Below are 72,089 nucleotides of genomic sequence, written 5' to 3' on the forward strand. Positions count from 1 at the left end.
ACTTGTTAATGCTACGGCTACACCCGCAGACTTACATCACTCTATCACTATCTGCCAACCTTGGTCCTACCACCAATCCATCTATACCTATCCTAAGTCGACACGCACTCGACCTAACACTCAACTGAACTCGATTCTCAACTGGACCCCTAACCTGTTTCCCGAAGCCTGCTCTCCGATGCCACGGGAAAGTATGGAGCAAATGTTGGAACGCTTTTCGAACTTCTAACTCACACAATCCTCAACCCAGATGGCCACTTGGCCTCCTTTCTCCTTGACAGGGATGTGAACTCATCCTAGATTCATTCCAATTTCTACTCCTGAGTACCTGATCAATTCTCCCCTATTTAGATTCAACTACATCTTCACAACACATAAGAATTACAAGATTCCCAATCCCCTTTTGATTTCTATCAGTCGACTCGATGGTAACCAACGCTTACCAATGCTAGTGCTCTATTACTATCTGAACCCCAAAAGACCACACAACTTCTAAAGACCAAATGGCACTTCCTGAATCCCACCGTAGCCAACAACCCCATATGCTTAAAATGATACCGCACTCAAATCTTGAAGCTCAACGATAGATGTTCCAACCAATATCTCAGCAACAGGCCACTTCCTTTTGTGCTTCCAATAGTCACTTCAAGATTAACTACTAATCACCGAGTCCTGATGATGTTGAATAAACATCCTGGTGACACTCACCGCAAACATTCCTAATCCTTCTTACCTTCTAGATCTAATTGTTGAAAACTTGTGCTTACCCATGCTAACGATGGATTACCAAACAACCCTAAGATCGCCCATCCTCGGAAATCTCGAAGAGTACTCTTGAAATCTGGTCCAATCCGATGCCTCTATCCTCTTTCCATGCTACTATACCAACTCCTTGAGTTCCCATGATGGCGACAATAAACCTTAACCTTTACTCTAGCTGTTGAATTCTCGTAGAACCACTAAAATCTAATCAAACACAACCCATGCTAAAATACAATTCCCTTGGAACATGAAATGGTCAAACAACCCATGCGACTAACACCTATATCCTTCAGCTACCATTCCTCTCCTAGCAAAGGTAGTACTAGAACCCAGAAGTTCTCCCATAGGCCACCACCGATCATACCAAAACAGATGATGAAACCACTATACCCTATCGATATAGGGGGACTAACCCTGATGAAGCTAACTACATGCCTTCCATATGATACCCCTAACCGATTTCTACTATGAACCGAGAGAACACTAAACACCCTGATCGATAAAAAGGGAAATTACGTTACATTAGTTACTTAGTATTTCACGGTATTCAATTGGCACATGAAAGTTCTTGAAAATATAATCCAAACACAAGCAGGATACACTTACTCAAATCCTATGCAAGAAAACGATCCATAAAATACAGATATAACTGATACAAGAGCAAGGTACATACCCGCAACGTCGTCTGCTGTAATCCTGATCTCTCCTGTATGTCACTGCAAAGTCCGACTCCTCTCTACTAGGGCTCCTGCCTCCTCCTCAGACAGGCGACCTTCTTGTGGCCCATCTAATCACATTAAAGACATAACGGGCTTGCCCCCTGAGAACAATATCTACTGACATGATGAACCCCGCCACACTTGCAGCAGCCTAAACCCCTGGCACGACAAACTCCCTTATGCACTTTCTCACACGTGCTCCACTGACTCTGGCCCTGCTAGCCTTTCACCCGATGATCAGAAGTATTGGATCTCTTCTCTGAACCCTCTACTATACGCACCTGGAACGACCTTCTCTTCCCAAGGTGCTCCAAGTCGATCTCACATCCTCAAACTCTAGAAATCATATCCTTCAGTGTCTAGCACCCTATCACGCTCACTAGCTTACTTGCCAACGATTGAGATGCAAAATCCCCTACCCCAAAATAGGTTACAAACTCATCTCACAACATATTCTCCAAATCAGAAAGCGTAATAGATCGTGTAATCAATTCCCAACAGCTCCTTGTCGCCCGATAAAGGAGATCCAAGGCAAACCAAACCTTGGCTCCTATGGGGTAGGGACTAGTGCTGAAAATACCTTCCATCTCCTCAATACAACACGAACTCAAAATCTTGGCAGTCCTTCCCTCGACTAGCTCATCACTTGAGCCGAGACCTAATCCTGAACTTAAACCGCCTCCCTGAGTGCTCATCTCCAAACTGAAAAAACCACAAAACCACTAATCATACATACTCAAGGATTCTCCTCCCGAAGCTTCCCGGATTCTCTAAGACTCTCACCAATTCGAATATGGATCAAATGCTTTCATTAGTACGAACCCAATACTACCTCCCACACCTATCTATACTTTCCTCAACAATCCTCCTGAGTCCTCCAAGTCACTTCATTCAACTGATGCACCCAAGTCTCACTATACCTAACTACTACCCCACTGAAGCATATCCTAGGCTTTCCTAGCTTCCTAAACCCACCCAATCCTCAGCTGCTGAAAGATTCCCAGTAATGTCAACTAGCTACCTCATGAATATAGCCACATGTAGCAGAGATCAGACAATCCTTCGAGTAAAAGACTTATCCCTAGAACGGTTGGAGTCATATAAGAGAAGTGCAATAGGGTCAACTCCATCCCTCTGAGATTATCCAGCTTGTGCCACATGCGACTTAACATATTCACTTAGTAGCTAATACACATTGCTAAGAGCCCTACAAAGCACAAAGCAAGCAACATTTGGAGGATGGAAAAATCTAACAAACATGCTCTAATCAAACTGTTTAGTCCTCTTATCAGGAATCTATACTGGCATGAGATCCTAAGGCTCATATAATTAGGCATAACCTAAACCAGCCATCCTATCACTGAGTGATCAGTACTAGCATGCACATCAACAAGCACATACAATAGGCGTATAAGGCATCCTTCATAGATCCTTAGCCCTAATTTAGCATGCAGTTCACATATTCTCAATTCATATCATAACATAACATGTATGGGTATCTTGGGGAAAACTTACTTGAGCTCGGCTGATTGCACGCATCACACTCCATGATCTTTATCAAAAAATCTTTATTTTAAATTTTAGAAAAAATATTTTCTTGTAAAAGTCTTTCAAACCCCATATTTGAGTCCAGAAACACCCGAGAGTGTGTTTGAATCCCTCAAACTAGGTCTTTGATACCAACATGTAACATCCCAAAATCCAAGACCAAAAAATTTGTTTTTTAATTTAATAATTCATAAAACAGATTATTGAAAATATCATTAAGTTATCCCATATCATAAAAACCATAAGCCATATGTCTCAAAACAAGTCATAATAATGTTAGACTACAAATCCCAAGAACATCATAGTGTGGAAAATAGTGGTGTAATGCGCTGCAGTCATGCCGGCTCCTTTCCCTTTGAAGAAAAAAGTACCTGAAACCAAAACTGAAAACCGTAAGCACAAAGCTTAGTGAGCTCCCCCATCATACCACATACTATTCAATAAACATACTACTAGGCATATCTGGGTGCCCGACTTACCCTTCTGAGCATACTGGGTTACTCAACCTACTCATGTTAGGAATACCGGGGTGCCCAACCTACCCTTTTCAGATATACCGAGGTGTCTGACATACACCTGTCAGGCATATCTGGGTGCCCAACCTACCCTTCGGTTTATCTAAACTCGTTACATGGACTATCTCACCCCTACCACTACCACATAATAACATATCATAAACATACTGCTATGCATATATGGGTACTGTCTACCCCTTCAGTCTCTTTTAATCGGTAACCAGTGACTATTACACCCCTCCTACCACTATCATAAAATATCATAGCATCCTAGCACATAAATCATAACATGTAGCGGCATACCCTGCAATTATCACAAAGACAATCATCTCAACTATAAACAACTTCTAGTGGGTCGGCATTAGTGCCTTCAACCTACTTTTACTGGAATGTAACCGACCAGGTATCATTTAATTTTCTAAGTTTTTAGGGTTTTGTGCTAGGACTCGACGAGTTGGGGAGCTCAAACTTGTCGAGTAGAGATCATTTATGAGGACATGGGATTTAGATCCCAATCGACGAGTCCGAAGGCCCCAGCTCGACAAGTAGGCTCTGTAATGGAAAACCCTAATTTTCAGGGGTTTGTACCCTATTTAAAGAACTTATTGCTCATTTGTAGCCTCTTTCATCGTTCTTACAGTCTAGAAAGAAAGCCTAGCTGCATCTTGGTGCTTTCTTGAGTGTATGTGAGCCTTGGAGAGTGAAACATGTGCTTTTTAGAAGGAAACTTGAAGGTTGAATTGATTTAAGAGAGGAGAGGGCTTTGCATCCGGCATCTACCTGTTGTTGGCATCTAATTGGAGGTAAAAAGTTGCTACCTTGATCTCTATTTGCTTAGATCTCATCTTGTGGAAGAATCTGATCACCTGTGGTGCAAAAATGGTGTCATACTCGGATTTGGACTTTTCATGAGGATATGGTTCTAGATCTAGACACATCTAGGTTTTTCATGACATAAAGTTGCTTCCTTTACCTTGTCTAAGCCCTTTTCCATGTCCTAAGTGTTGTATGGACTCTAGTTTTAGTGATTTAGCCTTGTAAGGCCTTGCATGAACGTAAAGTTTGCAACTTTATGTGTTAACTACACCATAAGAGGTTAGATCTGTAATTTGGAGCCTTGGACTCCACTGGAAAGGACTGAACACAAAAAGGACTGAAGGGACTCGAAGAGTTGCTTAGCTAACTCGACGAGTTGGATAAGGTTTACCCATTTTCGAGATCCTAAGTGATCTCGGTGAGCTGGTTAGGGGTTTCGGTCAAGAGATTTTGGTTTAGAATTTCGGCCCTTGGACACCGAAGCACTCGACGAGTTCCTCGGGTAACTCGGCCAATTGACTAGGGATTTTAGTTTTCTGAAATCTAAAGGAACTCGACGAGTTGGGGTCAACATGGACTGTTGACCTTGACTGTTGACTTGAACTTTGATGAGGGTTGACCAAGTTTGACTTTGAGGGTATTTATGGTATCTCGATATTATAGGTAGTTGATTTAGAGTTGTGCGTTAGGACTTATCTGTCCTTATCTTGTCAGTTCAGCATTCTCGATAGGTGAGTCTCCTCACCATACTAATGGGTCGAAGTCACCAAGGCCAGCCAATTTTATGATATGTGGTACACTCATTGTTGTAGAGATACGTGGTATGATAGTTAGTTATTCTAAGTGTTATGCTAGTTATATATGTGATACTTGTAGGGAAGACCATGGGGAGACCCCATGGCACTTGGATGTAAGACCATGTGGGGGAGCCCATGGCGTTTCAAGTAAACACCATGGGAGGAGCCTATGTCACCTAGATGTAAGACCATGTGGGGGAGCCAATGACTTTCCAGCTAAAGCTCATGGGGGAGCCCATGACACCTAGGTGTAAGACCATGTGGGGGAGCCCATGGCATCCTAGAGTAAGACCTTGGGAGGAGCCCACAACATCCTTATATGTTTGTATGCATGGCTTATATGGTTTATGTAGCTTTTATAGCTAATATGATTATGTAGATTGTGTAGGGTATGTTCTGGGGAACTCACTAAGCATTAACTTACATTTTGTTGATTGTTTCATGTACTTTTGAGCCTAAGGGTAAGGGAAAGGCTTGATGGTGCGACACACAATCTCTCTCAAGCGTTTTTATGGTACACTCTCATATTTGGAATAATATTGTTGATGTCATGAATTTGAAAACAAATGTACTTGAGATTTTATGGTTTATTGCAAATGTTTTGACTATCTAAAAATGAATAATTTCTTTTGAAAATTGGGTCGTTACAAGTTGGTACCAGACCTTGGTTTGAGAGATTTAGACACACTCTCGGGTGTGTCAGGACTCAAACTAAGGAAATGGTAAAAAAAATTTCAAAAATAAAAGTTAAAAACTTCTTAAACATGAAAAGAGGAGAGTGCAATGCGCGTGATCGGCCGAGCGAAGTAAGTATCTCCCCGATATGTTAGCCATGTTATACTGATATTTGAGTTATGATAATCGTGTGAATCTTGCTATGTGGATGATTTCAAAATTGTATACGGTTAGGGTCTTATAGCCTTAGAATGATTGATTTGACCTTATATCCTATTCCTTGTATGGTTGTGGTCTTAGGGTAGGGCCTATTATTCGAAAGTCTATTCGATCCTGTTCTGTGTATAAATTGCATGCATAAGGCAACCTATTAGGATTGAGTTATGGTTTGATATGGATGGAGGAAATCTTAGGTTAGCCTAGGATTTGAGCTATGAGGTCGCCCGTGAGATATGATTTGTTCTGGGATAAATTAGAGTTATTAGGTAGAGCCTCGGGGAAGGTATAGGTAGGTGTGGAAGGTAGTATTGGGCCCGTACTACTGAAAGCACAGGACGTGTACCTGAACCAATGTTAGATCTAGAAGCTCTAAGGAGAACCGGTATGGGAGGATCCCCTCTTTGGAGAACCTGATCATTATGTTTTGCGGTACTACAATACAGTATGGTGGTGATGCGGTTTGGAGTAGGGGGATTAGGATCGGGATCATGGTCTAGATCTGGGTCAGGTGACAATACCGAGCCCATTGATGAGAGGTTGTGCGAGTTTATCGTAGCCGAGGTTACGAGGGGTATCCTTGATGCTACCCCTAACGATTTTTGGGACGTTCAAGGAAGGGTAGATGAAGATTACGGAGGATAGGCTTAGGGCATTCGGAGCCGATATTGTTGCGGTCCAGGTCGGGGATCAAACTTCCTCATTCCGGGAGTTCAAGGCATGAGGGGCTTGGGGGTTTTTTGCGGTCAGGGACCCCATAGTTAGCCGACATTGGATGGTGGACATAGAGAACACATGACGTACGAGTTCTTGCACTGATGCGGAAAATGTGGGTTTTGCTTCGTGTATGGTAAGGGATCGAGCCCGTGATTGGTGGGGAGAGGTGACTAGCCAGGTGGGAGTAGCCGGTGTGGCTGAGATGACACGAGAAGAGTTTGATAGGCGATTTGATTTGGACTTTGCACCACCTATTGAGGTGCAACGACTAGTGAGGTAGTTTAATGAGCTCCAACAGACCACTGAGATTGTGGTGGAGATCACCACCAAGTTTCGGGAGGGAGCAGTGTTGATCCCGCAATATTCTATAGATGAGGATATGAGGCGGACGAGGTACTATTCTATGTTGAGGGATGATATCCGGGAGTTTGTGAGTTTTACAGGGTGTAAAACCCCTGAATGAGATGGTAGATAAGGCCCGTGAATGGGAGATGGAGTTGGACTTCCACACCAAAACTTGAGCAGGCGTGGACAGTAGTGGATCAGGCTAAAAAGCCTAAGACCTAGAATTCTTCCAGTAGGGGCCAACAGGGGCATGACCGGTGTGCCAAGTGCGGTAAACCACACAGTAAGGCTTGTCGGGCAGCAGGCTCGGGGTGCTACGCATGTGGCTAACCAGGCCACGTGATCAGGGATTGCCCCAAGAAGGGCTTTCTTTGTTTCCACTGCAACCAGACCAACAACAAAAAGGCTGATTGTCCGATGCTGCAGGGAGGAGGAGGAGCAGTGGCGATGCTTGCACGCACCACACTGAGGATTACTAATAACCTTCCTGCCAAAGCGGATGCTCTATGGGTGAAGAGTCGCACGTTTCAGTTGACTACCTAGGAGGCTCGGGTAGCGCCAAACATTGTGGTTGGTACATATTTACCTTCCACTGTACATTTATTTGCAATACTTATGTGTATATTCGTGCTCATGTATAGGGACCTTTTTGGTTAATGATATGTATGCCCATGTTTTGTTCGATTCGGGAGCTACTCGATCATTTGTATCTCTTGCACCTAGAAACAAGTTTCGGGATGCACCAGGAACTTTGGATTCCCTGCTTGAGGTTGAGATTACAGACGACCGCACTGTGAGTGCTGTGAGGGTGTATCGGGACTATATCCTAAATGTGCTTGGGGAGAGGTTTCATGTTGATCTAGTTCCGATACCATTGCGAGGGCTGAAGGTGATTGTTGAGATGTACAGGTTGGGGGCCACTGGGGCCATGATAGATTACGAGCACCAGTTGATGAGGGTTCGAACCCCAAGTGGGGAGAATTGGTTATTCATGGAGAGAGAGCCTCGCATGGCCAACCCTCTGTTCAACTGTGAGGTCTATGAGACTTCTTTAGCAGGGTTGTTTAGGATTTTTAGCGTATATATCAGATACAAGGATTGAGACCCCGATGGATTTGGACAGTATACCGGTTGTACAGGAGTTCTAGGATGTCTATCTCGAGGAGTTACCTAGAGTGCCTCTGGAGAGGCAAGTGGAGTATCGCAACAATTTGGTGCCGGGTTCCGCTCCGATAGCCAAGGCACCATACCGGCTACCTCCGCCTGAGATGCAAGAGCTATCTACGCAACTTTAGGAGCTGCTAGACCGAGGGTTTATCCGTCCGAGCAGTTCCTCGTGGGGAGCTCCAATCCTATTCGTGTAAAAGAAGGATGGATCAGACATGATATGTATTGATCATCGAGAGCTAAACAAACTAACGGTGAAAAACTGTTATCCACTACTGAGGACCGATGATTTGTTTGATCAGTTGTAGGGTTCATCTTGGTTTTCCAAGATTGACCTTTGGTCAGGGTACTATCAGATGAGGATATACCAAAGATAGCTTTCAGGACTCGGTATTGGCACTATGAGTTTGTAGAGACCCATTTGGGCTCACCAATGCCCTTACAGTGTTCATGGATCTCATGAACAGAGTGTATAGACCGATGTTGGATTGGTCAGTGATCGTTTTTATTTATGATATCCTGGTCTATTATAAGACCAATGAGTAGTATGAGAACCATCTTAGGGAGGTATTAGAGACCCTGAGAACAAAAAGGCTTTATGCCAGGTTCTTAAATTGTGATTTTTGGCTGCGAGAGGTGCTGTTTTTGGGGCACATCATCAACTAGGTGGGTAATTCGGTTGATCCATCCAAGGTTGGGGCAGTGATGCGGAAGGAAGTGTTGAAGACCGCATCTAAGATTCGTAGCTTCTTGGGTCTAGTGGGGTACTATCGGAGATTCATCCAGGATTTCTCTCAGATTGTGGTGTCTTTCACCTGCTTGAACAAGAAGAATGTGACATTTCAATGGGGCCCCGATGAACAGTTGGCTTTCGAGACCTTGAGACAGAGGTTATGTGAGGCTCCGATCCTAGTACTACCTGAGGGGCTGGACGATTTGGTAGTGTACTGTGATGCATCGATCTCAAGGTTAGGCACGGTACAAATGCAACAAGGGCATGTGATTGCTTACGCCTCGAGGCAGTTGAAGCCTCATGAGGTGAACTACCCCACTCACGACATGGAATTGGGGGCAGTGGTGTTTTCCCTCATGATTTAGAGTCACTACTTGTATGGAGTACGGTGCACTATTATACTGATCATAAGAGTGTGAAGTACTTAATGGATCAACATAACCTCAACATGCGACAGAGGAAGTGGTTGGATGTGCTGAAAGATTATGACTGCAATATCTTATACCATCCAGGGAAGGCCAACATGGTGGCCGATGCTTTGAGCTGTAAGACGGCAGGTTCCCCGATCAGGAACGTTTTCCTAAGGGTGACGATGATTTCTCCACTACTAGATATGATCAAGGAGGATCAGGTAGAGAGTTTGAAGAAAGAGAACTGGAAGATAGAGCGGATTCGGGGGCAGTCCCTTATTTGTACGGGATGGTCAGGGGCTCTTGACACAGTGTGGTTAGGTCTGGGTACCGGTCACTGGGGGAGTGAGACAGAAGATATTAGAGGAGGCGCACAAGTCCTAGATCTCTATACATCCGGGAGCTACACAAATGTAAATAGATCTGAGACTGAGCTATCGGTAGCCCTGCATGAAGCGGGAGATTGCTTGGTTCGTGGAGCGGTGCTTGACTTGCAGGAAGGTCAAGGCTGAACATCAGCATCCGTATGGCAAGGTTCTGCCATTACCCATTCCTATATGGAAGTGGAGGAGATCACCATGGACTTCATCACGAAGTTACCAAGGACAGCGAGGGTGTGGATGCCATATGGGTGATTATGGACAGATTGACGAAGTTCTCCCACTTTATTCCGATTCCAATGAGTATCTCCGCTGAGAAATTAACGGATAATTATGTGCGATAGGTGGTGGCTAGATACGGGGTGCCAATGTCAGTAGTCTTTAACAGAGATGTTCAATTTACATCTAGATTTTGGAAAAAGTTCCATGAGGAACTGGACATCCATTTTCATTTCAGCACGACGTATCATAACATAACATATCATAACATAATATTATTGTCAGGCATATCTGGGGTGCCCGACCTACCCTTCGGTCCTAACAACCGAACTTGGGGACTATTCCCCTCCTACTACCACTATCACATATAACATATCATGCTAACACATAAAAATACTACGTAGTATCAAACAGACAATTATCACAAAGACAATCATCTCAACAATAGTCAACTACTAGTGGGTCGGCCTTTGTGCCTTAGACCCACTTCTACTGGAAGCTAACTCACCTCGTAAACTGCACGTTGAATCTCACGGAGGAAATCTCTAACACCTGCTCCGATGACTCCCGACTATCATAGACACATAACACTCAATAAAAGTCTATAACACTACTCAGGGTAAAATGACCGTTTTACCCTTTGGTCCATTTGGGACATACTTAAGTTCCGATTTGAACTTATCAAGCCAACTCTAATATGGCCTGTTAAGGATTCCCTAAGGGCCCATGTGACATCCCCAAAATCACGGCCAGAAAAGACCGATTTGTTTATGCTTTGTTTTATAATCTCAGAGTAATCTTTTGATTTAAAAGAGTTGCGGAATTTGTTCCCAAAATAAAATATGATAACCATTTATCAAAACATTTCTCGAAAAGAATGTATTTTCATTAAATAATAAAAACTCGGGATGTCATGTTCGTTACAGACCAAAAGCATAAACAATATAAAATAGACCTTACAATAGTTATTCAACTACTGATCTATAATCCAAAATCTCTCGTCAAGTCCACCGACTTATACTCTTGTGCCATCACCTGTAATGTAAAGAAAACTGAGTGGGTCAGGCTTGGGAGCCTGGTGAGCATATAGGGTTTTCAACCCACAATAATATAATTATTATATGTAATCAGAAAACAATCAACCCAATTACCCATCCCCGTTATCTTCTTAAGGTTTTACCCTAAGAACCAACTATCCTTCATTCATTTATTCGTAAGGAATTTGGCACGAATTCCATTGCTGCCAAAGCTTATTTATCAAGTACTAAATCCATAGTTATCTGGCGCTAACTCCATAGTCACCAAGGTTCACTTAACCAGCGCTAACTCCATAGTCGTCAAGGCTTACTCAACAAGCGCTAACTCCATAGTCGCCAAAGTTTACTCAACGTGCGCTAACTCCATAGTCGCCAAGGTTTACTCAACGTGCGCTAACTCCATAATTGCCAAGGTTTATACAATAGGCGCTAACTCCATAGTCACCAACTATTCCATCTACCTATGTTCTACCCAACAATTTTATAGATATAAATACTTATACAGTTTAAATCATTTAACACCTGTATAAAACTCCAATTTCCATGCCCATCTCAAATAGACAAACAACATATAAACACATATCACGTATTCCATAGCAAATACGTCATATTTGTGTGTTAGAAGAATGTAAGTACACACTCACACATATAAACAACAATAAACTTAATACACTCAAACCATACTTGTATTATTATCGTGTTTATGAAAGGTAGTATACACTCACTTGATCAGAAGATGATCGGACAACACTACGACTTGCAGAAGTAGTATTCTTCGGTAGATCTGGAAGATCTCCGCAAAAATCGAACTTCTCGCGGGCAGAGCTTCGGCTCGAAAACCGCACTTCTCGGGATCTTCGGGATCTCGGGACTTGCTTCGAGGCTCGAGAATATTACCGGGGCTTCGGGGTATTTCTGGCACGCAAATCGAGGCAAAACGGGAGAGAGAATGGAGAAAAATAGCAAATAAACTCGGCAGCCTCGCATCCTATTTATAGGAGGCTGGAGCCTCGGAGTATGCGGGGCGTACAGGCGTACGCGGGGCGTACGCGTCCGAATTCGTCACTGCATGCATCATCCGAAGTCCTCGAGTGCGAGTGTCGACATCTTCGCTGTACGCGGGGTGTACTTCGGATCGGACCGCTGACTCCTCTTCGGATAATGTCGGGGTTTAATAATTAAATTTAATTAATAAACTTCGAAAATTCATATCTTATTCATACGGACTCCGTTTTCGACATTCTTTATATCCACACATAGGTGAGACTACGCTCTACAACTTTCGTTTAGATTCCGTCGGCTAATTTTGAATTTATTTTTATTATTTATTTTTAATAGGCCGGGACAGAAAATTTCGTTATAAATTCATAACTTCTTCGTCCGATGTCCGTTCATGCCCAACTTTTCGTCGTTTCACTACTAACAACGAGATATTCGATTCTCGTTTAGATCGCTAAGGCTAAATATCACTCTAACGTAAATTTACTTTTTACGTCATTCAACGTTGTGCCGGTTCTGTCGCGAAACTTTAACAAGTCATAACTTCTTCGTTATAACTCGGATTTTGGCGTTCTTTATATGCACGGAAACCTTGTAACATACACTACAACTTAGTTAGGATTATTCATCCTAAATAATCTTCTATCAAAAAGTCATTTTTTGACGCTTATTGTCTCTAAATTGACTAGCCCTGATCTACGGGCGTTACAGCCCACTCATTGTGCAATTTCTGATTTAGAATTTATTTCCCCAAATGGGCCCAAAATTCCCAAGTATAATAAAATAATCCTCAAGGGCCCAATCTGGGCCCAAAAGAGTCCAATACTCAAGTTTCGTATTCCTATGTTCAAAATGATACTTCTCAGTGGGCCATGAGGCCCAAAGTCCAGAGCCATCCTCTTAGGGCCCAAAAGCCCAATTTTCCCAATCTGCATGCGTACGCACGGCGTACTCGACATGTATGCCCAGCATACGTTGGCATTGACCAAGACGGGGGAGTTTGACCTAGTACGCGCGATGTACCAAGGAGTACGCCCAACATACTGGCCAACTTCTTTGGGACTTTATCCATGACTTAATCCATTAAGTCTTTACGTCCAAAATTGCCAATCCAGGCCCTTTTAGACCTCCTAAACCATAAAGTCATGAACTTTATATGCTTGCATGCAAGGTTGGGGGTAAAAACATGATTTTGGTCCATCAATCCAACTTTAAGACCATCTAGCCCTTGCATGGTTTTGGCTTAACCACCAAGATCCGGTTTTTATGATCCTAGGTGCTTCTAAGAGTCCAAAACGGCAGCTCTTAAGCTCTGGAGCCAAGAATAATTAAATTCCCAACAATAGGGGTCCAAAAAGGACATAAAAGCCTCAAATAAACAAATCTAAGCATACAATGGTCAAGTATGGAGCTTGGTACTTCAAAAGAGTCAGAAATGGTGTCAATCCTTTGGATCTACAAGCTCTTGGTGGATCCTTGGTTCTTCTTCAAGCTCCTTTATTCCTTTCTCAATAAAATAACACATAAACACTGTCAAATGGCTTCTAGAACACAAAGGCACACAAAGGGACTATGGTTTTTGTGGTGACTGGGTAAGAGTGAAGGGTGGCTGAACCAACATGGGTTATGTTCTTTATATAGGGGAAATTATCATTTTAGGGTTTAATGATCTGCACACGTACGTTGGGTGTACACAGCAATGTACGCCCCGCGTACGCAGCTCCTTCAGGCCACAAGCAAGGCCCAAAGGTCAAAGCCCAAATGAAACCACACCACACTTTAATATGATGAATATCAATAATACCTGGAAAATATCGGATGCTACAAATCTCCCCCACTTGAATTGGAGTTCGTCGCCGAAGTCCGTTGCCACTGCTAAAAATAACTCGGTATAGCGCTCTCTCATTTCATCCTCCAGCTCCCAAGTCCATTCCGAACCCTTGCGGTGCTTCGAATGCACCTTCACCAGCTCTACTTCCTTGTTCCTCAGTGTCTTCGTCTTCCTATCTAGAATGCCTATTGGTCGCTCGATGTAGTTCAAGCTCTCATCCACCTGAATATCTTCGAGAGGTACTACTCCAGAGTCATTCACCAAGTATTTCCACAGTTGGGAGACGTGAAAGGTGCTATGAATCTGGCTAAGCTCGACTGGAAGATCCAACCTATATGCCACCTTCCCACCCGGGCGACAATCCTGAAGGGTACCATATATCTGGGGCCTAACTTGCCCTACTTCCTGAATCGAATGATGCCCTTCCAAAGCGACACTTTCAGGAGTACCATGTCCATGTCCTGGAACTCCAGGTCCAATCAACGCTTGTTGGTATAACATTTCTACCGACTCTGAGCAGTCTGAAGCCTGCTCTGAACCTGTTGAATCCCCTATGTAGTCTTGAGTACCACTTTAGTACTCCCCATGACCCTTTGACCCACCTCACCCCAACATATCGGGGTCCTACACTTCCTCCCATATATCATCTAGAAAGGAGGCCAATCAATACTCGCATGATAGCTGTTATTATAGAAGAGCTCAGCCAAAAGGAGGTAAGTATCCCAACTACCTCCGAAGTCTAAAACACATGCTCACAACATGTCCTCCAAAGTCTGGATGGTCCGCTCACTCTGACCATCCATCTGCGGGTGGAAAGCAGTGTTGAAGTGCATACGACTACCCAACTCTTCGTGAAGCTTCTTCCAAAATTTGGAAGTGAACCGTGCATCCCTGTCGGAAATCACTGAGACAAGCACCCCATGTCGCGCCACTACTTGCCTGCTATAGATGTTGGCCAACCTTTCGGCCGAAATGCTCTCCTGAATCGGAATAAAATGGGCGATCTTGGTCAATCGATCAACGATGACCCAAATCGAATCCACTCCCCACGCGGTCCTGGGAAGCTTTGTGATGAAATCCATAGTGATATCCTCCCACTTCCATAGCGGGATATCTAACGACTGAACCTTTCCGTGAGGCCTCTGGTGCTCATCCTTGACCTTTCTGCAGGTTAAGAATCTCTCCATGAACCATGATACATCCCTCTTCATGTAGGGCCATCAATAGTCAAGACGAAGATCCCTGTACATCTTTGTTTCCCCGGGATGGATAGAAAACGAGGATTTATGCGCCTTTTCCACCAATACCTGGTGCACACCCCCATGATATGAGACCCACACCCTTCGTTGAAGAGTTAACAATCCACAACTATCATAATCGAAGGAGGAAACATGACCCACAATATGCTCGCTCTTGCGATGTTCGTCCTTCATGGCCTCCTGCTGGGCCTCCCAAATCCGCTCCAACAATGGAGTCACAATCGTCATCCTCATACAGATATCTCTGATTGGCGCTGCCTTGCGGCTGAGCGCGTCGACCACGACAATGGCCTTCCCCGGGTGGTAGAGGATCTCACAATGATAATCCTTTACCACATCAATTCACCGACGCTGTGTCATATTCAGATGTGGCTGGTCCATGAGATACCTCAGGCTCTTGTGGTCCGTGTAAATGGTATAATGAACCCCATAGAGGTAATGGTGCCAAATCTTGAGGGAAAAAACAAAACCTTCAGCTCCAAATCATGTTTCAGATAGTTCGCCTCGTGAGGCTTCAACTGCCTTGAAGCGTAAGCGATAATATACCCTTTCTGCATCAATACCACGCCCAAAACCGAGATAGACGCATCACAATATACTACAAAATCATCCATGCCCTCTAGCAGGGCTAAGATTAGCACCTTGCACAATCTATGTCTCAAGGTCTCAAATGCGGCCTACTGCCCATGCCCCCAGCGAAAGACCACGACTTTCCTCGTTAACCGGGTCAGGGGCACGACTATCTTGGAGAAGTCCTAAATGAATCTCTGATAGTAGCCTGCCAATCCCAGAAAGCTCCAAATCTCAGATGGAGACCTCAGAGCCTCCCACCTCATCACAGCCTCCACCTTGGCCGAGTCAACCGAAATCCCATTCTAAATGACAAGGTGCCCAAGAAACTGCACCTCGTGCAAGCAGAACTCGCACTTGCAGAACTTATCATTCAATCTCTCCCTCCTCAAAGTATCTAGAACCTCCCACAAGTGATCCTCATGCTACTCCTGCGTCTTGGAATAAAACAAGATGTCATCGATGAAAACTATCACAGACCGATCCAACATCGGTTTGCACACGCGGTTCATGAGATCCATGAATGCGATAGGAGCATTGGTGATCCCTAAAGGCATCACCACGAACTCATAGTGACCGTAATGCGTCCGAAAAGTAGTCTTCTGCACATCCTCCTTTTTGACCCTCATTTGATGATAACCTGAACGCAGGTCAATCTTGGAGAACCAAGATGCTCCCTGTAGCTGGTTAAAGAGGTCATAAATCCTTGGGAGTGGGTAACAGTTTTTCACTGGTAATTTATTCAGCTCCCGATAATCTATACACATCCGATGCGACCCGTCCTTCTTCTTCATGAATAAAATCAGGGCTCCCCAGGGTGAACTGCTCAGTCTAATGAATCCCTTGTCTAACAACTCCTGCAGCTATGTAGACAACTCCTGCATCTCAGGAGGATCCAACCGATGTGGTGCCTTGGCTATCAGATTCGCACCAGGAACTAGGTCAATCCTGAACTCTACCTGCCTCTCTGGAGGTATCCCATGCAACTCCTCGGGGAATACATCTGCGAAATCTCGCACCATTGGCACATCGCCCACCATCACCTTACCCGCCTCCCGGGTATCCATAACATAGACAACATATCCTGCGCAACCCTGCTGGAGATAGCGCCTAGCTCTCGCTACTGAACATAAAGTTGGTCCCTGTTGTGGCCTCTCGCCCTGAAGCACCAGCTCTCCCCCACTTGGTGTCCTAATCCATACCAACTGATGCGCACAGTCGATCACCACCCTATTGGGGCTCAACCAATCCATCCTTATGATAACCTTGTTCCCCTGCAAAGGTATGGGAACCAAATCTACCAAATAGTGCTCTTCGTACAACCTCAGAACACAATCTATGAAAACCTCGGACGTCCTCACTGATCGGTCGTCTGCAATCTCAACCTCTAGGGGGCACTCTAACATGCCTGAAGACTCAGGAAACCTCTTGCTAAGCACAAGAGAAACAAATGATCGGGTAGCACCCGAATCAAACAACACCTGAACTAGAATACTATTCACATGGAACGATCCTAAACAAAGCACATATCATAGCATAACATATCAAAATCACAGTGACATAATATAAAAGTTAAAGAGAAGAAACCATACCCGTCACCACATTAGGGGCGACGCGTGTGTCCTCGGCTGTCAACTGAAATGCTTGGCTTCGCACTACTGGAGCCTTTGCCTTGACCTTCCGGCCATCCACAACTCATGCTATCGCTGGAGTCGGCACCATCACTGGCGCTGCTGCTGCTGCTGTTGTCAATCTAGGGCAGTTGGCCTTTTTATGGCCCCTCTGATTGCAATGGAAGGAAATTAGGTCTGATTTCTGAACTGTGGGGGCGGGGTTAGTACAATCCATGCCTAAGTGCCTCGTTTTGCCACACTTATAGTAGCCTGATGATGATGCTCTACGACCTCCCTCATGCGGCCTACCACATTTCCTGCGGTGGCTCTGGCTTGGCTGGCCCTTCGACCTAACCTCGGATCCCTTGGGTTTCTTCCCCAAAACCCCAATACTCTGCTCTATCTCCGCCTTCCTCTTCCTGAGGTGCTCTAAATCAATCTCTCTCTCTCTCTCTCTCCATCTCTCTCTCTCTCTCTCTCTCTCTCTCTCTCTCTCTCTCTCCCGCGCCCTGGCAATCATGGATACCAGGGTCGGGCAAGCTGAATAGCTGACATGCTCCCGGATATCAGCCCTCAACATATCATGGTAGCGGGTCTTCTGCATCTCCTCATCCCCGCATACTAGGGTACAAACAAGGATCTCTCCTTGAACTTGGCGGTGATCTCTGCCACTGACTCCGTATTCTGTCTCATATCAAGAAAATCCCTGGCTAGCTGCTGAAGCCCCACAGCTGGCACAAACTTAGCCCTGAACATGGTCACAAAGTCTGAACCTGGTCACAAAGTCTGACCAAGTCATAGCCTAGGGCACTCTCCGATCTACTCTCTGGCATCAGCTGCACAAGGAGTCCCTACCATCCTTCCCAAACTAGTTTGTGAATACTATTACATATCCACTTGCTAGTTAGTTAAGGCTAGCTAGGATTCCCATAAGCACAAAGCAAGCAACATTCAGGCATTGAGTAACTAAATCAAACATGACCTAATCAGGCTCTCTTAATGTTGACTAACGGTTCTAGCATACAACTCAATAAGCTCATACAACCAGCATATAAGGCATCCTCCTAGATCCTTAGCCCTAATCTAGCATGCAGTTCTCAGAATCATATAACATAACATAACAAGTATGGGTATCTTGGGGAAAACTTACTTAAACTCGGCCGGTCGCACGCATCACACACCTCGTTCTTTCTCAAAACTCTTTAACTTAGATTTTAGAAAACTATTTTCTTGTAAAAATCCTTCAAGCCCTCGATTTGAGTCCAGACACCCCTAAAGGTGTGTCCGAATCCCTCAAACCAAGGTTCTGATACCAACTTGTAACGTCCCAATTTTCGAGTAAAAAAATTCATTTTAAATTAAGTAATTTATAATAAATCATTTACTGAAAACATTGTCGATATCATATCCATCCATAAACATGTCTCAAAAACAAACATCGAGTGGTAATAAAAATCAGAGTATGATCCCAGAACACTCAATTCGGAAATCATGTGTGTGTGTGATGCGCTACTACACTGCCGACTCCTTCCCATTGGATGAAGAGGTACCTGAAACCAAAACTAAATCTGTAAGCACAAAGCTTAGTGATCTCCCCAATCATACCATATACCATACAATCACATAACATACATACTATCGGGCAATTCTTGGGTGCCCGACCTACTCGTCTCAAGCCATTGTGGGGTGTTGACCTACCTATGTCAAGCCATTCTAGGGTGTTGACCTACCCGTGTCAGGCCATTTTGGGGTACCTTCCTACCCACCGGTCTGTCTCACCCGGTCACGTGGACTATGTCACCCCCTATTACTACTACCACACATATCATAACATAATATTATTGTCAGACATGTCTAGGGTGCCCGACCTACCCTTCGGTCCTAACAATCAAACTTGGGGACTATTTTCCTCCTACTACCACTATCACATATAACATATTATGCTAATACATAAACATACTAGGTAGTAGCAAACAGATAATTATTACAAAGAAAATCATCTCAACTATAGTCAACTACTAGTGGGTCGACCTTGGTGCCTTAGACCCACTTCTACTGGAAGGTAACTCACCTCGTAAACTGCACGTCGAATCTCGCGGAAGAAATCTCTAACAGCTGGTCCGATGACTCCCGGCTATCGTAGACACATAACATTCAATAAGAGTCTATTTTATCCAAAAGCCTAATTTTCCCAATCTGCATGCGTACGCACGGCGTACCCGGCATGTACACCCATCATACGCTGGCCTTGACCAAGACATGGAGTTTGACCCAATACCCACGGTGTACCAAGGAGTACGCCAAGCATATTGCCCAACTTCTTTGGGACTTTATCCATGACTTAATCCGTTAAGTCTTTACGTCCAAAACTGCAGATCCAGGCCCTTTTAGATCTCCTAAACCATAAAGTCACAAACTTTATGTGCTTACATGCAAGGTTTCGGGTAAAACATGATTTTGGTCCATTAATCCAACTTTAAGACCATCTAGCCCTTTCATGGTTTTGGCTTAACCACCAAGATCCGATTTTTATGATCCTAGGTGCTTCTAAGAGTCCAAAAGGACAACTCTTAAGCTGTGGAACCAACAATACTTAAAATTCCCAACAATGGGGTCCAAAAAGGACATAAAAGCTTCAAATAAACAAATCTAAGCATACAATGGTCAAGTATGGAGCTTGGTACCTCAAAAGAGTCAGAAATGGTGTCAATCCTCTAAATCTACAAGCTCTTGGTGGATCCTTGCTTCTTCTTCAAGCTCCTTTCTTCTTTTCTCAATAAAATAACACACAAACACTCTCAAATGGCTTCTAGAACACAAAGGCACACAAAGGGAGCTATGGTTTTCGTGGTGGCTGGGTAAGAGTGAAGGGTGGCTGAACCAACAGGGGTTATGTTCTTTATATAGGGGGCAAACTATCATTTTAGGGTTTAATGATTTGCACACGTACGTTGGGCGTACGTTCTTGGCTTCCCGCTTCCTTTACACGAGTACGCTGGGCGTACACCGCAATGTACGCCCCACATACGCAGCTCCTTCAGCCCACAAGCAAGGCCCAAAAACCCAATCCAAACCACAATCCACACTTTAATATGATGAATAACAATAATAGCTGGAAAATCCCGAGTGCTACAAAGGTGGTGTTCAAGACGACCGAGTTGATTCAGGAGGTGTGTGACAGGCTACGGGTCGCACAGAGTCGTCAGAAAAGCTATGCTGACCAGCGCCGATCGGACCTTGAGTTCCAGGTGGGAGATTTCGTCTTGCTAAAAGTGTCACCGTGGAAGGGTGTCATTAGGTTCGGGAAGAGGGGCAAGCTAGGGCCTTGGTACATTGGACCATTCAGGATTATCGCCCGGGTAGGTAAGGTGGCTTCTCACTTGGATCTTCCGGACGAGCTTAGTCAGATACACAACACCTTCCATGTGTCCTAACTCTAGAAGTGTGTCACAGACGAGGCCGCAGTTGTTTTTCTAGACGACATTCAGGTGGACGAGAACCTTAACTACATTGAGAGATCCATTGCGATAGGAAGAACAAGGCTCTTCGGAACAAGGAGGTGAAGTTAGTAAAGGTGCAATGGCAGTATCGAAGGGGATCCAAATGGACATATGAGCAGAAAGAGGAGATGTGAGATCACTACCTAGACTTATTTGCGCCAACAGAATTTAAGGACGAAGTCTAGTTCAAGTGGGGAAGATTTGTAACGCATGTTCCAGGTATCATTTAATTTTCTAAGTTTATAGGGTTTTGTGCTAGGACTTAATGAGTTGGGTAGCTGTAAGTCGTCGAGTAGATATCATTTATGAGGATGCAAGATTTAGATCCAAATCGATGAGTAAGAAGGCCCCGACTCGACGAGTAGGCACTATAAAGGAAAACCCTAATTTTCAGGGGTTTGTACCCTACTTATAGAACTTGTGGCTCCTTTTTAGCCTTTTTCATCGTTCTTACAGTCCAAAAAGAAACACTACCCGCATCTTGGTGCTTTCTTGAGTGTGTGTGAGCCTTGGAGAGTGAAACTTGTGCTTTTTAGAAGCAAACTTGAAGGTTGAAGAGATTAAAGTAACGAGATGGCTTTGGATCCGACATCTACCTATTGTTAGCATCCATTTGGAGGTAAAAAGTTTCTACCTTGATCTTTATTTGTTTAGATCTCATCTTATGGAAGAATATGGTCACTTTTGGTGCAAAAATGGTGTCATACTTAGATTTAGACTTGTCATGAGGATATGGTTCCAGATTTGGACTCCTCTAGGTTTTTCATGACATAAAGTTGCTTCCTTTACCTAGTCTAAGCCCTTTTCCATGTCCTAAGTGTTGTGTGAACCCTAGTTTTAGTGTTTTAGCCTTGTGAAGCCTTGCATGCACATAGAGTTTGGAAATTTATGTGGTAACTACACCATAAGAGGTTGGATCATTAATTTGGAGCCTTGGATTCCACTAGGAAGGACTGAACACAAAAAGGACTGAAGGGACTCGACGAGTCGCTTAGCCAAATCGACGAGTCGGACAAGGTTTACCCATTTTTGGGATCCTGAGTGATCTCGGTGAGCTGGTTAGGGGTTTCGGTAAACAGATTTCAGTTTAGAGTTTTCGGCCCTTGGATAATGAAAAAGTCGATGAGTTACTCGGGTAACTCGGTGAGTTGACTTGGGATTTCAGTTTTCTAGACTCTAAAGGAACTCGATGAGTTTCCAGATTCACTCGATGAGTTAGGGTCAACAAGGACTGTTGACCTTAACTGTTGACTTGGACTTTGACCAGGGTTGACCAAGTTTGACTTTGAGGGTATTTATGGTATTTTGGGATTGTGACAAGTTAATCACATGATGATTATAGGCAGTTGAGTTGGAGCTGTGCGTTGGGACTTATCTGATCTTATCTTGTCAATTCAACATTCTTGAGTAATGAGTCTCCTCACAATACCAATTGGTTGAAGGCACCAAGGCCAACACATTTTGTGATATGTGGTACACTCGTTATAGAGATATGTGGTATGATAGTTAGTTATGCTCAGTGTTACGCTAGTTATATATGTGATACTTGTAGGGAAGACCACGGGGGGAGCCCATAACACTTGGATGTAAGACCATGTGGGGGAGCCCATGGATTTTCAATTAAAGACCATGGGAGGAGCTCATGGCACCTGGATGTAAGACTATGCGATGGCTTTCCAGCTAAAGACCTTCGGGGGGGGGGGGGGGGGGGGAGCTCATGGCATCTTGCAGTAAGACCTTGGAAGGAACCCACGACATCCTTATATGTTTGTATGCACGACTTATATGGTTTATGTACCTTTTATAGCTTATATGATTATGTGATTATGTGGATTGTGTGGTGTATGCTCTAGGGAACTCACTAAGCATTAGCTCACAGTTTGTTGATTGTTTAAGGTACTTCTAAGCCTAAGGGCAAGGGAAAGGCTTAATGGAGCGACACAAACTCTTTATCAGGCGTTTTTATTGGACAATCTAATGTTTGGAATAATATTGTTGATGTCATGAATTTGAAAATTGGGTCGTTACACTCTAGCTGCTGCCTTGATGGCTTCCCAAACTAACAATTTCTAGCACAATATCCAATTAGCACTAAGTTCTAAACCATGAACCATAATCAAATCTTGGGGTAAAATGACCATTTACCCCTGGCCCATCTAGGCCCATAACTAAGGCCAAGCCCAAAACTCATAAGGTCAAAACCATAAGATCCATAAAAGCCTAATATATGGCCCAATTTTCAATTGGGCTCAAAGCCTTACCGGGTCTATCTTTTAGGATCCATTCTGCACTTTATAACTCTCTAAGGGTCAACCTTGGTCAAAATCAAAGTCAAAGTCAACATTCAGGTCAAAGTCAACATTATGGGTTGACTCAATTCACCGAGTTGACCATCAACTCGTCGAGTTTCATAAATCAGAAAACTCTGAAATCGTGATCTGACTCGTCTAGTTCTTTCACGAACTCGTCGAGTTTATCCTATCCACAGGGTCAAGACTTTCTCATTCAAATCGTCGAGTCCATCCTTGAACTCGTCGAGTCTTCCTTTTATAGAATCGGGACATTTCAAGCCAACTCGTCGAGTTCCACTATGGACTTGACGAGTTCCTCAGTCTGCTAAACCATCTTAAGGGAGTAAGTCCTTATCCCTCAGATCTAAGCTCCATACTTCCACTACTTACTGAAAATGCCATTTTAAGGGTAAAGTTTCCACCTTTACCTGTTAATACTCTTCCTTAAGATATATAGCTCAAAACCTAACTCTTAAGGACCTAGATCTTGGTCCACAAGCCATAAATACTTCAAGATAGGATGTACAAACAACGATCTGGACCTTGGAGACTAAATGAACGCGTAAAGTCTCCACCTTTCTCTCCATGCATGGCCTTTTGGAGCTTAAAAGGCCAAAATAACATCCTAAAGCTTACATGGGGCTTCTATGGTCATAAAGTTTGCACCTTTATGCCATAAAAGCCCTCCATGGTTCTAGATGTGATGATATAATCACTTGGGACATCCAAGTCCCAAAAGGTAGCATTCTTGGACCAAAACATGGAGAAATCACTCTAAAACTAGATCTAAACATTGAATAGACAAGATGTTTATACCTCCAATGAACTAGAAATGAAGCTAGACTTCTGGATCTACTCTTCTCCAACCCTTCCTTCCTCATTCTTCAAGTGTCTTCTTCTTCAAAACCACAAATAATGCACCAAGAATGGTTCAAAACTCTCAAAAGTGTATTAGGGTTTCGTAGCTAGGGTTTGGAATGATGGAGGCTGTAAATGAGGCCAAGCTATAGGGTTATGGTGTTTAAATAGGGTGCAAAACCCTTAAAATTAGGGTTTCATCTACTAGCACCAACTCATCGAGTTGAACCTCCCCAACTCGTCGAGTTGATCTTCCAAAACGTGCCTATCCCATACTTCCTACTCGTAGAGTTTTTGCCTTAAACTCGACGAGTTAACCTTTAGAATTAATGTTTTACTTCCATAACTACCCCTCTAAATTCTGGGTGTTACAGTAGGGCTGTTGCGTCGAGGATTAACAACCTCTGTTCTTCACAATATGAGAGAGAGAGAAAGAGAGAGAGAGAGAGAGAGAGAGAGAGAGAGAGAGAGAATCTAAAAATTTTCTTTTAAATATAAAAAAATTTAAATAAATAAAAAAACGCAAAATGAAAAACCAAAGTGTAAAGTCATTATTATCAAAAAGCTTAAAATAAATTGGATCAAAATCGCAAAAAAATAAAAATATTTTGACCATAAGTACTAATCCAAACTTTTTTTTGCCCAAAGTAACAATTTTCACTTAATCACAAATTCTTGCAATTTTGTCTTTATAGTAACTATTTTGGTACAGCTAATTAGACCAAAGGTTATTCAGTTTTAGAATGGCTTGAACAAAATAGATTATTGAAACTTCTAAAATGATTTTTTTTATTGATCATAACAACATATGTACTTACTTTTCTTAACCATCACTCACATTTCTCTCTCACAATAGCAAAAAGTATGTGAAATTATAATTAAGCATTTTGTGTATGTTGCTAACATAGTATATAGATAAAAGAAAAGTAACCAAAATTATAAACATGATACGCATTTCTTACATTCTCAAGCACTACGAAGCTTAGTGATAATGCTTTATTCCAGAAATTAACGTCGCTAAGGATGTGGTGAGTGCCAACGTGAGACATGAGTAAAATGATTACAATGACTAAAAATATCGCAACCAATTATTGACTGCTGGATATTCGGAGTCTTTTATAAAGACAGCTCCTTTCTTTTCTACCCACAACAACAAAAAGTTGTTCCTCTAAAAGAATATATACATAATGCATTTTTGATCAGCTTTAAAATTAAAAGACAGTGAAACCCCATTTCAAATCGTGAATTATTTTTAGTCAGAGAGTGAAAATGGATGGAAGTGATATATACAAGGCTAGTAGAAGTTTTAATTTAGGGAGCGGTCGTACCACTTCGTGGAGGGACGGTGGATTGGATGTTTTCTCCCAGTCAAATCGACATGAAGATGATAATGACGATGAAGAAACTCTGAAATGGGCTGTTCTTGAAAAGCTACCAACTTCTGATAGGTTGAAAAAAGGTCTGCTTTATGGATCTAGTGGATCACCTGATGAGATTTTTGTTGATAATCTTGGATTAGAAGACAGGAAGCATTTGCTCGATAGACTGGTAAAAGTACCTGAAGAAGATAATGAAAAGTTCTTGTTGAAGCTCAGAGACAGAATTGACACGTAATTTGAGCATTAAAAACTTTCAAAAAATTGATTTATTATTATTTTTTTTAAATGCGGTTTTTTTTTTTTTTTTTTTTTTTTTTTTTTTTTTTTTTAATGTTCAGGGTGGGAATTCATTTGCCTACAATTGAAGTGAGATTTGAGCATTTGACAGTGGAAGCTGATGCTTTCACAGGCAGCAGATCATTGCCTAGTTTCCTTAATTTCATCATTGAAATCTTAGAGGTATGATATTGCTTGTTTAAGGATTTTTTTTATACATACCAATCTACACTCTACGTACCAATCTAACTTATAAGTTATTTTTAATCATAACCTATTTTGACCATAAATCTTGGTTTTAACTATTCTCAACGAGGTTAACACATCAAACTTTATCACAAATTCACACTAATAACTAATATCCATGTATACATGCTTTGTAATTTCATTTTGTAATTTTTTTACCATTGTTTGTCCTTCTACTTTTAATCAAATGGCAAAAAATACCCCATTCATTATAGTGTATTTTTTTTCTTAATATTTCTTTTTTGTTCTTTCAAGATATAAGATATGTACCTTTTTTTTGTTCTTTCAATATATTTTTTTTACCATTGTTTGTTCTTCACTTGATGCAACTGTCTTTTTTTATTTTTTTATTATTTTTATTTTTTTTAAATTTTTTATTCATGGTCTACTCATAATTCTTTCTAACTTTTGCTAAAGCATGTTTTTTATTTTCTTTATCAAGATTTTTTTCATGATTGTTATAAGGTCACCTTATTTTGTTTTGCTCTTTCATTTCAAATTTGATTTTTACACACTTAAAAAATAAATATATATATAACACGTCCTTGATTTTGGTTTCCCAATCCTATTTTGATTTATTTCAAAAATTATTCAAAACAAAACTAACACAAGTTTAATTATTTCGTTCGTATATATGGTAACATTTAGATAAAATATGTTACGGAAATGAAATAAAATAAGAAAATATTCTAAATTTTTTTGATTTCTGAACGATGCAAAAAGAGTATATATGGTAATTTTTAAATATAGAATGAAAATTAAATATAAGTAAAAAAAGATGGGAATTTGTTCAGAAATTGTGATGTAATATTGGAAACTTTAAAGAAAATAAAAATTTGTTCGGAATTTATGAAAATGAAAAAAATGTATGTTTGTGAATTTAAGACTAAAAGCAATAAAAATTTAATAAAAATTTGTTTTGAATTTTATTTTTTTATAATATTATTTATATTATTATACTATAAAAACATTAGTATTGTTGTTTTCTTTTATCTTACAAAAAGATATCTTTGAAATTATTAATGTTAGTAAAGTTAATAATAAAATATAATTGTTAAATAATAAAGATTTATTGATTAGGTTATAAAGATGAAAGTTAGTCAAATGATAATTATATGGTAAGGATGACCTAAAAAATAAGACTAGTGGTGTACGATGATATATAGAATGGTGTGTGTAAAGTAAGACTTCTTGTTTATTATAGGATCCTACTTTAAAAAATTTATTATAGGATCGTTACATAAAAAATTAATAAAATAACATTTTTTTGTGTAAGCAATGTTTTATGTGTAGAAAAATAGAAAAAAAATTATAGAAACTGATTGATTCTGCGGTCGAACCAGTTAAATCGGGAACCGGTCACTATACCGGTTCCACTAAAACACCGATTTTTAAAACATTAAATGTAAGTATAACGCTCTAATCAGGTGAACTTTCAATCAGATATAGTCTTAAGTGCATTTACAATTATTTTATTTATTTATTTATTTTTATTCTGCTACGTCAAGGTCAACTCAACAAACCATAAAGTTTAAAAATTCTACTATGCTGACCCATACGGTGGGGCAAGCTCGTCGATGGCCCCTGAGCCAACAACGGTTTGGAGCCCCAATATTTATGAATTTATTTGAATTGGTATAATCATTCACTTTCATATTAATAGTCCATTTTTATTTTTAGGTTGTCCCAAAATAATAGTTTATATCTAAAAATAAATATCATTTTTACAAAAACCCCTCATTATTACTTAAATTACCATGAAATTAAATGCAACTACAATGGAATTAAAGATAACAAAAAAATATAATTGTTATTTAATTTAATAAAGTTAATGATAATTGATGTTTCCTTAATCAGTGTGTTTTTTGTCTGTCGATATTAATTTTGAGACGGAGCGCGTATAACAATTATACAGTAAGCACACTGCAAAAAAATAAAGGTGCTTTAGATTTTACGGCAACTACACTTTTTTTTTTTTTTTTTTTTTTTTTTTTTTTTTTTTTTTAAGATTACATGTTCGAATCCATGCGGTAACACTTTCAAATTTTATACTTAAGCACTAATAATTGTTATATATATATATATATATATATATATATATATATATATATATATATATATATATATATATATATATATATATATATATATATATATATATATATATATATGGAAAAATGAATATATCCTTAAAGGTATATAAGCTTAGGTACCCAAACTCACCATACTGCATCGTTTTGTATCATATATAGACATTGTAATTGTCTAATGTTGTTATAATTTAACTTCTAAATTGAATTACTTCAAAGATTTTTATAAATTTCATATTTATCTTCCTCTTACATAATTGTCATTTTCAACAATAATATATACAACCTAGTAAGTGTTCAACAAAAATATGTGATGTAAGAGGAAGATAATAGTGAAAATTTAAAAATATTGAATATAAATCAAGTTAAGGGTTAAAGTTTAACAATATTATAATGAATATATCAAACAAAACGACGTATTATTATGAGTTTGGGTACTTAAGCTTATATACCCTTAAGGGTATATACACTTTTCCCATATATATATATATATAACCTTAAATACCGATTATCAAATTTTTTATAAGTATGTGGTTGAGAGGCGTTGGGTTAGAAGTCCTTTGATGGCTTCTTCGAATCAAGTAGAGTATTCTTTTTAATTAATGTCAATTTTAAAACAAGATTAATTATAAAACTAATTATAATTTAATCAAAATTCCAAATAACGTTAGACGTGACTTGGTGATAATGTCAAGTTTCAAACTTTTACAAGCTGTGACAAGTCACGTCGTTTGAAATTGTGGCTTAATGTGACAATTTTTTATATAATTAATATTTTTATATGTATTTTCTACTATTATTGATAAATATATACATATATATGACTTAAGGTGAGATTTTGTTAAAGCTTGACATTAAATACAAACCTTGGAGATTTTGTGGTTATTCTACAAATGACTCAAAAGTTAGTTATAAAGAAGTAAACTAACATTTATGATGGTAATTTTTATAATTATCCCTTATTAATTTTTTTTAGTAAAAGGCCCTTTTTTGGTTTTGGTTACGGGCCTAAAATATATTAGGATTGACCCTGTAAAGTGGTTTCACCAAGGATATTTATTTGTAATTAATAAGATAAGAAAATATAATTTGTATTATGAAAAAGCTCTATAAATGTAGAAAGCTTGTAAATTCAAAAGCGAAGTGAAAAACTAGTTATCACAATAGCCTTTGATGTTAGCACGTACATGTTTTATGGATATGTATTATTGTATTTGTATTAGTGTTAGTTGGCCCATATATTACCTAGTCCATAGTGTACATGTATATATTTCTATTGTATTGAATTGAAATTTCATGGAAAATATTACCCTTATCATGGTATGAGAGCCTATACCCTAAAATCTATCCATGTCTCTCCAATCTTCCGACCACGAGCCCATGAACTCTCTGTGAAACCTATGAATGCCTTTAACTTTTGACTTTTTCTTTCTTCCTAACAATATCAGGATCAAGCTTTAATCCTCCACCATATGAAATCACCAACATATGTTCATCTCTCCCTCTTATTCTCGATCTTGAGCATCTTAATTATGACGGGTGGTGAGAGCTAATTTAATCTCGTTGTATTGGTTATGATGTTGTCGACCACCATGATGACAAAGCTTCACCAACAAGTATATATCAATAATGGACTTCTATAGACTCTATTGTCAAACTCAGTCCCTATTGCAAATGATTATGAAAAGAAAATACACAATCTTATAACTTAAGTTAAGTCTTGAAACCCTATTTCACGACAATAAAGACACGAAGGTTGTAAAACTTAATAGTGGACTCATAATCATTTCTAATCGCGACTCATCTATCACCAGTTTGCAACACTAGGATCAGAACAATTGTTGATATACTAGACAACATTGACTATATGGTTCTAGATAAGACCTTGGTGGTGTACATGATCATTAGGATTTCCCCGACATATGACTGCATCGCGAGTCTGATATGACACCGATCCCCACTACCTTCTTTTCTAGTGACTCAATACATGCTTCTTTTTGAGGAGCAACGGATAAATCAAATAAGGCATGTTCAAGCTTCTCATTATGACGATTCTTCTTCTCCTGCTATTCTACAAGCCGAGAACCATACTCATAGTAGTGGAAATCATCTCCATGGTAACAAAAAGGAGGATGTGGTGGACATCGTTATTCCTAAGGTAGCTGACAACCTCATATTTTAGCAACAACTGCCAACACCCTCACCTCAACAAGAACATCCGTTGTTGTACCTTGCTTTCTTTGGCTCTATGGTTGGCCCAAGGCACCTTAAAGCTTCTCAATGATCCTACTTCTATCGGTAATGATATGCTTCCTACTCCACCTTAGTAGTAAAGCCACAGGTGACATGCCTAAGACCCAGTACCAAAGTCCTATTGCATGGACTCTCTTACCGGGCTTACAAAACTAACCAGTCATCGAATCAGGTCCAAACCCTTTTCAATGAATCAAGCTCGACCTAACAAAACCTAACTTGGTTTGAACTTACTGTGAACGAGTCTAATATGCAATCCATGTTTCTTCCTTATTTTCTTGGCAACATAAACTTATGGACTATTCAAATGCAGATTGGTTTATGGATTCCGAGGCAGCTAACCCTCTCCACAGTGACTCATGCATTCTTCACTCCACTAGTAATAATCATTGTATTCATAATTATATATTAGTCGAGGACGGGAGCTGATCTAACAAATTCGGGTCATATTGATTTCCTAGTATTAACCCGTAATGTCCTCTTCATCCTCACAATGTCCTTATTACATCACAAATTATCTTGTGTATGCTCTTAAATTCTCTTGTGATAAGAAGTATTCTATTAAATTTAATGTGTTTGACTTTTCTACAGAGGACTTGAAATCCAAACAAACTTTACTCTGTTGTGATAACTCGAGTGATCTGTACCCTTATCACAGTCCCGTCTCCTCAATCCCTTACAACTATTGGTCATTCCACTTGGCATCAACGTCTCGATTACCATAGTAATCAAGGTTTTCAACATTTACTATTTAGTTTGTCTATTATTTGATCTGTTTGGGTAAACATGTACACATTCCTTTCGTTTTTCTAATATCGTTGTTGAGTTTCCTTTCGAGGTGATACACTCTAGACATCTATTTATAATACTAGTGGTCTTTTATATTAGGGAAAATGACTTATAAGCCTAATGAAGTTTTCAAACTGTTCAAAAAACCCAATTATGTTTTGTCTGTTCAAGAAAACCCAACGAACTTAACCTTTTGTCTAAAAAGCCTAACTAACTTACACTTTCGTTCATTTCTCATTTAGGGTCAATCGGCTAATGAAAGTCAATGAATGACATGGCTGATGATGTGTAATTAAATATCGAAAAATGACTTATAAGACCAACGAAGTTTCAAAACCATTCAAAAAACCCCAATCATGTTTTTTTTGTTGAAAAAACCCCAATGAACTTACGCTTTTGTTCAATTCTCATTAGAGGCAACCATATTCATTAGGTATATAACTAGTTGGCAAATGACATGACATTATATGTAATGAAATTGAATAAACATATTTGAATTGTCATTTATATATTGATTTAGAGCTTGGAGAAGAGAAAAATGAATGACATATGTGTTCGATCTCTTGTAATAGCTACTTCTTATTCTTCATCTCAATTGTTGTTGTCCAAATCAAGATATACAAAGAAAATATTTGATGATGCAAACTCTTGTGGATGTAGCCGCCCTTTTTCATATTTGGACATCTAAAATGGAGGATCATCCAGAGATATTGTTTAGGGCTTGTTCGAACAGATGGGTAAGTGTAATTAAAAGCTTTATCATGTCTATTTTAATAACTTTTTGTTTTTGAAAGAAACCAAACAAATAGATAGAATATGAACACGATCCTCCGTTCCAGATGATCCTATATTCTAGATTTCGAAGTTCGAAAAGGACGTCTGTGTTCAATCTCTTGTAATAGCTACTTCTTCTTCTTACTTTCAAGCATTGATGTCCAACTCAAGATCTTCTCTCCTCTTAGCCCTAATCGATAAATAAAGGGCAATTCTAATTTGTTTATTTCATGTCATTAAATATAATGCCATATCACTTTCCAACTAGTTGTATATCTAATGAATCTGGTTGCCTCTAAGGAGAATTTAACAAAAGCGTAAGTTCGTTGGGTTTTTTTTCAACAAAAAAAACATGATTGCGGTTTTTTGAATAGTTTTGAAACTTTGTTGGTTTTACAAGTCAGTTATATTTAATTACATGTCATCAGCCATGTCATTCCTTGACTTTCATTAGCAGTTGACCACAAATGAGAAATGTAAGTTAGTTGGGCTATTTTAGACAAAATGTTAAGTTCGTTGGGTTTTCTTGAACAAACAAAACATAATTGAGATTTTTTGAACGGTTTGAAAACTTCGTTGGGCTTATAATTTTTTTCCCTTAATATTATGCCATCTTCTTGGATGATTTTTCTCGTTTTTCTTGGTATACCCGCTTACACATAAATAGGATGTTTTTTTTTTCAAATTTCTTCATTTTCGCACGTATGTCAAAAACTAATTTAATTCGGTACATTACAACTTTCAAAATTAATAATGAGGTGAATATGATAACAGAATCTTTTACAACCTTTGTGATCAAAATGATATATCTATAAGATTTTCTTGTCCTCTGACTGGATGTGATGTACCATTAACAACACCTTTTGTTCTTTCCTATTTAATGGTCATCTTCCAACGACATTTTGGGTGGAAGCTCTTCACATGTCTTGTCATCTCTTCAACATATTACCTTTCACGACTATCAACAATGACACACCCTTCTTTAAACTCTTAGCTCCCAAAATAACATATAAATATTTGCATATCTTTAGGCGTTTATGTTATCCTGATCGTGTTAGCTCGACTCACAATTTAGCTCCTTACTCATCACCATCCATCTCCCTCGACTGCCTATCCCATCATTGAGGCTTCCGATGCCATGACCATAACTCTTATTCAAAATGAGTGTTCAGTCCCTCGCTTTTATTTAAAGGTTTTAAAGAACCATAATTGTTTTAATGTAATGAATGACAAATACAATGCTCTTATTACTAACACAACATGGAAACTTGTTCAAAGAATGACATGTAGGTGATAATGTTGTTAGATTCATTTAATTATTCAAGAAGAAACATAATACTGATGGATCTTTGGCGCAATACAAAGGAAGTTTGGTTGCTCGTGGAAAAACTCAAAGACCAAGTATCGGCTGCGATGAGACTTTTAGTCCGATTGTCAAACCGGAAAGGAACCACATCGTCCTCAGCTTAGTTGTTTCATATCACTGGCGGATTCATCAGTCGGAAGTGAAAAATACATTTCTTCATGATTATCATCAACTCCATGCTTCTCCAGCTTGAGGTCTTGTTGCTTACACTGGCGCCGATTAAGGGGATGTCACTTGACTAGGAAAACTTCCTCGGGTTATTTTGTATTTCTCGGGAACAACCTTCTATCCTTGTCTTCTAAAAACAAGGTTTTATATACCATTCTATTGCTGAGGTAGAGTATCATGGCGTTATATGGCGTTGCAGAAATTATATGGTTACACCAATCTTTTTCATGAGCTTTACTCTCCGCTCATGAAAGCTACCATTGTTTTTTGTGATAACATCAACACTGTCTATCTATCAAACATCCAAGTCAACATCAGCGGACCAAATGAATTGAGATAAATATATATCCGTTTTTTGTTCATGACAAATATGTCTTGGGACATATTCGTGTAGTTCATATCCCCTCCTCATCACAACTGATGTACATGTTCACTAAAGGGCTTCCTATGTCTGTCTTCCACGATATGAATTATTGTATTTGTATTAGTATTGGCCACTCCGTGTATTGTAATGCCTAGTCCATCGTGTATGTGTATATATTTTTGTTGTATTGAATGGAACTCATCATGGGAAATATTACCCGTATCATGCGAAACTTATTTGACCAGAAAAGCTCCTCAATAAGCTCCTATTGTAGAGGCGGTAATAAGAAATGAAATTGAAAGTACATTGTTGTAATATCTAGAAATGAAAGTAGGGTAGTTTTATGCACAAATACATGAAAGTACTTTGCTATTTTTTGCATTTAGTATCTAGTTCATGTTCATGCTGATTTTTTCAGGGGTTCTTGAATATATTCCATTTACTACCAAACAGGAAGAAGCATATCACTATACTTGAAGATCTAAGTGGAATTATAAAGCCTGGCAGGTGAAAAAAAGCCGAGTTTTAAACTTTTAAGCATTCCATTTGAGTAAACATGAACTATATTAATTATTAATGTTATTCTTTTACAGGACGACACTACTTTTAGGTCCCCCAGGTTCCGGAAAAACAACTTTATTATTAGCCTTGGCTGGGAAGCTTTCCAAAGAGCTTACAGTAAATTACGATGCGTTTACTTTTTTGGATACCCTTTTGAGGAAAACTTATATTATGTTATCTCTCACTTCAATTTTGTTAAAAAAAAAGTTGTTTCTTTGTAACCAGTGGTCAGGAAGGGTGTCATACAATGGACATGATATGCATGAGTTTGTGCCTCAGAGAACATCTGCTTATATCAGTCAAAATGATCTTCATATTGGTGAAATGACTGTTAGAGAAACCTTGGCTTTTTCTGCTAGATGTCAGGGAATTGGATCACGTTATGGTTAGTTAGCATAATCCTAGGCCTAGCCGTTGATTTCTAAACTATCTCAACCTGTGTGTTTTTCACTATTTATCTTGTGGTGGGATATTTTTACTGAAATAGTTCTTGTCCAATAAATTACAGAAATGTTGGCAGAATTGTCAAAAAGAGAAAAAGATGCAAATATTATGCCCGATCCTGATATTGATATATACATGAAGGTAATAAAGGAGTTACATTAGGTTAATATGCCGTAGGGGCTGCTTTTTTTTTTCTTTCTCCATTTGGTCTTGCTTGGGTAAAAGGGCTTAAATATGGGTAATGATGTTTCTCTGAAGTGTTGTATACATAAGTTTGTTTCTTTTTTGGATCGAATAAACAATCTCAATGAGAGACGAGTAGGGAGAAACAAAGGACAAACAGGTAAAGGGTTAGTGTCTTGATACCTTAAGCCAATTTTTTCAGGTTATTCCATTAGTCATTCTTTCCAGCTTAATTAAGTTAAACGAAACAACGATACATAGGTTTCCCGATTAAATGTTTTACTTATTACGCTCATTAAGTAAAAAAGAAACAACCCCTTGACTTAACTTGAAAAAGAAAATAACTTGTGATTGTTCTATGATGCTTTAGGCTGCAGCAAAAGAAGGTCAAGAGACAAGTGTGGTCACAGATTATATTCTCAAGGTATACTACAAAAACTAAAAATTATTGACTTCCAAAACATTAAATTATAACAATATTGTTTTGTGTCCCATTTAGATCTTGGGACTAGATATCTGTGCAGATACCATGGTAGGGGATCAAATGATAAGAGGCATATCTGGTGGACAAAGAAAACGTGTCACTACAGGTAATTAATTAATCTTTCGAATGACATATAGAGAGATTGTCATTTGATACATGTTTTATGGATTTGATGAAAACGTGTAGGTGAAATGATAGTGGGCCCATCAAAGGTTCTTCTTATGGATGAGATATCTACGGGTTTAGACAGTTCTACAACGTTTCATATTGTGAATTCTTTCAGGCAATATATTCAGATTTTTGAAGGAACTGCTGTTATTTCGCTCCTACAGCCTGCACCCGAAACGTATAATCTATTTGATGACATAATATTGCTCTCGGATGGCAAGATTGTGTATCAGGGTCCACGTGAAAAAGTGCTTGAGTTTTTTGAATCAATGGGATTTAAATGTCCAGAAAGGAAAGGTGTTGCTGACTTCTTGCAAGAAGTAAGTGTGATTTCTAGATTTGTTTCGGCTTCTTTTTATGCAAACTAACAAATATGGATGTAACTAACTTCTTAATTGCTAAGATCATCTATAGTAGGAGCTTTTTCAATAGTATTTTTGGATGAAAAAGCCTATCTCCTATGGTGTTCGCTTTTTCATTCCCAAGCTTTTTCAAAAAGTTTTTTGGGTGAGAAAGCTCCTGAAAAAACTTACTTCCTATTACTGGTAGCTTTTACATCTACAAGCTCTTTCAATAAGCTAGTGTAGTTACAAGCTGTTACATGAGCTTTTTCATCATTTTTAATATATGTTATTTATTTTAGTGTAATAAAAAATACACCAAAAATAACTACTAATTTGATAATGGGACCCACAAATAAGCTTATTGAAGAAGCTTTGCTTTGCTATATAGTTGACATATGTTAAAGCTTTTTTGGATTGTTGAGGTGACTTTTAATTACCTAAAAGGCCAACCAGGTCAACACATCACCAAAAGAAAAAGTCAAAAACCTCAAAATATCCACTTTTCACTAAGCTTATTAACAAGTCATATCAATTTCAGTTTATATCATTTATTTTATATAAAAATAACTAAAATTAAATTTAAAATAACTAAGTAGTATATTTAATTTTCGTACTAAAGAAAATAAATTTCAAATATATACAATTTAATTGAGATCTACTTACTCCTTTTATGTAAATAAATATATTCAAAGTTTAATTATATTGAATAAATAGTATATACATACATTATCTTTCTACAAACAACAAATGAAAATAGATAAAACTTAAGTATTAAGCAATATTTCATTACAATACTTGAAATATAATATAATATAATAAATGTTTATTTAATGTTACCAGTACTTCTAATTAACTTTTTCTTACTTACATTTTTATAAAACTAAAAAAACTGGGTTAGTGAGTTTTAGAAAATTTACATTAAACGGCATAACATTTTTTATCTGTAATATAATAAGCTAAAAGAATAAAAAATAAAATGAATCATGAAAAAGCTCAAATGGTCAAGCTTGTAATTTTTAACAAGCCAAATGAAAAAGCTCCGCTATAGCGTATTTGACTTTCAAGAACTTACTATATTTGACAAAAAAAATGCTTATGTAAAAGCAGAGCGCTCAAACACACATATCTCCATAGGTAACATCAAAGAAAGACCAGGAGCAATACTGGATAGAGAGAGACCAACCTTACAGGTTTATCACAGCCAAAGAATTTGCTGAGGCATACGAATCCTTCCATGAAGGAAGGAGAATGGCAGAAGAGATTTCAATCCCATATGACAAAAACAAGAGCCATCCTGCTGCACTGACAACCAAAACATATGGAGTCAACAAAAAGGAGCTCTTGAAAGCCTGCATGTCAAGAGAATTTTTGCTTATGAAGAGAAACTCTTTCGTCTACATCTTCAAACTATTTCAAGTACGTACTCAATTAAGTTGGAGGGCTTGTATATATCTTTTTTATTTAATGGGCTTAATGTGTTAAGCATTTAATTGGAATATATATATATATACACACACACACACAGTTTTTTCTATTTTGACTTAATAAAGACATTATGACTTAATGAGTTAAGCCAAAAATATGGCTTTTTGTATTAAGACACTAACCCTTTACCTTTTCTCTATTCTTTTTTCTTCTCAACTCTTGTCCCGTTAAAATCGATGAAAATTATAAAATTTATTTTATCGAATGTAATGGTAAAATTGTCATTTAGTCTCATGAAGATGTTTATAAAGAAAGAAACAAACAAATCTTATGTATATAATACTTTATGTGGAGAGACATCATTGCTCATTCAACTGGTTTTTATAAGTTAATATGAGAAAAAAAAAAAAACAATCATATATTAATGTTTCAAAGATTAATTCTAAAACCTAACGAATTTATTTTCTTACCTACTTTCAGCTTCTTGTGATGTCATTTCTGACAATGACAGTCTTTTTCCGAACCGAAATGCACAAAAGGTCGGTGGAAGATGGAGGGATATACACAGGTGCACTCTTTTTTGGTGTAACTACGATCATGTTCAATGGATTTTCTGAGCTTTCCATGACCATAGCAAAGCTTCCTGTGTTTTACAAGCAAAGGGATTTCCTGTTTTACCCCTCGTGGGCTTACACACTTCCTTCATGGATCATCAAGATTCCCAGCTCATTTATGGATACTTTTCTTTGGACTCTTCTTACATATTATGTAGTTGGATTTGATTCAAATGTTGAAAGGTTTGTTGCTTCAAATTAACTAACATTACTTGTTTTCCTCCTAGGGCGTAACATATATGACTAAATAATCTCCTTTTTACAGATTCTTTAAACAGTATTTGCTACTCTTTCTCGTCAACCAGATGGCATCAGGATTATTTCGCTTTATTGCAGCACTAGGTCGAAATATGATTGTTGCAAGCACATTTGGTTCATTTGCACTTCTCATACTATTCGCTTTGGGTGGCTTTGTCCTATCACGAGGTACATATGTTCTATTTAATTAGCCAGTGTTTGGTATATGCAGCAATAGACGAGGGAATAAAACTTAAGCATTATGATAGAATAAAAAAAAAAATCATGTTTGTTTTTCATATATGAATGGAATGCGACATTCCTTTCTTCTCAGCTGATTTTCATTCTATGGGGGATGGATGTTAATTTTTACATTCCTTCATGGCATAGCTGAATATATTACAACTATGCTTGAATGAGTCCTTTGTTCATTCAAGCCAACAAAATATAATAATGAAACATAATGACCCATTCCATTCTATTGTCTTTTCATTCTTTTGCGATATCACTACATCACCCCCAATATACTCTTAAACAAAAGAAAATCTTCCATCAACTATTGATTAAGAAATGTGGTGTTTTTTGCAATATCACAGATGCTATAAAGTCTTGGTGGATTTGGGGATATTGGTCATCACCAATGATGTATGCGATGAATGGGATTGTAGTTAATGAGTTTCTTGGACATAGTTGGAACCGAGTAAGTCATTTAAATACCACAATTATATATATATATATATATATATATATATATATATATATATATATATATATATATATATATATATATATATATATATATATATATATATATATATATATATATATATATATATATATATATATATATATATATATATATATATATAGAGAGAGAGAGAGAGAGAGAGAGAGAGCAACTTTTGGAGGGAAAGGTAACAAATGTACTATTTGCCTGTTTTATGATGAACTAAAAAATAAATCATTGAATAATGATAAATAATATCATCCACAAAAAAACCTCGAAAAATACAGAAGATTCATTTTTGTAATGATTCAATAAAATTGTTCGAAAAAACGAATCAAAATTTGATTCAACAAAAGGTGAGATGTATTTTTAGCAAGTTTTTTTTGCAAAAATTATGTTACTTTTGCATTATCAAATGATTAATTTTATTGTTTTGGCAAAAACATACAAATAATACACTTCTTATAAAATCTACCAAATTTTTACTGCTTATTTCACTCAAATTATATATATATATATATATATATATATATATATATATATATATATATATATATATATATATATATATATATGTGTGTGTGTGTTTGTGTGGAAAACCTTAAAAAAAACCTTACCTATTATTCTCTAATGCAGAAACAACCATTATGTTATTATTTCGTATGCTTTTGCCTATGTTGGATTGTTATGCTTCATGTGTGGAACCAATAAAAAATTCATCAAGTATGCTTTCTCAACAAAAAAAAATATGGGCCTAGAAATGTAAAGATTTTATTGTATAAAACAAGAATATAAAATGGTTTTATTATAAAAAAACCATAACATAAAATAGTTTTTATTGTACAAAACTATAACATAATGGTTTTTTCACGTATTAGATAATAATAATTGACTTTATTTATAACCACAAATGCTAGATAACCAAATATCAAGGGTTTGTCATTTACGAAGCATTATTTTAGGTATTACTAAAAGTAAAATGGTTTTATTATACATAATAATAATAACATAATGGTTTTTCCATCGTTAGGAGATAATAAGTTAAGTTTTTGCAGAGTTCCCCCGCACAAGAGCGCGCGCGCGCCCACATATATATATATATATATATATATATATATATATATATATATATATATATATATATATATATATATATATATATATATATATATATATATATATGTTCATTCAAGCTAACCGTTTTTAACATTAAGTACAGGTATTGACTAACTCAACAGAGTCCCTAGGAGTGAGGATTATAACATCTAGAGGTTTCTTCCCATATGCATATTGGTATTGGATTGCAGTAGCGGCTTTGATTGGATATGTGTTCCTCTTCAACTTTACCTACACGCTAGCTCTCACATATCTCAATCGTACGTATCCATCCATCCTTCTTCTTATTTATGAATTAATTCATAGAGCTTTAACATAATAAGAACAAATATGCAGCTTTGGAGAAGTATCAAGCTATTATATCAGATGAAAACGAAGCCCAAAATCCTTCAACTGTTGAGTTACATTCCATGAGCAAGAAAAAGGGAATGATTCTTCCATTTGAACCACATTGTATCACCTTCGATGATGTTAAATACTCAGTTGATATGCCGCAGGTAGTTATAAACACACTTGTTATAAACTTATTTTAGTTCCTACTTCCTAATATTAATCAAGACTCTTTATCATATTTGATTGAAACCAATGAACTTTGGCGTTAAAGGAAATGAAAGAGCAAGGAGTAGTTGAGGATCGATTGTTGTTATTAAAGGGTGTGAGTGGGGCATTCAGACCGGGTGTTCTTACAGCATTAATGGGTGTTAGTGGTGCTGGTAAAACTACTTTGATGGATGTGCTGGCAGGAAGGAAAACAGGTGGATATATAGAGGGTAATATTGTCATTTCAGGGTACCCAAAGAAGCAAGAAACTTTCGCTCGAATTTCAGGATACTGTGAACAAAATGACATCCACTCACCTCATGTCACAGTACATGAGTCCTTGATTTACTCTGCTTGGCTAAGGCTGCCAGCAGATGTTGATGCTGAAACCAGAAAGGTAAGGAATATATTGATCATTTTTTACTAAAAGACTTAAGCGATTAAGCCACAAAACCAGGCTTAATGTATTAAGACACTAACACTTTACTAATTTTTTTTTTTTCTTTTTTCTTTTATCCTCCCAACTCCTGTCATTTTAAATTGATGAATATTGTTTAAATTTATGAATATTGAGGAAAACATGGAATGTAAGGGTAAATTGGTAATTTACTTCAATTCATATGGATTATTCATTCTAGAAAAGAAACAACTCTTATGTATATAACATATTATCCACACAAAAATTTATTACTCATTCAACAACTTTACTTATATAAAACTTAACTCGAAGAAAAACAGCCCCTAAGGAGAATTTAGACTTAATAGTAAAGCTACATGTGCAGATGTTTGTTGATGAGGTGATGGAACTTGTGGAACTGAATCCGTTGAGAGATGCATTAGTAGGGTTACCTGGGGTCAACGGGCTATCAACTGAACAGAGAAAGCGGTTAACCATAGCGGTTGAGCTGGTGGCTAACCCATCTATAATATTTATGGATGAACCAACATCTGGTCTTGATGCTAGAGCGGCTGCTATTGTCATGAGAACTGTTAGGAACACCGTGGACACGGGTAGAACCGTTGTGTGCACCATTCATCAACCTAGCATTGATATATTTGAAGCTTTTGATGAGGTATAATATATTAAGGATCTCTTGTAATATCATATAATATTGAATATTAACTTAATGAAGGAAGTAGTGACACTTCTCTTTCTGATCAAACCGATACATGTTCAAACTGCTATTGAGTCGTCATCAAATCTAACAAATTGATTGGGATTGTTTGATAACCTCTAGATGGAATCATTTAGAGGTCACCTCTGAATTGGTTAGCATTTGACACGTTTGATGAAGCCTGTGAACGGTTAAGGAACCTTACCTTCTCTTAATGATTAAGAGGTTGGAATCATTCGACACTAAATGATTCAGTTTAATCGATCAGCCCCTAACACTACTCTTTCAATATCTTTTTGTAAAGATAACAAAACTTTACATTCGGGATTATACTTCCTGAATGGGAATACTAAAATTTATATATGGGTTGCAGCTATTTTTGATGAAGCGAGGAGGAGAAGAGTTATATGTTGGACCAGTCGGTCATCATTCCTGCCATTTGATCAAGTATTTTGAGGTAATTAACGTTACATTATTAACAAGTTTTAAATAATAAAACACAATTTGCATAAATGGTTTAAAATGTGATACACTACTGGGCATTCTAGGATATCGAAGGAATAAGTAAGATCAAAGACGGTTATAACCCTGCCACATGGATGTTAGAAGTTAGTACCTCAGCACAAGAAATGGCTCTTGGAATTGATTTCACACAAATCTACAAAAACTCTGAACTTTACAGGTAAGTCAACTAGTCAATTCCAATAATTTCATTTCATTAAATTGTTTCGTGATTTTAGTAATGTCTTACACTTATTGATAGGAGAAATAAAGCACTTATTAATGAGCTGAATATACCAATTCCTGGATCAAAAGATCTTTATTTCCCAACTCGATACTCTCAGTCTTTCTTCACACAATGCATGGCTTGCCTATGGAAACAACGCCTGTCATACTGGCGAAATACTTCTTACACTGCAGTAAGATTTTTATTCACTTTGGGAATTGGATTGATGTTTGGGACAATGTTCTGGGATCTAGGTGGCAGAAGGTTAGATACTTTAAGAGTGATAGAATTGAATACATCTCAACTTAGTTTTGTTTTTTTATTAATTTACTCGTGTGATTGTAATTTCAGGACATCACAACAAGATTTGATTAATGCAATGGGTTCTATGTATGCTGCTGTTCTTTTTATTGGGACCCAAAATGCGTCATCTGTGCAACCAGTGGTTGCTGTTGAGAGGACAGTCTTTTATAGAGAAAAAGCTGCAGGAATGTATTCCGCCCTATCATATGCTTTCGCACAGGTACTTCAAGGGCTTTTTTTTTCATTAATTCCTATATGGATTAAGTGGTGTTGGAAACAAACCAAAGACATAGAATCTGTTGGAGAGATTGTAGGAAGAAACTTATGAAGAAGATGGATTCTTGTACAACAAAACAAAGATTTCTTATCAAAACGCCAAGAATAACATTTACATCTGTTTACATATGTATATATAGAAATTAAACCAACTTGACTCTTCAGCCCTAACCATCACACCCGTTCATTTTACGGTTAAAATAACTATAACTACCCTAACTGTCACATAACTGTAACTGCCACATAATCTATTACTAAACTAACACCTAACACTAATAATAAGTTTAGCTTATTATTCAGCAAGTGGTTGAATAGGTAACGAATTCTATCTAGACAAATTAAGTGTTGTATACATATGGTATGTTTCTTTTCTAGAACAAATAACCGGCTAAATGAGACTAGAAGACCGTTTATCCTTACTTTCTAACAAACAATTTTCACAATATTCATAACTTTTGACAGTAATCATCGAGTTTAACATGAGAGGAGGTTGGAGGAAAAAAGAAGGGGAAATAGATGAGGGTTAGTGTCTGAATACATTAAGCCATGGTTTTTTTTTTTTTTTGCTTAATCTTTTAAGTCATTCTGTCCGGATTTAGGAAAAAAGGAACAACTATGTATAGTTTTCAACATAATGTGCTTAACCCATTAAGTAGAAAAGAAACAACCCCTTAGTACATAACTCTTAACAGGATTTGTTATAAATGTGAACCTACTGTTAAATTCCTTTCGCAGGTTCTGGTGGAACTACCCTACGTGTTTGTACAAACATCAACATACGGTCTCCTAGTGTATGCAATGATTGGATTTCAATGGACAACAGCCAAATTCTTTTGGTATTTATTTTTCATGTACCTCACCTTACTATACATGACCTTTTATGGCATGATGACTGTGGCCATGACACCCAACCCCACTATTGCTGCCATTGTTGCTGCCTCATTTTATGGAATATGGAATCTCTTTTCAGGATTTGTTATCCCACGAACTGTAAGCTCCATTAATCCTCAACATTTTTGCATCAAATTTGAGATTTACAATCTTTCCTTATTAATTACACATATGTTCTTGTTCTCCATTTTGTAAACAGAGGATACCTATTTGGTGGAGATGGTACTATTGGGCATGTCCGTATGCTTGGACTCTTTATGGATTGGTTACTTCACAGTTTGCAGACTCTGAAGATATGCTTGAGAATGGTGAAACTGTAAAAGATTTCTTGGAGAGATATTTTGGATTTGAGAGAAGTTTTCTTGGTGTAGTTGCTGGTATGCATGTTGGATTCACCCTACTATTTGCATTTGTCTTTGCCTTTGCCATCAGGTCGTTTAATTTTCAAAGGAGGTAGGTTAATTATCAGGGAGTTTAAATATGAGCATTCTATTGAAGATGAAACACATTGTTACGTTAATGCATGACATATGATTTGTGTTAGCCTAATAAGATTTTGGGCTTTATTTTGTATTGGATATTATGTTGGCACATTAGTTAGGAAACCCTAATTAGTTAGCCTATAAATTATTTCTCCCTTTCATTGTAATTGTACTTCCCATTTGATAATAATATGAAACCCTAGCCATTCTATGTCTTTTTTTTGTTAGTTTACATCGTATCATAGCGCAATTGATTATTTGTATTTTCGTTTTTGAGGGTGAGTTGTAGTAGGCACGACGTTGGGAAGATCGAACTGTATTATGCTTGGAAAATTTTAAGAGTTTGGGTATGATTTCCTACTTTGTTTTTTTATTCTGCTCTGTATGATTTGTTCGATTTATTTCAAGATCTTGATTGTTGCTGCGGCTATTTGTATTTGTTGTTGGTTTTGTTTATTTTCATTTGACTATTATTGGAAGTATGACCCCGAAAGATGACTCTCTTCAATCCATTAGTACCTAACGCGATGGCAAGAACTATGCCTATTGGAGTTATTTTATCAAGAATTTCTTGTGAGGTAAGCACATGTGGTGGATTTTTAAAGGTGACAAGAAAAACCAACAAATGACAAGGTTGTGAATTATGCAATCTTACTGGATTTATGGGAGATTGATAACTCCAAGATCATTACTTGGATTAGTAATTATGTTATCCAATCTATTGGTACTTAGTTAGCGAAGTATGATACAACAAAAAAGGTTCGGGATCACTTGGATAGGCTGTTTACCCAGTCTAATTTTGAAAAACAGTACCGGTTAGAGTTTGATATTCGAGCCCTCCAACTGAAACAATCATAGTGTTCAGGAATTCTATGTAGCTATGTCGTATTTTTGGGATCAGTTGGCTCTTACAGAACCTGTTGAGTTGAGGCTTTTAAGCCTTATACTGATAGAAGGGAAGAGCAATGTTTGGTTTAATTATTGATGGAATTACGTTTATATTTTGAAGGCTTGCGTGGATTAATCTTTCATTGCACACCTCTTCCCTTTGTTCATTCGGTTGTTCACGAGTTTATTGCTGAAGAAACTCGTATCAAGTCCCATGCTAAAAAAGGTCCCAAGACAGCCATTCCTCCTGTCTTTGTTGTTCCACAATGACCTTAGTCGTCAAACCAGAATTGTCTCAAATTTGCATTTAATGAGTGTGCTTTCTATAATAAGAAGAATCACCGGAAGGAAAACGGTCTTTTGTTGTTAAGCATGGGAAATCAGCAACAACAACAAACCAGATCACTTGCACAGTCTCAACCTTCACAAAAGAACAAGTCTCGGTTACCTTCCTCATTTCCATATTTTAGCTCACCACAGTACGCTGCTGTTGCACCTTTAGTTGAGAATGAGACAAAATTTTCACCACCATCCGCCTTGGATCCTCAGATTGTTGAGCAGTTCAAATAGTTCATTCTTGCCAATCAAATTTCCATGTTAGCTTCCATAAATCATTCAAGTCTATCCTCATGCATCACTTCATGTATTCCTTCATACTTGTAGATATTGGGTTTTGGTTCATCTTATCACATGTCACCACATTTGTCATCTTTTGCTTTGTTATCACCTCGTCTACCTGTCTCTGCTATGTCTGCTAGTACTACACATATGTCAGTAGAGGGTGTTGGTTTTATTGTCACTCTTTATATATCTTTAATAGATGCCAGTTATTTGTGTACGTATGGTTGTTGGTTCATCTTTTCTGATTCGTTCTGCTATGTATAAGACATTCGATCTCGGAGGGTGATTGGAATGGGTTGTAGACTTGGGGAGCTTTATATTTTGGAACAACTACATTTTGATGATGTTGTTGCCTCTAGTGTCGATTTGTTGTCTTTTCGGTTAAGTTTTTCGTCATCTGTTTTTTATCTTTTGCATTCTCGTTTGGGACATGTGTTAGCGTCACGTTTACAGTTTTTGGTTTCTACTGGTGTCTTAGTTCTTTAAAAACTGATGATATTTCTGATTGATTTGGTTGTAGATTGGGAAAATTTTTTGCTTTATCGTTTAATAAAAGTGTCACTCATTCTATTTCTCCCTTTGATATTGTGCATCCTGATGTGTGGGGCTCATCCCGGTCACCTCTAAATTGGGATCTAACTATTATGTTTCATTCATTGATGATTACACTCGTTATATGCGAGTTTATTTTATGAAACGCAAGTCTGACTTTTTCACCATATATAGTGACTTTAGAGCTTTTTCAAGACTCAACACTAGGATGTCATAAAATGTTTTCGGTGTGATTTGGGCAGGGAATTTACCTCCAATGATTTTAAATAATTATTGGAATCTGATGGTATTGTGCATCAATCATCATGTACATACACCCCTCAACAGAATGGTTTTGTAGAAAGAAAACATCGGCATCTCCCAGAAATTGAAAAATCCTTGCTACTCTTTACTCAAGTTCCCAATATGTTTTGGGGAGATGTTGTTCTACCTCCACTTACATTATTAAGTGCATTCCTACTACACACACTTCAGGGAATATTCCTTATGAAATGTTGTTTGGGCAACTTTCAGATTATTCTTCATTATGAGTGTCTGGTTGTACCTATTTTGTATTGAAGCCTCATGTAGAGAGATATAAGTTCTCTTCAAAATAAGTTCTTTGTATATTTTTGTGATACGATATTGGTCAGAAAGGTTATCGATGTTATGATCTATCGAATAAAAAGTTATATGTCTCTCATAATGTGACCTTTCTGGAGCACATTATATTCTATATCATTCCTGTTCAATCACATGTGTAACTCGAGAGGAGCTTCCTACGATTGATCCTTTTAACATTGTCATTGATGATCCACCACCTGCTCCTAATCCACCACATGTCATTGATCCTCTTCCTGCAACTCATCAGGAACCCCCATCATCGAGGCCTTATCATAATTAGAAGTTCACAAAGGTTCCTAAGTTTGTCTAATCCTTTTACTTACCAGTGTTTGACTCCTTTATTGCTAATGTACATCATCTTTCTAAGCTAGCATCCTACAAAGAGGTCATCTTTGATCCCCTTTGGTAGACTGTTATGGCTGAGGAACTTGTAGCTATTTATCAGACTAATACATGGGATACGGTTCTGCTTCCACTTGGAAAACACAATATTGGTTGCCGTTGGGTATGTAAAATCAAAACAAATTTTTATGGATCATTTGAGCATTATAAAGCCATACTTGTTGCGAATGGGTACACACAAAAGTATGGTATGGATTTTGAGGAAACTTTTGCTTCTGTTGCAAAAATGACGACTGTTCGCACCTTGATTGCAGTTTTATCCATTTGCCAATTGAAGATTCATCAGATGGATTTTAGGAATGTGTTCTTGAATAGTTATCTTCATGAGGAAGTATACATGTGTCCTCCCCCAGGTATTTCTCACCAAACACGTGAAGTTTGTCGACTTCGGAAGGCACTATATGGTGTCAAACTAGCCCTTCATGCTTGATTTGGAAATTTTCTCCATTGATTAATTTGGTTGGCTTTCAACCAAATAATCATGATTTGTCTCTATTTGTTCGATGTACAAGTGCACGTCAAATTACTATTTCCTTATATGTCAATGACATGACAATTACTAGTGATGATTATGACAGTATAGAGTCTTTAAAGCATGATTTGGCTCACCGTTTTGGTATGAAAGACTTGGGATTGCTACGTTATATATTGGGGATTGAAGTTGCTCAATCTCCAAAGGGTTATATTATTATCTCAAATGAAGTATATTTCAAATTAGTTTGAACAAGCATGACTCACGGATAATCGGACAGTTGATACACATATAGAGAGTAATGCAAAGTATTCTCCAACTGATGGCATCCCTGATAGATGCCAATTTTATGCATCTTTTAGGGTAGTTTTTATTAGAATTTAGCATCATATTTTACACATTTTCGTGTCATTATTTTAAATAATGTTTAGCTCATGTCATTCGTTAGAATTCTCGTACTACTCATGTTTTTATGTTGTTTTCAAATAATTTGAGTGGTGCAATACTTTAGGAGCAGCTTTGAATGTATTGAATGGAGCATTGGACTTAACTGGAGAATTTAGCTTATGAAGGATTCTGAGGAATGCTTGGAAGACGTTTTGGTCAAGAAAAATCCGATCGAATTGATCCGACGAAGTTAGATTGCTACATTTTAAAGCATAAACGATGTTGCTGGCATCTTTGACCCCTTGTCATTATTTTAACCATATCTCATGACTCGTAACTCCGATTGAAAAGATTCAAAATGTTCCGAAAACTAAACAAAATTTAGGACGACTTTCATGTTTGGTAAAAAACAAAAATGCGACTGCGTTTTTTCCAATATGCGATCGAATTTGTTCGCCGAGGTTTTCTAGGGTCAAAAAATGATCATGGGAAGAAGAATCAATAAAAAGCAATCACATTTCCCCATTCTGCGATCGCATTTCCACTCCCTAGCCTCAAAAATCTCATAAATAGCGTCATACTTCATTAAACGGTGATTCGGAAAAATTTGGGATAAAATGTGATCACATTTTTCTTATTCTTGCTCCAGAAGATACATGCTTTCATATAAATATAACCCTCCTGATCATATTCAAAGAGAAAGTGATTCCACACAATAAAAAAAACCCTTCTGAAGACGATTTTTTATACTTTTCATCACTTTCTAAAGATCTGAAGGTTGTGAATCATCTCCTACAATTTTAATTCGTTTTTACCCATGTATGGCTAAAACTCTAGTTTTCAGTTCTACAATAGACTAGTACTTTTCATGTGATCAATTATCAGATTTGGTTTTCATTGTGTGCTACTATCTGGTTGTTTCTGTTTTGAGCTTAATGAATGTTTAATTTTTAATTATCGTTAGTCTGATCACCTAGCTAGGGTTTAATCATTCCAGTTAATCAGTTAATCGAATCCGTAATTGTTCTTGTCAACTAATAATAAGTAACAAGTATCAGATTGGTTCCATGTTGGGATTTAACTCTAATAAAAACTGAAATTCCATATATTTACGCTTCCGAGCTTGTGAGAAGTATTGAGTATTGTTGGGAATTTTACACCGATTTTAATACAACTCTTCTGAACTGAATTAAGAACTTGTTTAGTTAGACAGTAAAAAAATAAGGTTAACTGAAGAGATTGTTTTGGTTAATTTAACTAGGTAAAAGAGATTATACTAGAGTTTGTTAGCTTTCTCAGTATCAGCTTAGATAGAACCCATTTTCAATAACCAGATCTGGGCCGATTACAAGATTAGAAAAGTCACAAGAGAACTGAATTCGCTTTATATAACTGATTTTATTTAGTTAATTTTATTGCAATTTTTAGTTATTCGTAAATAATCAAAACCCTTTTTTTTAATATTTTCTGTTTTGACTAGTATGTGCATTACGCAAAGAGGCCTTAACCATTAGGTTGTGTTTGGGTATTCGTCTTTGCTTCCCCGTGCTATCCTTTTAGTGCATTCGTTTAGTGACAATATTATTCGCTTAAATCATACGCAACAGAGGTTTAGCAAATTGGTTTCGTTGCCGAGGACATGGTGCTTCTAATAGTTTGTATGCTAAGAACTTTTCGTACAAGTACGCCTCTATTTTTTTATCTAAAAATTGAGAAAACTGTAAGAAAACTAAAGAAAGAAGTAGCAAAGCAGAAACAATTACCTGGTTTCTTTGGTTCATCATCTTCCTTACCTCCAATGATCAACATACCATAAAGCTGTCCTTTATGGAAAGATTTAGACCTGACTTATCCGTCCTTCTCGAAAGTACCCCCATCCTTACCTTCCCAAAGCCCAGTAAAAACATACTCCCACCAAAATCTAAAAAATCTGAAACCACACATTCATATGAAACTGAAACTGAAAAATCAGTCATGAGTAGAGATGAAGATGAAAAACTAAGAGGTCACCCAAGAGGTCAATCAACAGCCTCTCTACAACACTTTCTATGAAGCCCATAACTTCGAAATCAAAAATGGGCTGATACATCTTCTTCCTACGTTTAGAAGCTTAGAAAAGAAAGACCCACACACATTCCTTAAGGAATTTCATGTGGTATGTTCTTGAATGAAGCCACATGTCATTACTAAATACCAGATAAAGATAAGAGTATTTCCCATCTCACTTCAAGACTCAACGAGAGAATGGTTGTACGAGCTCACATCGGGTTCGACAACCAGATGGACTGAACTCACAAAACTATTTTTAGAAAACTATTTTTTAGAAACGTGGCTCTTGAGTTTTCACAGAGATATATGTGGCATCAAACAAGGAAGATGATAAGCTCTACATATATATTGGGAGAGATTTAAAAAGTTTTTGGTTCGGTGCCTGGAACATGCGATAAGCGATTACCAACTCTATAACTATTTATCTGAAGGTCTGACAACCATGGGGAGGCATTTGATAAATACTTCATGCGGCGGATCTTTAGGCGATATGACACCAACAGAATTCCATGACCTAATAGAAAAGTTGGAGAATGAGTCAAAACATTCCGAGAACGAAGATGATTGGTATACAGATCAGTCAAGGGGAGTAAAAAAAGTCATCAATGCTTATCTAGAGTCCCAAATTTCTAAGCTGACGAAAATTGTTTTATTACCGACGAAGGAAAAAACAATTGCGAAAAAACAAGTGTAATCTGCTTGAAGACGGACCATGCTACTAATATGTGTCCATTACTGCAAGAAGACACTGTTGCAGTAAAAGCTATTGAAGGGTATCAACAGAAAATTTTTTATTAGCAAAATAATCAAGGCTGGAATGGTAATTTTCCACACATACACACACACACACACACACACATATATATATATATATATATATATATATATATATATATATATATATATATAAGGTTTTTTACATTCAAACCATAATGTTGTGTATAAATATATATTGGTTATTTTATAACAATATTTTTCATTAAACACACAACTTTAAAATGAGTTTTGATGTGTAGAAAGCACAGTAGATCAGCTAAGATGGTATCAGGACACCAAGGTCCGGGCGCTTTAATTACCAATGGGTTGGTCATTGTATATATATTCATGGTTTTTGGTTCTTGTAGATATACTTCTTGATTTGTTGGAAAATTTTATAACATCCGAACAATGCATGAAAAATATGTAACATCCCGTTTAAAATAAATAAAATTAAATAAATAAACCCTAAAACCCCAAGATGTATCTTACATTTTTATTTTATTTTAGCCCTAAATTCGTAATAATTTATCAGTGTTAGCCATATAGAGTTAACATTTTGGGAATTTGGAGTCTATTTTGAAACAATTGGACTTGAAATGTAAAGAATTTCATAGAGCATGGGTTGTTTCATAAATTATGGATTTCATTTGAAAAAAAAATGAGAGGGAAGGACTAGAGTGTAAAATGGACATAAGTTTAAAATGGAGGAGGTGGGGCAAAAACCCGTTACCCCCTCCCATTTTCCCTCATTTAAGATCGAAACACCCCAAACCCTAACCTTAAAAGTGTGTATCTGCCACCCTTATCACCCCACACCTCCAGTCACCATCGTCTTCCTTGTCACCGTTGTGAACCACTGAGCCAACACCGTCGCTACTTCCGTAGCTTATGAAAACGAAAACTGACGTTGGGACACCGTGATGATGGGAAGTTGAATGATAAGAATATTGTGTTTGTTGTTGTTGTCCTGGGTGACGGACACAACCACCATCTCTCCACTGCAATCACCCTATTTTTCCTTCCGCTTTCGTTCAGACCCGCTGCTAGCCCGAACAGCCACCGCTCAAACGAATCCTCTTTCTGCTACTTCGATCATCGTTCACCACCCTGAAGGGGGCCGCTATGGGCACTCGTGTGTGTGGGTTTTGCATGTATGTGTGTGTTCTGTTGTATAGCTACTCATCGTGTGCATTTCCTTGGCTGAAAAGCGAGAAGAACCACCATGGCAGCCAACCATGGTGGCTACCGCCTTACTTCCATTTTCTGCCACCACTAGCCACCGTGTAAGGTGGTTGTATACATGCAATATGGTGTTTACATGTTTTTTCTGCATGATTGTTGCTTTGGGAGTTGTTTTTTTGGATTCTAACTCGAAATCGCCACCACCTCCATATGTGGGTGGCTGCCGCCATAGACCACCATCGACCACCACTATCTGAGGTGACATTGGGTGGTGCCCGACTTATTATGCATTAATTTTTACATAAGAATCTAACTTTAGTCCGAGTGGCATGATTTTGGGGTTGAAACCCCAAATTAGGGTTTAGAAAACCCTAATTTCAAGAAAACCCTAGTTTTGCAGCTTTGTCGGGACCCAAGTTAAAACTGTTAATTGAGCTTTAAAATTATACTTGATAATGCCCTACAATTAACTTATTGTAGTATTGGACTTAATGAATTAAGTCCTGAAGGGGTGAAGTGTTGAGCACTAGCCCTAGTTATGATTTCATGTGGAAAATCCAAGAATTGGGGAGCTTTATTTTAGATAATGATTGGGTGTGTATTTGGGCTATTGATTGGATTATTATTTCACCCGAAAATGACTAAGTCAAGTTTTAATCATCGCTACCCTTAGGTGATTAAGTCCTTAATGGGTTAAGTATTCTTACTTAACCCTAATCATCATTTTTTGGGGAACCCTAATCACCGTTTCATGTGAAATAGTCACTGTTGCATGTGACTATGAACTGTGATCAGGTCTTGACTCTAGTATCTTCATGTAGGTGATTAGAAGTGATTTGAATCAGGTAGATTTCTTCATTACTACGGTGGTCACCTATGCATACATTGTAACACCTGTAGATCCGGGCTAGTCAATTTAGAGACAATAAGCATCAAAAATGAATTTTTTATGAAAGATTATTTAGAAGGATTGATCTTAACTAAGTTTTAGTATATGCCACAAGGTTTCTATACATATAAAGAACGCCGAAATCCGAGTTATAACGAAGAAGTTATGACTTGTCGAAGTTTCGCGACAGAACCGGCACGACACAACGCGACGTAAATAGTGAGTTTACGTTAGAGCAATATTTGGCCTTAGCGATCTAAGTGAAAGTCGTATAATATGTTAAACCGAGAGCTTGCATAAAAAGAACGTCTGAATCTGACTTCGTATGAGGAAGTTATGATTTTTCGAAGTTTCAGCATTACCAGTATGTAACCCGAAATTTGAATATTAGATCAAACGGTTTTTAGCCGACATAACCTAAACGAGAATCAAATATCTCATTAAAATTAGCGTAACAACAAAAAGACAGATGAAAACGGAGTTCAGATGAAGCAGTAATGAATTTTGAACGGAGTTTTCCTGTCCCGACCTACTAAAATAATATATTAATAATATATTAAAATTAAATTCAAAATTAGCCAACGATGTCTAAATGAAAGTTGTAGATCTTGTTTTTACCTATGCGTGGATATAAAGAACATCGAAAACGGAGTTCGTACGTGAATGTTATGAATTTCTGAAGTTTGGGGCGCGAAACCCCAAAACTGTCAGAACTCACGAGGTGAAAATATGTAGTTCACGAGGTGAGCCCAGTTCATGAGGTGAGCATTAGTGACTCACAAGGTGAATAGATGATGGACGTCTTCCAGGGCAAGTGGCCATGACGAATGCAATGACGTATCGAGCTCACGAGGTGAATATTAGAAACTCACGAGGTGAGCCAGTTCATGAGGTGAATATTAGAAACTCACGAGGTGAACCCAGAAAATTCACCCAATAAATAAAACTCAAGGATCAACCGAGTTTGGTTGCTCATCTCTTACTCTCTCACTCCCGATACTCTCTCTAAGCCTAATTTTAACCCCCCGAAGCCCCGATATCATTCCCGAGCCCCGAAGCAAGTCCCGAAGCCCGAAGATCCCGATAAGTGAAATTCCCATGCCGAAGCTCTGCCTCCGAGAAGCCGGTTTTTTGTGAAGATCTTCGAGATCTACCGAAGAATACTACTTTTACAAGTCGTAGTGTTGTCCGAGCATCGTCTAATCAAGTGAGTGTGTGGTCACTTTCTTCAAACACATAAATATTAAGTATTTGCTATGAAATACGTGCTATGTGTATAATATAAAGTTGTTTATACGTGTGAGTGTATAGTCCCCTTCATAACATGATTTTAATACAAGTATTATTTGAATGTATTAAGTATATGTTTTGTGTGAGTGTGTAGTCACTTTCTTCTAACACATAAATATTAAGTAATTGCTATGAAATACGTGTTATGTGTTTATATATTGTTGTTTATTTGAGATGAGTGTGGAATGGATGTTTTATATAGGTTTTAAATGAGTTAAACTATATATGCATTTTATATCTACAAGTATGTTGGGTAGAACGTGGGTAGACGAAATAGTTGGTGTGTGATGAAGGATGAGTTTGAGAATGAGATGAAAGATAAACCTCGGTAGCTATAGATTTAGTATTGTTAAGATAAACCTCAGTAGCTATGGATTTAGTATTGTAAAGATAAACCTCGGTAGCTATGGATTTAATACTGTAAAGATAAACCTCGGTAGCTATGGATTTAGTACTGTAAAGATAAACCTCTGTAGCTATGGATTTAATACTGTAAAGATAAACCTCGGTAGCTATGGATTTAGTATTGTAAAGATAAACCTCGGTAGCTATGGATTTAGTACTGTATAAATGAACCTTGGTTTTATGGATTTAGTACCGTATAGATGAACCTTGGTAGCTATGGATTTAGTACTGTTAGATAGACGATGATAGCTATGGACTTAGTACCTACACTAGTAGCTATGGATTTAGTACCCGATGAATGAACCATAGCAACTATGGAATTAGTGCTTTACGAAAGAATCATGGCAGCTATTGTCTTAATGCCAACTAAAAATCCCTGGCATCTATTGTCTTAGTGCCAAATAAAGAACCCTGGCAACTACTGTCTTAGTGCCAAATAAAGAACCTTGGCAGCTATTGTCTTAGTGCCAAATAAAGAATCCTGGCGGCTATTGTCTTAGTGTCTAACAAAGAATCCGTGCAGCTATTGTCTTAGTGCCTAATAAAGAATTCGGGCAGCTATTGTCTTAGTACCTAAATACGGAGTGAACGAATAGATGATTCTTAGGGTAGACCCTTAAGAGTAAGGAAGATAATGGGGATGTGTAATTAGGTTGATTGTTTGATGATTAAATATAATAATTATATTATTATCGGTTGAAAACCCTATATGCTCACCAGGCTCCCAAGCCTGACCCACTCGGTTTTCTTTGCAATACAGGTAATGGCACAAGTGTATAAGTTGGTGAACTTGACGAGAGATTTTGGATTATAGATCAGTAGTTATAAATAAATGTTGTAAGGTCTATTTTATATTGTTTATGCTTTTGTTCTGTATCGGAACATGACATCCCTAGATTTAGTTATTTGATGAAAATACATTTCTTTAAAGAAATGCTTTGATAAATTCTAATCATATTTTGTTTTGGGAACAAATTTCCGCAACTGTTTTCTTTAAAAGATTATTCTGATTTTAAAACAACGCATAAACAAATCGACCTTTTCTGGCCGTGAAATTAGGGATGTCACATATATCGAGATGAGTTTTGCCTCACTTAACCCGTGGGTCGAAGGCACCAATGTCGGCCCACTACTTTTGGTTATCTATTAGCAGAGGGATGCCTTAGGGACTGTATATAGTCATGTAGGATAGGTTGAGGACTCTTGGTCTAAGCTCTCTGACATGTTCCTTGTTTGGTTGTGTTTCTAGAGTAGGATCACATGTCCGGGTGACTATATCACCTCTAAGTATATACGATCATGCATTACTTGGATTGTTGATGTTTAGTATGCCGCTATGTTGTAGTAATCTATTAGATCTGTGTTCTAGTATACTGCTATGTTATAGTGATCTTCTAGATATGTCTCATGTTATTAAGTATGCTGCTTTGCTGTAATAATCTGTAGAATTGTATGTTATCTATGCTTGTTGGTTATCATCTATGGACAACCTTTAAGGACTTTCTGTGGTCATAAAGGATAGCCAGAGAACTCTTGGCCTAGGCTCACTTGCATGTTCCTTGTTTATTTGTATCTCTAGAGTATGATCATTTGTTCGGGTGGTTATCTCACCTCTGTTTACTTATGTCTACGCATTCTATGGTGGTTAGTGGGTATCAGGACTGTATGATGTGAAAGGATTAGTAGGTGGTAGTGAGTTGTTTGATTGTTTTTTTTCCTTTATTATGTGCGAACTAAACCCTGATTGTTATATGTCGACATGTTGTGTTTGGATTGGCTTGAGGTCGTCTTGCTTTGTGTTGTAGGCCAAGATACCCGGTATGGGTCGGCTGTAAGCCGTAGGCACGGAGGCTCTGGAAGAGTGGTAGGGTTGAGATAGTAAGCCAACAAACTCGGGTTATTCCATCCCGATGGCTGATTGAATCGATGTATATGGGCATTCCAACATGAGGTATTCCATCTAGAGGATGATTGGACCTAGAGGCTGACTGGACCTGGGGTATTCCAACCTGGTGGTTGATTGGACCTGACAGTATTGATTATATATGTTATCTGTTTGTATGGTGGTATTTTTGGGGAAACTCACTAAGCTTTATGCTTACCTAGTTGTTTATTGTTTCAGGTATCATCGGTGGCTATGGGAAGGAGAAGGCGGGACTGTACACACTCATGAGCAGCATTGAGGATTTCACATTTTCTATTATACTCTGATTTTAATACATGTAATTTGGAATAAATGGTTTTCTTAATAATGGATTTATAAATTGGGAAGTTTTACCTTAATAAAAATGAAAAATTTTGGTTGTGAAAATTGGACGTTACAAAATATGGTTATAACATAATTAATACATATTTAGTTTGTTAGCTATAAAGTTGGTGTATTTAATTGGAATTCCATTCATTAAAGATAATCCATTTAAGATACACCAACCGGCCTTGTACTTTCGTTTTCCTGATATCACATTAGTTTATCTGATTGTACATACCACAACTCTAAACTCATTTTTAAAGTTGCGTATTTAACGAAAAATATGGTTATAATATAACTAATACATATTTAAACATAAGATTATGGTTTGAATGTAAAAAACCTTATATTTATACAAAATGTCGTTTTTAAAACTGTCAAGTCATCAAGCGATCGAGTTGACCGGTCAAGTGGTCAGAATAGTAAAAAATTAGAAATGCAATTTTCAATTTGAAAATAAAAATAAAGCAGTGTCAAAATTGAATTTTCATGTAAACTTAGTTACTTTTGTGATATTTACCCTATCTTTTATCCATAACAGCTAAATGTTATATATATATATATATATATATATATATATATATATATATATATATATATATATATATATATATATATTCAAGCATATAACATGAAACTTGTAAAATATACTTAATATTTTATTGGTAATAAGAATATATATATATATATATATATATATATATATATATATATATATATATAATTTTTATTTCTTGACGTATATTCAAACGAGAACAATTCTTATTTTGAGAGCATTTGAGAACAAATTTGGAGCACTAAATTTTTTAATGTAAAAAATTTAAACTTTTGTTAAATGAAATTATTTGATTTTTAAATAATTAATTTTTTTATATTCGTAACATTATTTTACTTTCTCTCTCTACATATAACTCTCTCCACTCTCTCTCTCTCTCACTCTCTCTCTCTCTCTCTCTCTCTCTCTCTCTCTCCTCTTACTCTCTCTACAAATCATTTCTCTCACTTTAAAGCTAATATGAACCATAATCACGATCGTCGAACCACCGCAGACCCACCGTAGCAGTGCTAAAACCACTGCAACGTAGCCGCAACCACCAACAGTCGTATGTTCCATCCCTCAAGTCTGGTTCTTTGTTATCTCTTTCAGCCTCCCACCGTCGGAAACCACCTCCTCCGATTCTCTAATTCCTGAACTGTCACCAAATCTCATTTCTCCAGCGAGATCTCATTTCACCTTGAATAGATCTGGTTCCACCGGATCTGAAGTAGAAGGCCATTGAATTTGCTTCCTGATATCATATATTGGTATTTGTAAATTGAAATGCTTAATATATAAATAATATATTATCTTTTGTAACGCCCGGGTTTCAGGGATCAGCATATTTTTCAATGTAATAGTCCAGGTCAACTATTGTAACTCTTTTTGAAGTAATAAAGATTAAATATTTGAGTATTATGTGAATTATGTGTATTTATGTGCTTATTATTTAATTATAAATGTGTAATTAATAAAGAATAAAAATAAGCATCAAAACTAAAGTGTGAGATAAGCCTGATATCTCTACATAAAGTTGTAGTGGTCGAAACAAGGATTCCGGGGATATAGAGAACGCCAAAAATCTAAGTAATAACGAAGAAGTTATGGCTCGCCGAAGTTTTACGGCAAAACCGGCATGGCAACAGGAGACGTAAACAGTGAGTTTACGATGAAGGACTTTTTAGCCTTAGTGATCTAAACCAAAGTTGTAGTATATGTTAAACCGAGAACATCCATAAAAAGAACGCCAAAATCTGACTTCGTATGAGGAAGTTATGATTTTTCTAAGATTCGGCTTAGCAGTGCACGGCCCGAAACTCGAATTTTAATTTGAGCGGTTTTTGACTTACGAGGCCTAAATGAGAGTTAAAGATCTCATTAATAGGAAATCAATGGTAAAAAGACAGATGAAAACAGAGTCCTTATGTAGAAGTTATGAATTTTACGCGAACGTTTAACAGTATAATCTCCTTGTACTGTTAAATTTAATATCGGTCGAGAATTAGCCGACGCGGTTAAAATGAAAGTTGTAGATCTTCTTTTTACCTACGCGTGGATATAAAGAACGTCAGAAACGAAGCTCGTATGTGAAAGTTATGGACTTTAGAAGTCAGAAGTGTACTGTACGAAAATGGGTGACATGGCATAATCTTGGCCATTGCTTTCTCCCTAAGGCTTGCCACCAGATAGTGACATGTGGCACCAAGTTCAGCCACATTTTACCCTATAAATAGCACCTCTCCCACCCGGATTTTCTTCACACCTTTCCCATTCTTTCTTCTCTTTACTCTCTCTCTAAAACCTCTCTCTAGCCCCGAAACCCCCCGAAAAGCCTAGGGAACCTCCCTAGCAGGTGGAAGCCCCAGAGTGCTCGACGGCTCCGAGAAAAAGAGCTTTTCGGCTTGGAAATGCTGCTCCAAGCAAAGCCTGGTTTTTTATAAAACCTGCTGTAAGTGAGCTACGCCTACGCTATTTTTAATATAGCTTTTATTTAATTATAATAACGTTATTAGGAACTTATAATAAATACTTGGGCTATTATTATGGGTTATATAAGTATTTTTTTAACGCTTATATCATAGTAATAATAGCTAGACTATTAATTAGTCTCGGAGAATAATAGACTAAACTCTAGTGGTAATAATACTAGGTTTCGGCGAAGGAAATTCTTTTTAACAAGCGAAGCGCTGTCTGAGTTCGGAATCACCACCTTTTCAGGTGAGTGCATAGTTACTTTCAGCTTACACATAGATATGAAGTATTTTATATAAATTGCGTGCTATGTGTGCATATTATCTGAATACTTGCTATCTATGCTGGATGAACGTTTTTATACATGTTTTCAATGATTTAAACTGTATATGTATTTTATATCTACGAAAATGTTGGGGTAAAACATGAGTAGATATGATAAGCGATGTGTGATAAAATGATGAGAGACCTCGATGTTTTTGTTGTTGATCCAGTCATCTAGCGGAGTATAGATGATGACCACGGACTCTTCTAGACAGTCTAGTGGAACGCTGGCAGGCTCACAACCTGTAGGTGTTTGTGAACGATGTGTTCACGGTTGTACTCCATCCCCCTCGTGGTTGCCTTTAGGACATTTATTGCTAAGGAACCCCCTTTGCAGTAGTGTCCATCTCGATGATGATCCTTAGGATAGGTCCCTTATGATAGGTGTTTAGGGACGTAATGTGAGGATAACGGGAACGGGTAATCGGGTTATTGTTGGTCGATGAAATTAATAAACTTATTTATTGTGGGTTGAAAACCTTATGTGCTCACCAGGCTCCCAAGCCTGACCCACTCAGTTTTATGTATTACAGGTAGTGGCGCTCGAGCATAGTTGTGATGTGTTGGGATGAAGGATTACGGATATAAGCCTGTAGATATGAAATAATGTAGTAAGGCTTATATTGTATTGTTTATACTTATGTACTGTATAAAACATGACATCCCGAGTCTTTTAATGAAATACATTTCTAAGGAAATGCTTTTGATAACTCTTTATCATATTATTGTTTTGGGACAAATTCCGCAACTCTTTTATTAAAAGTTTACTCTGATTTTGAAATAAAGTATAAACAAAAAAACTGGTCTTTTCTGGCCGTGATTTTGGGGATGTCACAGTTGGTATCAGAGCATTAGCTTAAGCGAACTAGGAATTTGTAGGATTTCTGGACTTCAACTTAGAATGCTAAGCGATGGTTGTGAGGTGTGAGCACTAGCTTATTTCAGGAATTGTGCCTAAAATGCTTTTATGTGCTAAATGCCTTGTGCCTGATATGCTATTAATTGTTCGGATCTATGGTCTGTTGCCGATCGGATCTAGAAACCTTATGTGTTTAGGATTCTAAACGTACGAGTACGATATTAGAACTAGCATGTAAACGTTTCGGAGAGATAAGGATGATTTGAACATCAATCCTAAATAAAGATCTAAATTCACCTTATTTGGTGTATAGATCAAGATGGCAAGGACCCGTAGCGGAAACGTGAACGCAAATGGAGATAGGAACCAACCCCCAGTGGTTCAGCAAATACCAGTTGTTGAAGAAGTTGCAACTGATCCAGTTACCATGGCTGGAGTTCAAGCCATGATTCGGGCAATGCTAGCGGAACAAAGGGAAGAATTGAGATAGATGCTCCATGAAAATAGGGACGAACCTACCATACATGTTGAACCGATGGAGCCAGTTCCCGAGCAATCTGAGGAAGGGAACTACAGCCGCCAACTGAGTCAAGTAGGGACCCAAGGTGAGCAAAGGGATGGCCCAGAAGGGAGAAAAAACAAGGATGGACGGATGTACAAAAATTTCTTGGGTGTGAAACCACCAAGTCTCTCAGGAAGCCCAAAGCCTGTTGAGATTATGGATTGGATCTCCGAGATGGAAATGGTGTTTGAGAGCTGCGACTGCAGCGAGAAGCAGAAGACTGTCTTCGCTGTGAGACAATTGAAAACTGGAGTCTTGAGCTGGTGGAAGCTATTGTCAGATACAATGCCGCGAGGAGAAGCTCTGAAAATGTCATTGGATGAGTTCTTGGAACAACTGAAGGCGCAATACTGTTCAGAGATAGATCTGATTGATCTGAACAATGAGTTCCAAAATGTGAAGAAGGGGAGAATGAGCATCGATGACTATGTTGTTGCATTCACGGAAAAGATGAAGTTGTTTCCATATCTAGTACCAACCGAACTTTCCAAAATTGAGAAGTTCGCAAACGGATTGCCGGCTAACTTTGGCTCAACAGTCAAGATGGCAACCACTCTGAAATAAGCCGTTCAAGCAGCTAAGAATGTGGAGACCCAACAAAAGGAAAGAGGTGTGGAAAGGGTTGAGGTTGGTGAGAAACGGAAGTTCGATGGATCCTCAAAGTACAAAAAGAAGAGTATATTCTCGAAGTCTGGTTCGAGAGGAGGAGGATCAGAAGCGAAGTGGTGTGACAAGTGTAAGAAGAAGCACTCTGGGAAGTGTGACGGAGGGCTCACTTGTTTCAAATGCGGAAAGCCTGGGCACTATGCCAATGAATGCACCCTCATCCAAAAGGCCTATTATGGGTGTAATGAAGAAGTGCACATTTTGAAGGACTGCCCAAAGAATAAGGAGGTAGGAAGACTCAACATACCACCGAAGCCGAAGGCGAGAGCCTTCCAGATGACACTCGAGGCTGCGAAGGAGGCAGCAGATGTCGCTTCAGGTACCTTTCTTGTAAATGGTTTGCCTGCAAATATACTATTTTATTCCAGAGCCAACTACTCCTTTGTGTCGCATAAATTTGGTGGGAAATTAGCATTGCTTGTAGAAAAGCTTGATAATGCCCTGATTGTAGAAGTTGCCAGTGGCAAATTCGTACTTGTTAGTAATCGTATTAGGAACATCGTCATCGACCTAAACGGGAACAAATTCCACGAAGAACTATTACCCATAGAGTTAAACGATTTCAACATCGTCTTGGGTATGGATTGGCTTAGCACTAATGATGCCGAGATATTATGCCGAAAGAAGATAGTAAGGGTGAACCCACCCGGAAAAGAATCATTTATGGTGTACGGGGACAAACTCAGAGTGAATTATGGAATCATCTCCCTGATGAAAGCCAGGAAATGTTTATCCAAAGGATGTGCATCATACTTGGCATTCGTAATTGATGCTAAGAAGGAGAAGAAAGAGGTGCAAAATATATCATTTGTGTGTGATTATCCGGAAGTCTTTCCCGAAGATCTTCCTGGATTACCACCTGATAGGCAAGTGGAGTTTCGTATAGACTTGTTACCAGGAACAACATCAATAGCAAAGGCAGCTTACCGATTAGCACCGACGGAGATGAAGCAGCTCATGACGCAACTTCAAGAGCTGTTGGACAATGATTTCATTCGACCTAGTTCATCCCCCTGGAGAGCTTCGGTGTTATTCATGAAGAAGAAGGACGGAAGCATGAGGATGTGCATAGACTACCGATAGTTGAACAAGGAAACGGTGAAGAACAAGTATCCATTGCCGAGGATTGACGACCTATTCGATCAGCTACAAGGTTCGAGCTACTTCTCAAAGATCGATCTTAGGTTGAGATATCATCAGATGAAAGTGAGAGATCAAGATATCGAGAAGACTGCATTCAGAATGAGATATGGACACTACGAGTTCTTGGTTATGTCGTTTAGACTAACCAATGCTCCAGCAGCATTCATGGATTTGATGAATAGGGTTTGTAAACCATACCTCGATAAATCTGTGATAGTGTTCATCGACGACATTTTGATCTACTCGAAAAGCCAAGAGGAGCATGGCAAGCATTTACGGGAAGTGTTGGAAGTGTTAAAGAAGGAGAAGCTTTACGCTAAGTTCTCCAAGTGTGATTTTTGGATCCGAGAAGTCATATCTTGGTTCATGTGGTTAACCAAGAAGGGATAATGGTTGACCCAGCAAAGATCGAAGCTGTAATGAAGTGGGAACGTCCGAAAAGTCCCACGGAGATTCGGAGCTTTCTAGGATTAGCCGGATATTATCGACGGTTCATCCAAGGCTTTTCTTCGATAGCTGCTCCGTTAACAGCTTTAACCCATAAAGGAGCTACGTATACGTGGAGTGAGAAACACGATGAGGCATTCGAGAAACTAAAGAAGAAGTTATGTGAATCACCGATACTTTCTCTACCCGATCGAGTCGAAGATTTCGCAGTTTATAGTGACGCTTCTGGAGTCGGGTTGGGTTGTGTTCTGACCCAAAGTGAAAAGGTGATAGCATACGCATCTCGACAATTGAAAGAGCACGAAAAGAACTTCCCCACCCATGATCTGGAGTTGGCAACGGTAGTATTTTCCTTAAAGATATGGAGGCATTACCTCTACGGCACGAAGTGCAAGCTCTTCACTGATCATAAGAGTCTCCGGTATCTCTTTAATCAAAAGGAGTTGAACATGAGGCAACGACGCTGGCTAGAACTACTCAAGGACTACGACTGTGAGATACTTTACCACCCAGGTAAAGCAAATGTTGTTGCTGATGCTCTCAGTCGGAAAGTCGACCTTGAGAGAAAAAGGCCAAGAGCGTTGAGAATCGAAGTCGTCTCGAAAATTGTGGAAAGTATCAGGAAAGCCAAGAAGAAGCTTTATAGAAGAATGACCGAAAGGAAGAACGTTTGGGCAAAACGTTAGTGTTCGGTGCAAACAGTTGAGGACTGACGGTATTCCAAGAAAGGATTTGGGTACCTAAGACAGGAGGAATAAGAGATCTTCTGATGGAAGAAGCACACAAGACCATGTACTTGATTCATCCCGGTAGCACTAAAATGTATAGGGACCTAAGACCCTACTAATGGTGGCCAACGATGAAGCTCGATGTTGCGAAGTATGTGGTCGCGTGCATGACATGTGCGAGAGTTAAGGCACAACATCAAAAACCATATGGGAGTTTAGAACCTTTACATGTACCCATGGGTAAATGGGAAGACATAACCATGGATTTTGTGACTAAACTGCCCTGGACAAAGAACGGCCACGACATGATTTGGGTAGTCGTGGATCGTTTCACTAAGAGTGCACACTTCATAGCAGCCAACGAGAAGTGGTCTATGGATAAGCTCGCAAATGCTTAAGTGAAGGAAATTTTAAGAATTCACGGTGTTCCTCTTACGATTGTATCAGATCGTGATAGTCGTTTCACGTCGAGGTTTTGGAGGAGTCTACAAGAAGAGTTGGGTACAAAGTTGTGTTTGAGCACTGCTTACCATCCGCAAACTGATGGCCAGAGCGAAAGAATGATTCAAACACTGGAAGATATGCTGAGAGCATGTACCCTCGAGTTCCAAGGGAACTAGGACGAGCACTTACCTCTGGTAGAATTCTCCTACAACAACAATTTCCACTCAAGCATCAAGATGACACCTTATCAAGCCTTGTATGGACAAAAGTGTCGTACGCCTTCTTGTTGGCTTGAAGCCGGAGAGAAGCAGTTTATGGGCCCCGAGATAGTCGAAGAGACTGCTGAGAAATTGAAGGTGATTAGGGAAAGAATGTTAGCAGCCCAGGATCATTAGAAGAGCTATGCAGACAAGAAAAGACAACCGATAACCTTTGAAGTTGGGGATTCGTTTTTGCTAAAAGTCTCACCGTGGAAGGGACTTATACGATTTGGGAAATGAGGAAAGTTGAGTCCAAGGTTTATTGGACCGTTCAAAGTTCTTCAGAAGATAGGGAACCAAGCTTACAAGCTCGAATTACCCGAAGAAATCGATGGTATTCATAACACCTTCCATGTGTGTTATTTAAGAAAGTTCCCGACATAATTCCAATCTCAAAGTTAAGGATGGATGAAAGTAAAAGGCTGATCGAAGAGCCTGAGGCAATTGTTGACCGTAAGACTAAGAAGTTACGGCTCAAGATGGTCGACTTGGTGCTAGTCCGATGGAAACATTCGAATGGGCCGAATCTCACTTGGGAAACAGAGGATGACATGATGATTCACTATCCACATCTGTTTGCTGATGCATGATTCCGAGACGGAATCATCCTAAGGGGGAGAGAATTGTAACGCCCGGGTTTCAGGGCTAAGCATATTTGTCAATGTAATAGTCTAGGTCAACTATTGTAACTCTTTTTGAAGTAATAAAGATGAAATATTTGAGTATTATGTGAATTATGTGTATTTATGTGCTTATTATTTAATTATAAATATGTAATTAATAAAGAATAGAAATGAGCATCAAAATTAAAGTGTGAGATAAGCCCGACATCTCTACATAAAGTTGCAGTGGTTGAAACAAGGATTCCGGGGATATAGAGAACGCCAAAAATCCGAGTTATAACGAAGAAGTTATGGCTCGCCGAAGTTTTACGGCAAAACCTGCACGACATCGGCAGACGTAAATAGTGAATTTACGATGAAGGACTTTTTAGCCTTAGTGATCTAAACCAAAGTTTTAGTATATGTTAAACCGAGAACATCCATAAAAAGAACGCCCAAATCTGACTTCGTATGAGGAAGTTATGATTTTTCTAAGATTTGGCTTAGCAGTGCACGACCCGAAACTCGAATTTTAATTCGAGCGGTTTTTGGCTTACGCGGCCTAAATGAGAGTTGAAGATCTCATTAATAGGAAATCAAAGGTAAAAAGACAGACGAAAACAGAGTCCGTATGTAGAAGTTATGAATTTTACGCGGACGTTTAACAGTATAATCTCCTTGTACTGTTAAATTAAATATCAGTCGAGAATTAGTCGACGGTGTCAAAATGAAAGTTGTAGATCTTATTTTTACCTACACGTGAATATAAAGAACGTCAGAAACAGAGCTCGTATGTGAAAGTTACGGACATTAGAAGTCGGAAGTGTACTGTGCGAAAATGGGTGACGTGGCATAATCTTGGCCATTGCTTTCTCCCCGAGGCTTGCCACCAGATGGTGACATGTGGCACCAAGTTCAGCCACATTTCACCCTATAAATAGCACCTCTCCCACCCTGATTTTCTTCACACCTTTCCCATTCTTTCTTCTCTTTACTCTCTCTCTAGAACCTCTCTCTAGCCCCGAAACCCCCCGAAAAGCCTAGGGAACCTCCCTAGCACGAGGCGGAAGCCCCAGAGTGCTCGACGGCTCTGAGAAGAAGAGCTTTTCGGCTTGGAAATGTTGCTCCAAGCAAAGCCTGGTTTTTTATAAAACCCGCTGTAAGTGAGCTACGCCTACGCTATTTTTAATATAGCTTTTATTTAATTATAGTAACGTTATTAGGAACTTATAATAAATACTTGAGCTATTATTATGGGTTATATAAGTATTTTTTTTAACGCTTATATAATAGTAATAATAGCTAGACTATTAATTAGTCTCGGCGAATAATAGACTAAACTCTAGTGGTAATAATACTAGGTTTCGACGAATGAAATTCTTTTTAACAAGCGAAGCGCTGTCTGAGTTCGGAATCACCACCTTTTCAGGTGAGTGCATAGTTACTTTCAGCTTACACATAGATATGAAGTATTTTATATAAATTACGTGCTATGTGTGCATATTATCTAAATACTTGCTATCTATGTTGGATGAACGTTTTTATACATGTTTTCAATGATTTAAACTGTATATGTATTTTATATCTACGAAAATGTTTGGGTAAAACATGGGTAGATATGATAGGCGATGTGTGATAAAATGATGAGAGGCCTCGATGTTTTTGTTGTTGATCCAGTCATCTAGCGGAGTATAGATGACGACCACGAACTCTTCTAGACAGTCTAGTGGAACGCTGGCAGGCTCGCAACCTGTAGGTGTTTGTGAACGATGTGTTCATGGTTGTACTCCATCCCCCTCATGGTTTCCTTTAGGACATTTATTGCTAAGGAACCCCCTTTGCAGTAGTGTCCATCTCGATGATGATCCTTAGGATAGGTCCCTTATGATAGGTGTTTAGGGACGTAATGTGAGGATAACGGGAACGGGTAATCGGGTTATTGTTGGTCGATGAAATTAATAAACTTATATATTGTGGGTTGAAAACCCTATGTGCTCACCAGGCTCCCAAGCATTACCCACTCAGTTTTATATATTACAGGTAGTAACGCTCGAGCATAGTTGTGATGTGTTGGGATGAAGGATTATGGATATAAGCCTGTAGATATGAAATAATGTAGTAAGGCTTATATTGTATTGTTTATACTTATGTACTGTATCGAACATGACATCCCGAGTTTTTTAATGAAATACATTTCTAAGGAAATGCTTTTGATAACTCTTTTATCATATTATTGTTTTGGGACAAATTCCGCAACTCTTTTATTAAAAGTTACTGTAATTTTGAAATAAAGTATAAACAAAAAAACCGGTCTTTTTTGGCCTTGATTTTGGGGATGTCACATCTTTATTTTTTATTTGTTTCATTTGATGTTTTTGAAAGGTTTGCTAAAAATTTCTATTAGGTTTTTTAATACTTCTAATAGTTAGATTTTATTTTGTGTTATTGGTTGCCCTCTATCTGTTATGATTAAATGTTTGTAAAGGTTTTACCTGTTAAGAACCTGATAATCGAGTTTAATCACATGTGATTGAATACTTGAGGCCAACTATTCAATTGAAAAGACGAAAATGAAAGTTGTTAACATAAATCATATGTGATTAAATACTTGTAATCACATGTGAATAAATACATGAGAAAACCAACAAAATCAAGAATGTAGAAATTAATATTGTCCATATTAATCATATGCGATTAAATGCATATAACCACATTTGATTATATGTATCTAATCACATATGTTTTATGTGGACCAATTTCATTTTCGGGTTCTCGATGAAATAATTGTTTCTCATGTATTTAATCGCATTTAATTATATGTATTCAATCACATATGAATTATATGGATAAAATTCATTTTTTCACTCTCGATTCAAAAGTTGTCTCATCTATTTAATCATATGTGATTATATGTATCAAATCACATATGATTTATATGTAAAAATTTTGTTTTTACGTTCTTGATTCAAAAGTTGTTCTTTGTCCATATTAATAATATGTGATTAAATACATATAATCATACATGATTAAACACATAAGAAAATTATTGAATAGAAAAACTGAAAACAAATCTTGTTTATATAACTCATATGCGATTAGATACATATAATCATATAAGATTAGATACATATAATCACATGTGATTAGATACATATAATCACATGTGATTATGTGTATTTAATCACATATGATATATTTGATTAAATACATATAATCACATATGATTTACGTGCTTATATGTATTTAAATACACGAGAACAACTATTAAATCACATATGATTTATGCGGACAAGATTTAGTATCACGTTCTTGATTCAATAATTATTCTTTGTCAACTTTAATCACCTGTGATTAAATACATTTAATCACATGTGATTATATATATCTAATAACATATTATTTATATGGGCAAAAAGAATTTTATCTATATAAATCATATGTGATTAGATACATATAATCATATGTGATTATATAGAACAGAACAGCCCTTGAATAAAAAACGCAAAAACAAATCGTTATTCACATTAATCATACATTATTAAATACATATAATCTGCTTTGATTAAATACATGAGAAAAATTATTGAATGGAAAACATCAAAAAAAAACTTGTTTATATAAATCATATGTGATTAGATACATATAATCACATGTGATTATATGTATTTAATCATATGTGATTTATGTGATTAAATACATATAATCACACACAATTTATGCCATTATATGCATTTAATCACATATGGTGTTGGTGGTTGTAGGTAGTGGGTGGTGATCATGTTGTGGAGATGAGTGGTGGTGCGTCGTGGGTTGCGGTGGTAGTGGAAGTGGAAGAGGGTAGTTGGTAGTAGTGATGGGTGATGGTGGGTGGTGAGTAACGGGGGTTGTGGGTGATAGTTGGTTTGGGGTGGTTATGAGTGGTAATGGGTAGTAGTTATGGTGATGATAGGTGGTAGGTGGTGAAAGGTGGTGTGTGGAGGTGGGAGTGGTGGTCATGATAGGTGATGGATAGGTTGGTGATGGTGGTTTTGATGGATGGGTAGTGGTGGCGACATATGGTGATGTTTGGTGTTGGTGGTGGATGGTGGTGGTAGGCAGTGAGTAGAGATGGTGGTAGGTGGTTATGTGTATTTAATCACATATGATATATTTGATTAAATACATATAATCACATATGATTTACGTGCTTATATGTATTTAAATACACGAGAACAACTATTAAATCACATATGATTTATGCGGACAAGATTTAGTATCACGTTCTTGATTCAATAATTGTTCTTTGTCAACTTTAATCACCTGTGATTAAATACATTTAATCACATGTGATTATATATATCTAATAACATATTATTTATATGGGCAAAAAGAATTTTGTCTATATAAATCATATGTGATTAGATACATATAATCATATGTGATTATATAGAACAGAACAGCCCTTGAATAAAAAACGCAAAAACAAATCGTTATTCACATTAATCATACATTATTAAATACATATAATCTGCTTTGATTAAATACATGAGAAAAATTATTGAATGGAAAACATCAAAAAAAAACTTGTTTATATAAATCATATGTGATTAGATACATATAATCACATGTGATTATATGTATTTAATCATATGTGATATATGTGATTAAATACATATAATCACACACAATTTATGCCATTATATGCATTTAATCACATATGGTGTTGGTGGTTGTAGGTAGTGGGTGGTGATCATGTTGTGGAGATGAGTGGTGGTGCGTCGTGGGTTGCAGTGGTAGTGGAAGTGGAAGAGGGTAGTTGGTAGTAGTGATGGGTGATGGTGGGTGGTGAGTAACGGGGGTCGTGGGTGATAGTTGGTTTGGGGTGGTTATGAGTGGTAATGGGTAGTAGTTGTGGTGATGATAGGTGGTAGGTGGTGAAAGGTGGTGTGTGGAGGTGGGAGTGGTGGTCATGATAGGTGATGGATAGGTTGGTGATGGTGGTTTTGATGGATGGGTGGTGGTGGCAACATATGGTGATGTTTGGTGTTGGTGGTGGATGGTGGTGGTAGGCAGTGAGTAAAGATGGTGGTAGGTGGTGATGATGTGGGTGAGTAGTGGTTAGTGGTGGAGATGGTAGTGGTGGGTGGTTATGATAGTGGTGACGGGTGGTGGTGACGGGTGGTGGAGGTGGGTTGAAACGTTCCAAAATTTAAGACCAAAAATTTCATCATAATAATAATAAAACCATCATCCAAAACATTTTCATAAAACCATAAAAGAAAATCAGAGTATATCAATCAATCATCTCAATACATTAGTTTCAAATAAATGGAAGTCGTAGTGTGTGCGATGCGATCATCCCGACCTCTTCCCCTTCGATCCGGAAGTACCAGAAACATAAACTAAAAACCGTAAGCATGAAGCTTAGTGAGTTCCCCAAAATACCTTATACCATACATATCAAACATACATTAGGCCATGCCCAACAACCATCAAGCCCTACTCAGCATCGAGCCCCGCTTGGAGCAGATATGTTAGTAACATGAGATGGGTCCCGCCCCCATCACATTCATCAGGCCCCACCTGAAATTCATACAGACACATAAACACATGCAAGAATCACTAAGATAAATAGAATACAACACACCCATCAGGCCTCTCCTGGCATCCGACCCCGCCCGATACACATATCGCATACTACACATGCAAGGCTCACATAGACAACTAGCAACCTAATCGTAATAAATCATGGATCGACATTAGTGCCTTTGACCTGCCTAATTAATCAAATAAATGCTCAAACTACTGATCTGGAAAGTCCCCACACTAATTAATCAACTAAAACCACAATTAATAATTGGTCCATAAACAAAAACAAGGAATATATTTCATTTGTACAACTCTTAGGGTAAAAGACCATTTTACCCCTTCCTTACTTGGCCCACTAACCGAGGCCCAATCCAATGGTTCGAAAAGCCCAATATAGCTCAAAATATTGAATGATGACCAAAGCCCATTAAAGGCCCATTATAGGAAGGCCCAAAGCCTAACAATGACCCAAAGTCGAAAAGGCTAGTGGCCCAATAAGGCCACAACCCCAAATAGCCTAGAAACGAACCAAAGCGCAAAAGCCCAATGACAAGGCTAGTACACTTGTGTACGTGCCCATTAAGCACTTTTTCCATTAAGTGATTAGTTCTTTCAATTCAAATGTACAAACTTTAGATCTAAGCCTTGTCGAACGCTTAAATCCATAAAGTAATGAACATGGAGCCTTTGCAGGGCTCAAAGGAACCCAAACCCTACATTTAGCTTTCTAGTTTCACCAAATGAATGCATGTTTGATCCACAACCATCAAGATGCTAACTTTATGGATTAGGGACCTCAAAAACATCAAGAGAAGCAACTCCTAACTTATGGAGTGGAAGAAACCCAATAAATCTCATCATAGGACTAAAAATAGACCAAAACTTCATAAAGACTAGATCTAAGCATACAA

General features: G+C 37.8%; 1 protein-coding gene across 1 annotated transcript; it reads left to right on the plus strand.

Moving 5' to 3' along the window:
* The first annotated feature begins 25,138 nt into the window (after positions 1–25,138).
* On the plus strand, positions 25,139–44,534 carry LOC145045925 (pleiotropic drug resistance protein 1-like). Its single transcript, XM_078994211.1, has 23 exons — positions 25,139–25,587; positions 25,695–25,815; positions 34,101–34,189; positions 34,276–34,360; positions 34,469–34,628; positions 34,752–34,828; positions 35,241–35,294; positions 35,370–35,460; positions 35,541–35,842; positions 37,001–37,282; positions 37,772–38,088; positions 38,171–38,331; positions 38,739–38,842; positions 40,089–40,245; positions 40,322–40,482; positions 40,590–40,922; positions 41,308–41,598; positions 42,014–42,097; positions 42,189–42,322; positions 42,404–42,631; positions 42,719–42,890; positions 43,682–43,936; positions 44,037–44,534. The coding sequence occupies exons 1-23, from the start codon at positions 25,247–25,249 to the stop codon at positions 44,292–44,294; spliced, it is 4,257 nt and encodes a 1,418-aa protein (XP_078850337.1). The 5' UTR covers positions 25,139–25,246; the 3' UTR covers positions 44,295–44,534.
* Positions 44,535–72,089: the final 27,555 nt, after the last annotated feature.

This window comes from Lactuca saligna, chromosome 5 (assembly GCF_052625555.1).
Source record: "Lactuca saligna cultivar CGN05327 chromosome 5, ASM5262555v1, whole genome shotgun sequence".
NCBI lineage: Eukaryota > Viridiplantae > Streptophyta > Magnoliopsida > Asterales > Asteraceae > Lactuca > Lactuca saligna.

Coding starts and splice junctions, on each gene's coding strand:
- LOC145045925 (XM_078994211.1), top strand. CDS start 25,247: ATGGATGGAAGTGATATATACAAGGCTAGTAGAAGTTTTAATTTAGGG. Junction 37,283..37,771: donor ACATCTTCAAACTATTTCAA/GTACGTACTCAA, acceptor ACCTACTTTCAG/CTTCTTGTGATGTCATTTCT. Junction 42,098..42,188: donor ATTTGATCAAGTATTTTGAG/GTAATTAACGTT, acceptor TGGGCATTCTAG/GATATCGAAGGAATAAGTAA.